The sequence below is a fragment of the Oncorhynchus masou genome, chromosome 21 (assembly GCF_036934945.1).
Source record: "Oncorhynchus masou masou isolate Uvic2021 chromosome 21, UVic_Omas_1.1, whole genome shotgun sequence".
NCBI classification, from domain to species: domain Eukaryota; kingdom Metazoa; phylum Chordata; class Actinopteri; order Salmoniformes; family Salmonidae; genus Oncorhynchus; species Oncorhynchus masou.
The window spans coordinates 45,913,673-45,976,172 of NC_088232.1; the positions used below are offsets into that span (position 1 = coordinate 45,913,673).

At 42.1% G+C, this 62,500-nt stretch overlaps 1 long non-coding RNA gene and 1 pseudogene across 1 annotated transcript; both read right to left on the reverse strand.

The window, feature by feature from the left end:
- Positions 1-6,071: 6,071 nt before the first annotated feature.
- On the reverse strand, positions 6,072-27,856 carry LOC135508413 (uncharacterized). Its single transcript, XR_010450793.1, has 4 exons — positions 27,751-27,856; positions 26,787-26,915; positions 7,103-7,175; positions 6,072-6,118 (listed from the first exon to the last, which is right to left on the reverse strand). It is a non-coding gene; the product is annotated as an uncharacterized LOC135508413 (long non-coding RNA).
- A 505-nt stretch (positions 27,857-28,361) lies between these two features.
- LOC135508412 (transcription factor Sox-11-like) lies at positions 28,362-31,167 on the reverse strand (annotated as a pseudogene).
- Between the last annotated feature and the right edge of the window lie 31,333 nt (positions 31,168-62,500).

Sequence of the window (62,500 nt, forward strand, 5' to 3'; positions counted from 1 at the left end):
GATAATGGAGATCCAGGCCGATTATCCTCATCTGATTGCCTAGAGAGCAGCTGAATGGGATTCCTCCAGTAATGAGTCCCATTTGACCAGACACTACAGAAGCCTGCATGTCAGTCACTTCCTGCTTTCTCATGCAGTAAGTGTCCTACATACATTATTCATGGGTTGCGAGTTCTGTCACAATATTGTTTTGAATGTTAGTTTCGGACTGATGCCCAACTGAGCATTCTACTCAATGTATCGTCAATCAGAGCTGATGAAGATTTCATCAAAGGTGCATTACAATGGCTTGGATATATAATGACATTTAAAAGGAGGCAAATAATTAGTGGGAAAACCTTTTGCCCTCATTTTGATGTCGCCAGATTGACTTTAGATGCTATATAACGTTAGCTAGCTAGCTAAGATTTAGGGGAGGCCAATGGATTTTAGATAGCTAATATTAGCATTGCTAGCTATTTCTGACTGACTTTGCTAGGTATCTGTTTGCCAAATTTGATGACATAATAATGCTGGCAAAGTAGTTTCCTACTAATTATTTGACTACTTTAGCAATGTCGTCGTATTTCCAGGCATTATTATGTAATTTAGAAGAAATAGTTAGCCTCTGTCCTGAATGACTGGGCTTATTACCACTTTAGGGCACCACTTTGGCGCCGCATGTAGAGGACTATATAGACAACCAACACAGTCATTGGCTGATCGTTCCTACAGATCATGTGGATTTTACTCAGTGTAATCTATCAGTCTTATTGTCACACCCTGACCATAGTTTGCTTTGTATGTTTCTATGTTTTGTTTAGTCAGGGTGTGATATGGGTGGGCATTCTATGTTACATGTCTAGTTTGTCTAGTTCTATGTTTGGCCTGATATGGTTCTCAATCAGAGGCAGGTGTTAGTCATTGTCTCTGATTGGGAACCATATTTAGGTAGCCTGTTTGGTGTTGGGTTTTGTGGGTGATTGTCCTTATGTCCTTGCTTCTGTCGTGTGTTAGTTTGCACCAGTATAGGCTGTTTCGTTTTTCGTGTATCGTTTATTGTTTTTTGTATTTGATTCATGTTTACTTCATTTTCATTAAACATGGATCGCAATAGCCACGCCGCATTTTGGTCCGATTCACCTTCGCATATAGAAAATCGTGACAGAATCACCCACCACAACAGGACCAAGCGGCGTGGTAACGGGCAGCAGCAGGAGCAGAGAAATAAGGATTTCTGGACTTGGGAGGAAATCCTCGACGGTAAAGGACCCTGGGTACAGCCTGGAGAATATTGCCGCCACGAAGAAGAGCTGGAGGCGGAGAAGGCAGAGAGGCGCTGGTATAAGAAGGCAGCATGGTGGCGTGGATGGAAGCCCGAGAGTCAGCCCCAAAATTTTATTGGGGAGGGGGCTCACAGGAAGTATGGCGAAGCCAGGTAGAAGACCTGTGTCAACTTTCTGTGGTTACCGGGGGGCTAGAGAGACCGGGCAGGCACCGTGTTATGCTGTGAAGCGCACGGTGTCCCCAGTGCGGGTGCATAGCCCGGTGCGATACATTCCTGCTCCGCATATCGGCCGGGCTAGAGTGGGCATCGAGCCAAGTGCCATGAAGCCGGCTCTACGCATCTGGTCTCCAGTGCGTCTCCTTGGGCCGGCTTACATGGCACCAGCCTTGCGCATGGTGTCCCCGGTTCCCCTGCCTAGCCCAGTGCGGGCTATTCCAACTCGCCGCACTGGCAGGGCGACCGGGAGCATGCAACCAGGTAGGGTTGGGCAGGCTCGGTGCTCAAGAGCTCCAGTGCGCCTGCACGGTCCGGTCTATCCGTCACCACCTCCACACACCAGCCCTCCGGTGGCAGCCCCCCGCACCAGGCTGTCTCTCCGGCTCATCCGTACAGGTGCTCCCGCCTGTCCGGCGCTGCCGGAGTCTGAAGAGTCCCTCTATCCCGAGCTGCCCCTCTGTCCCGAGCTTCCCCTCTGTCCCGAGCTGCCCCTCTGTCCCGAGCTGCCCCTCTGTCCCGAGCTGCCCCTCTGTCCAGTGGGGTCATGTAGTAGGGTCGCCGTCGTTAGGAGGCCAAGGAAGCGGACAAGGTGGCGGACCAAAACTATGGTGAAGTGGGGGCCACGTCCAGCACCAGAGCCGCCACCGCGGACAGATGCCCACCCAGACCCTCCCCAATAGGTTCAGGTTTTGCGGCCGGAGTCCGCACCTTGGGGGGGGGGGTTACTGTCACATCCTGACCATAGTTTGCTTTGTATGTTTCTATGTTTTGTTTAGTCAGGGTGTGATATGGGTGGGCATTCTATGTTACATGTCTAGTTTGTCTAGTTCTATGTTTGGCCTGATATGGTTCTCAATCAGAGGCAGGTGTTAGTCATTGTCTCTGATCGGGAACCATATTTATGTAGCCTGTTTGGTGTTGGGTTTTGTGGGTGATTGTCCTTATGTCCTTGCTTCTGTCGTGTGTTAGTTTGCACCAGTATAGGCTGTTTCGGTTTTCGTGTATCGTTTATTGTTTTTTGTATTTGATTCGTGTTTACTTCATTTTCATTAAACATGGATCGCAATAGCCACGCCGCATTTTGGTCTGACTCTCCTTCGCATATAGAAAACCGTGACACTTATACAGTGTGTAGGCCTAATTCTCAAATAAGAATCATGGTCATTTTACAGTATTTTGAGTTAATTTCTGCTAACATATTAATTAAAGATTCAAAGATGAAAGATGTTGTCCTTTGAAAGAACATATTTATTGTGCCATAAAGTCAAGACAGCTCACTTTTGACTCAGTGCCATGTGTGTAACACTGTAGCTGTTTAATGAAATATGCCAAGTGGCCATTTCTGACCTGTCAAAGGATAATTCACATTCTTCATTGATTCATCAATGATGGGGCTATTTTAGCATTAACTTTGAACAGGAGAAACATAGGTTTGACCTCATGCAACACTATGAGACATTTCTTCTGTCCATCTGCGTGATTCTCCATGATTTTCCATATAGATTAAGATATTGTTAAGGGGGCTAAGGCAAAATGGTGTAGTATGGAATAACACACCACTTACACATAAATGTACACTAAATCACCAAACGGCAAGTGTTGCATTACTAGGTATGGACGACGGCTCGGCAAAGGTTAGTACTTGCACATTCACACAGTGTTTAATCAATGGATTAAACTGTCCATCCATTCAAGTATTGATGCTGTTATGACAGCTGCTAATCCTAGCAGGGCAGTGAAAACAACAGAGCCCCTCCAATCATCTACTGGTTGAAGGGGACAACAGTGAGGAGAAGTGAGGTTACACATCTTTACCACTACATGATCTATCCCAACAATGTGAGTCAAAGTAAGGTACACTATAGGAAGAATATGTATGATTTATTGTCACATACATCAGACAGGTGCAGTGAAATCTGTTGTTTTACAGGGTCAGCCATAGTAGTACGGCCCCTCTTGAGCAAATTAAGGTTGAGTGCCTTGTCAGTTCAGGTATGTGAACCAGCGACTTTCCAGTTACTTGTCCAACACGCTAACCACTAGGCAACCTGAAATGTAGGCTGGTTAATCTCCAGCAGCTATACCGAGAACAGGTCCTGCATATACATGGACAATGTGGATTTGTGATTTCAATAGACAACTCACTTATATAATAGAATGTAATCAATATCAACATCCTCCCTCAATGTTCTTCGGATCAACAATTTTCAACACTATAATCATCATCACCTCCACCATCATCTTCATTACCCTCGTCATCTTCACCACTTACTATTACACAACATAGACAGAGCCCCTAGAACTACACACACTTCTCCTACCAGCCTGCTAACAGTATGTTAGCACCGAATGAGTCAGCCAATTGTTATCAGCATCTAGCTTACAGCTACATTAAAGTAAACCAACGTTTTGGAAATACGTAATGCCATCTAACCAGTTGTCAAATAATGTTAGCAAAATCAATTTATCTTAGCCGGAAAGCTAGCCAGTCAGCTAACGTTAGCCATTTAGCCAACTAGCTATTAGCCTAGCCAGCATAGTCAACCACCACGGTTAGGGTCAGCAAGCTAGATCACAACTACTGGAGCCCAACTAAATAAAATATAACCACAGATCAAAAGAGAGCAGAGACGTACAGCTTGACGGCTGGGGCCCATCCCTATGGTAAAAATTTGAAGTGCAGGCTGAGTTCGCTACCAAAGCGAGGGGGAGTCAAGTGGTAAAGAGGGTTGAGGGTCAGGCAGCTAGCACGCTAGCACTAAGGCAATGTCAAAAAAAGTTACAAAACTCCCATTGCATACTTCACAGAGAATGTGCTGAAAGGTCTACAAAACGGAGAACAGACTAGGTTTTAAATGATTGTCTCTTTAGTTTTGAGTCCACTGCAAGAAGGCATGCCATACTAATGACTTCCCACTAGATAAAATAGCCACAAAGTCTGTGAAGAGCATGAGGCGTGGCTAACGTTAGCCAGCATGAGCTAGCTACCGAGCTAGCCTACAAACTCAGTAGCACAGATTAGATAGTCCATATGACGTTGAGAAATAGTGCATTGTGGGTCATTTTGAAGATATCTGGAAATAGGTTAGTAAATATGTATGTAATAACTCAAGAACATACTTATAGGTAACCAGATTGTGACTACAACTAAGTTACTAAGTCTTTGACAACACTGTGTTGTTACATTGGTAAGTAAAAACTCATGTTTTCTACACTTTAATGTCCCAGACACCTAGTCTCAGCACACTAAAAATGGTATAAGAGAAATATAATTTCCCTAAGCTACTTAGATGGTGATGACACTTGGCCGGTATAGTATAACCATGGACAGCTAAGCTTTATTTGACCTGTGTGACAACAATTCAGTGCCTTGGAGATTAACATAAAACTGATCTATGAGATTTGGGAATAGACAGTTAATACTATAGAAGATAAATTCTCTCACTCTAGAGTTGTGATATTAATATTTTCCTCATACAATATTTAACTAAAACATTACTATGTAAAGCACTAGAAAAGAACTATATAAGTCCAATCAATTATAGTAATTATTAAAAGCTATTTTTCATAAATCATTAATAATATTTTCAAGGTGCTGCTTTCCAGCATGAACAAAAATATGATCCTGCCATTCAACAGGAAGCACGATATAATAATGATCCACAGCTGGTAAAGTCATAAAATATGATATACTGTACATGTTGTCTGATAAGAAACACTACCGAATAACATACAATTGAGAAACAAGGACAGACTGTAAAATCTCAATTCTCCAAAAAAGCGGTATCTAACCAAATCACTTTTACAGGGCCCAGGCGTTTGTAGATCAGGGGCATGTACATCAAGCTTCTCAGAGTAGGAGTGCTGCTCTAGGATCAATTTCACATCTTAGATTAACAATGAATAAGATTACATAAACAGGGAGGAACCTGATCCTAGATCAGTACTCCTACTCTGAGATACTGTACGTGATACTGGCAGTGGTGGAAAAAGTACCCAATTATCATACTTAAGTAAAAGTAAAGATACCGTAATAGAAAATGACTCAAGTAAAAGTGAATGTCACCCAGTAAAATACTACTTAAGTAAAAGTCTAAAAGTATTTGGTTTTAAATATACTTAACTTTCAAAAGTAAAAGGAATTGCTCAAAATTTAATGTACTTAATTAAGTATCAAAAGTAAAAGTATAAATCATTTCAAATTCCTTATATTAAGCAAACCAGACGGAACAATTTTCATCTTTATTGACGGATAGCCAGGGGCACCATCTGTCACGTTCTGACCTTAGTTCTTTTGTTATGTCTTTGTTTTAGTATGGTCAGGGCGTGAGTTGGGTGGGTTGTCTATGTTAGTTTTTCTATGATTTGCTATTTCTGTGTTTGGCCTTGTATGGTTCGCAATCAGCGGCAGCGGTCAATCGTTGTCCCTGATTGAGAACCATATTTAGGTAGCCTGTTTTCTATTGTGTTTCGTGGGTGATTGTTTTCTGTTTTCCACTGCGTGTCTGCACCAGCCAGAACTGTTTTCGGTTTATTGTTTTTGTTCAGTGTTCAAATTCTTTTTTAAAAGATATGGACACATACCACGCTGCACCTTGGTCCTCTTCTTCTTCCACCGATGACGACCGTTACACACTACAAACAAAGAATTTGTGTTAAGTTAGTTCGCCAGATCAGTAGGTAGGGATGACCAGGGATGTTTTCTTGATAAGTGTGTGACTTGGACCATTTTCCTGTCAAAACGTAATGAGTACTTTTGGGTGTCAGGGAAAATGTATGGAGTGAAAAGTACATTATTTTCTTCAGGAATGTAGTGAAGTAAATGTTGTCAAAAAAATGTGTATATATATATATATATATATATATATATATATATATATATATATATAATAGTAAAGTAAAGTACAGATACCCCAAAAACTACTTCAGTGGTACTTTAATGTATTTTTACTTAAGTACTTTCCACCACTGGTCCCTGGACATGTGTAAACAATATAATCAATTGTTTGATTGTTATGCTATCCAAATTATCCCTCTACACTATTAGAAAAAAGCATTCCAAAAGAGTTCTTCGGAAGCCCCCATTGGAGAACCCTTTTGGTTACATTTAGAACCCTTTTGGGTTCCATGTAGAGCCCTTTGTGGAAAGGGTCCTACATGGAACCCAAAAGGGTTCTACCTGGAACCAAAAGGGTTCTACCTAGAATCAAAAAGCGTTCTATAAAGGGATATTTTATGGGGACAGACGAAGAACCGATTGACATTATAGATCGCTTATTATTTTTGTAATAGCGTACTACAGCTTAGCATAATCAGTTATCATAGCATAAACACCCACCACTGTTATGAATAGTATAATAATAGGACTGGGAAAGCTGATTGATATAGATGACAGGTAGCTCAGAGGATAGGCAGCATCAACCAACCCCATGCAAAAAAAGCTATTTCATATCTGTCCACTGACACCACAAGCAGCCTGTGTGTTGTAATCAATGGTTATCCCATGATGCCCTCATAAATCATGGTTTGTTGATCACTTGTCAGGAGGCAGGGGCCTTCTGGTAGCTTAATTGTTCCAGCACACACTGTTGCTGAAAAGTAGACATGGGTCCTTCTCACCTAGGATTTATTTCAGCAGCGGTGGCAGAGGTAGCTGGGGAGGGGAGGTCTTCTTGGGGTCTTCCTGGGGCATCTATACATTTACAATATAAAAAATATATTTTAAAAGAGCAGTGCACCACTGTTAAATTAATATAGGGGAAAGACTGGTCATACTACTGAAAAGAAGTCATGAACGTGGTCTGATTTGGACTGAGGTAGTAGTGGGTGGGTGTTGAGCAGCTGGGGTCTAGGGTCACTGGAGTAGGGCTTGTGGTAAACAATATAATATACCCATGTGCTATTAAAATGCAAAAGAGGATGCTTCCTGATTGAAAAGTGTCAAAGATAATGGCATTTGCTAATGTGATCAGTCTATATGATCTATATGGTACAGCTGAAGTCGGAAGTTTACATACACCTTAGCCAAATACGTTCAAACTCAGATTTTCACAATTCCTGACATTTAATCCTGGTAAAAATCCCCTGTCTTAGGCCAGTTAGGATCACCACTTTATTTTAAGAATGTGAAATGTCAGAATAATGGTAGAGAGATTGATTTCAGCTTTTATTTCTTTCATCACATTCCCTGTGGGTCAGAAGTTTACAAACACTCAATTAGTATTTGTTTGCATTGCCTACTTGCATCAAACGTTTTGGGTCGCCTTCCACAAGCTTCCCACGATAATTTGGGTGAATTTTGGCCAATTCCTCCTGACAGAGCTGGTGTAACTGAATCAGGTTTGTAGGCCTCCTTGCTCGCACATGCTTTTTCAGTTTTGCCCACAAATTTTCTATAGGATTGAGTTCAGGGCTTTGTGATGGCCACTCCAGTAGCTTGACTTTGTTGTCCTTAAGCCATGAAGCCACAACTTTGGAAGTATGCTTGGGGTCATTGTCCATTTGGAAGACCCATTTGCGACCAAGCTTTAACTTTCTTACTGATATCTTGAGGTGTTTGTTCAACATGTCCACATCATTTTCCCTCTTCATGATGCCAACTATTTTGTGAAGTGCACCAGTCCCTCCTGCAGCAAAGCACCACCACAACATGATGCTGCCACTCCTGTGCTTCACGGTTGGGATGGTGTTCTTCGGCTTGCAAGCCTCCCCCTTTTTCCTCCAAACATAATGACGGTCTTTATGGCCAAACAGTTCTGGTTTTGTTTCATCAGTCCAGAGGACATTTCTCCAAAAAGTACAATCTTTGTCCCTATGTGCAGTTGCAAACCATAGTCTGGCTTTTTTATGGTGGTTTTGGAGCAATGGCTTCTTCCTTTCTGAGTGGCCTTTCAGGTTATATCGATATAGGACTCATTTTACTGTGGATTTCGATACTTCTGTACCTGTCTCCTCCAGCATCTTCACAAGGTCCTTTGCTGTTGTTTTGGGATTGATTTGCACTTTTCGCACCAAAGTATGTTCATGTCTAGGAGACAGAACGTGTCTCCTTCCTGAGCGGTATGATGGCTGGGTGTTCCCATGGTGTTTTATACTTACTATGCGTACTATTGTTTGTACAGATGAACGTGGTACCTTCAGGCATTTGGAAATTGCTCCCAAGGATAAACCAGACTTGTGAAGGTATACAATTGTATTTCTGAGGTCTTAGCTGATTTCTTTTGATTTACACATGATGTCAAACAAAGAGGCACTGAGTTTGAAGGTAGGTCTTGAAATATATCCACAGGTACATCTCCAATTGACTCAAATTATTTCAATTAGCCTATCAGAAGCTTCTAAAACCATGACAACATTTTCTGGAATTACCAAGCTGTTTAAAGCCACAGTCAACTTAGTTTTGGAAACTTCTGACCCACTGGAATTGTGATACAGTGAATTATAATTGAAATAATCTTTCTGTAAACAATTGCTGGAAAAATTATTTGTGCCATTCACGAAGTAGATGTCCTAACCGACTTGCCAAAACTATATTTTGTTAACAAGTAATTTGTGGAATTGTTGAAAAACGAGTTTTAATGACTAAGTGTATGTAAACTTCCGACTTCAACTGTGTGTACAGATGCCGTACCTTAATTTGACCAAGTTTCTCACAAGCAGGAAAATAATCCTCCAGTAACAGGAAATGTGAATTATTGTGTGGATTATAATTAACGGACAATTTGTGTAGGGGTTTAACTTTTTTTTTGCTAGGGCAAATCTAGTCTGAGATGTTAAAGTGGAAATTACAAACCTTAACCACCTTTTTAAACCTTGAATACACTACAAGTTTGTATTTCTGCAACCTCAGGATGATCAAATTAAGATACGGCATATGTATGTTCTATATAACTTCTAGCTCACTAGCGTTCAGTTTTTTATTCAAGCAACAACTTCATCACACCTTGAACGTCTTCCCTACCCTACTGTATTGTCACTGCTACTATACAATACAAGTTAGGGCACAGTGCACCGATGACCAGATCTCATACTGTACTTTGTATTCAGGCCTTTGTGTTGAACAGAGGGTTCCCCATTACCCTTACATTCCTCCCCAAACGAAAAAGTGGTAGGTAATAACCGCCAGGTTTTTTGGAGTGGTGAACTGTACGAGAGGGTATGTAAGGCCAGGAGAAGGGAGGAACTTTGCAAAATGGAGCGTCTCGCTAAGTGCCCGGGGTATAGTATTGGCTTTCAGTGTCATTAACTTTTCAGCAGTAAGCAGGTTTCTGTCGCCACTGACCAAATTGCTTTAAATGCATAGCAATTACATGGTCCAGGCCGGTGCTTAAAGGATGAGGGAAGTATAGTTTATGTAGTATGAACCTTTGTAATGGGATTAATGGTGAGTCGCGTTGAAGAAGGAGCTCTCTGTTAGTGGTAGGGGGATTAGTTTCCTAATGATATATTGTATCTAACCAGTTGGCCCACATGTTAATGACTAGATTACCTTTTTCTAATTAACCAATCTGGAAGGGGTATGTAAATAATGCATGGAATCACAGTGGTGGGCTCTGTTTTCTTTATATTACATTCTCCCTATTTCCATTTTTCTTCTTCCAAGGGAGCAGTGGCCGAGGCCGACGGTGAACAAACCTTCTCATTATTAATTTTTAGAGTTCAAATGTGTTACTGGAGTCTTAAACGTAGCTTTAGCATGTTAAAGTCACGCTGAGCTTATCAGGGAGGCCATGCGGGTCCTTGCCTTTGATATTTTTGTGGCATAATGTGGTTGGGTTTGAAAATCAATGAGCGGCCCTCGTTTGATCACAGTTGCCTCCCTCCGCCGTCTCGCCAGGCACTGAAAATACCCGCCGAGCATCCTGTCACCGAGGTGAGGGACCTGAGGCCAAGGAACATGAAGTGGAGACAGTCCACTGGCCTTATGAACAGATTTTAAATGGGCTCTTTCACTTCCTCCTCAAAGATGGGATACTATTCCAATTCCCACTAAGCTTGATGTCAGAAACACAATCCAAAGCCTACAATTCCTAGGTTATATGCTTGCTACAATATGAGAAACACTCTGCAATATGAGAAGATATATTCTTATCCCTCTGGTAATGTTCTGTGAAACTGTTTTGGAACGTGTTAGATAAAATAGGCCATTCAAAACACTATCTTACAGCGGCGCCCATTTCTTGCCATAGTGTGGGTCTGGGGGGCCTGTGGGAATTTGTAATGGCACAATGTGACAGTATTTTTGTTGTTGGAACCAGCCTCAGCGAGGTTATCAACCAAGCAAATGAACAACCCGGACCAGCTGGGTCCATTCAGCATGTCCCAACTCCACAGGCCCTAGAACAGCGGTCCCAACCGGCTCGAGACAATCTAAACCCCCTAGATCACCTGCAGGCCTGCAGCTGCCCCTGCCACACTACACTACTACATTTGTGCCAGTGCTCTGTTTACTCTCTGCAGAGTCCTGTCTACTGTCAGTATGACCAGACTGCATGTTATTCTAGTCTAGTCTGTAAAGCTCAAGCAGTGATGGGAACTCGGGGGAGCCAATAAAATCATATCGCAAATGCTGTTAAGAGGAGATGGGAGCCGCTGACTGCGCTCTCAACTCCAAATACCGACAGATTTGCTTGTTTGTTTTCCTGTGCATCTTAAAGGTGTAGCTCATGGGCTGAAATGTATATTTGATGAATATTACATTTCTTCCATAATGGATCTATATTTGCCATACTGCATATGAATTGTTCATTGGCAGCCATGTATTATTTAGTGATACATTTTCTTAAATTGTCCACCAAAACGCAATGTTGGGGATGTTTTTGGAACTGAAGGAAGGGGTTGGGGAGATTGAGGGATAGAAACAGGAGAGGAAGATGGTCGAGTTGCCACTTATATATTGGCAGTGTTTCATCGTTCCCCCATCGTTTCAAAATAACACCGGAAGTTATACGCGCATCACTAGATGTACAAAGAACATTAGCACATACAAGCAGTTAATGGACTTTTTGGCAACCATTGTCACTTTGATGATGCTATGGTACATCGTTTCCCGAACTTGGTCCTCGGGACCCAAAGGGGTGCAGGTTTTGTTTTTTGCCCTAACACTACACAGCTGATTCAAATTATCAAGCTTGATGATGAATTCATTATTTGAATCAGCTGTGTAGTGTTAGGGCAAAAAACTAAAAGTGCACCACTTGGTGTCCCGAGGATCGAGTCTGGGAAACCCTGCAATAATAAAAGAGGGTATTACCATTGTGGAAGGCTTTGCCTTAGCTAATAACACAGAGACAGATGGGGAGGCCTTTTTCACTTGTTTAGTGGAAATTGGATTACTTTAACAATAGGACATGTTGGCATAATTGGTGACAAATAACAATCTGCATGTGGCATCACTTGAAATAGCATGGCTCACTCAATTAAATTATGCAAACGACTGAAATATTGCTAGCTATTTAGATTTTAGGCCACTCCCTTTTAATTGTACAAATCAACAAGAAATCAGAAGCATACACCTATAATGAGGAGAATCTACTGAACAAACAATAGCCTTACACAGCGACAGCATAAAATGATAACGAGAGAGTAAACGAGAGAGAGAGCGAGAGAGAACGAAAACAAGAGAGAGCGAAAGAGAGAGACAGAGACAGACAGACCTAGATGGGACATGGGTTTTTTTTTCAGAAAAATGGGGGGTGCTATCAAAAACATTGTGGAGTTGCATTCATTAAAAACCCAGCCCCTCTAGTAACCCATGCTTCCTGTAAAGTGCCCCGGCGGTGTGCTAGTTATTTGCTGAAGCAGCAGAGATGTTTCCCATGAGGCCCCGTGCTGATGCTCACTGTGAAGGGGGTGCCCTAACGGGGTAACACATTAATGAAAGGAGAAAGAAGAGGGACAGATTACAATGTTCACTGTGCAGAGAGGGGTGTCTGTAGAGAGGGGTTGTGTGATGGTGAACACAGAGGGGAAAGTCCAGAGGTGGGACCAAGTCACTATTATTCAAGTCACAAGCAAGTCTCAAGTCACAAGGTCATAGTGTCAAGTTGAGTCCCAAGTAGAACCCGTCGAGTCATAAGTCAAGTCCCTAAAATGTATCAGCATATCGATTACGCCACCAGGGCTGGCAAAACCTTGGATCACTGTTATTCTAACTTCCGCGACGCATATAAGGCCCTGCACCACCCCCCTTTCGGAAAAGCTGAACACAACTCCATTTTGCTGATCCCTGCCTACAGACAGAAACTAAAACAAGAAGCTCCCACGCTGAGGTCTGTCCAACGCTGGTCCGACCAAGCTGATTCCACACTCCAAGACTGCTTCCATCACGTGGACTGGGACATGTTTCGTATTGCGTCAGGCAACAACTTTGACGAATACGCTGATTCGGTGTGCGAGTTCATTAGAACGTGCGTTGAAGATGTCGTTCCCATAGCAACGATTAAAACATTCCCTAACCAGAAACCATGGATTGATGGCCGCATTCGCGTGAAACTGAAAGCGCGAACCGCTGCTTTTAATCAGGGCAAGGTGACTGGTAATATGACTGAATACAAACAGTGCAGCTATTCCCTCCGTAAGGCTATCAAACAAGCTAAGCGTCAGTATAGAGACAAAGTAGAATCTCAATTCAACGGCTCAGACACAAGAGGTATGTGGCAGGGTCTACAGTCAATCATGGACTATAAGAATAAATCCAGCTCAGTCACGGACCAGGATGTCTTGCTCCCAGGCAGACTAAATAACTTTTTTGCCCGCTTTGAGGACAATACAGTGCCACTGACACGGCCTGCAACGGAAACATGCGGTCTCTCCTTCACTGCAGCCGAGGTGAGTAAAACATTTAAACGTGTTAACCCTCGTAAGGCTGCAGGCCCAGACGGCATCCCCAGCCGCGCCCTCAGAGCATGCGCAGACCAGCTGGCTGGTGTGTTTACGGACATATTCAATCAATCCCTATACCAGTCTGCTGTTCCCACATGCTTCAAGAGGGCCACCATTGTTCCTGTTCCCAAGAAAGCTAAGGTAACTGAGCTAAACGACTACCGCCCCGTAGCACTCACTTCCGTCATCATGAAGTGCTTTGAGAGACTAGTCAAGGACCATATCACCTCCACCCTACCTGACACCCTAGACCCACTCCAATTTGCTTACCGCCCAAATAGGTCCACAGACGACGCAATCTCAACCACACTGCACACTGCCCTAACCCATCTGGACAAGAGGAATACCAATGTGAGAATGCTGTTCATCGACTACAGCTCGGCATTTAACACCATAGTACCCTCCAAGCTCGTCATCAAGCTCGAGACCCTGGGTCTCGACCCCGCCCTGTGCAACTGGGTACTGGACTTCCTGACGGGCCGCCCCCAGGTGGTGAGTGTAGGCAACAACATCTCCACCACGCTGATCCTCAACACTAGGGCCCCACAAGGGTGCGTTCTGAGCCCTCTCCTGTACTCCCTGTTCACCCACGACTGCGCGGCAACGCACTCCTCCAACTCAATCATTAAGTTTGCGGACGACACAACAGTGGTAGGCTTGATTACCAACAACGACGAGACGGCCTACAGGGAGGAGGTGAGGGCCCTCGGAGTGTGGTGTCAGGACAATAACCTCACACTCAACGTCAACAAAACTAAGGAGATGATTGTGGACTTCAGGAAACAGCAGAGGGAACACCCCCTATCCACATCGATGGAACAGTAGTGGAGAGGGTAGTAAGTTTTAAGTTCCTCGGCATACACATCACAGACAAACTGAATTGGTCCACTCACACAGACAGCATCGTGAAGAAGGCACAGCAGCGCCTCTTCAACCTCAGGAGGCTGAAGATATTCAGCTTGTCACCAAAAACACTCACAAACTTCTACAGACGCACAATCGAGAGCATCCTGGCGGGCTGTATCACCGCCTGGTACGGTAACTGCTCCGCCCACAACCGTAAGGCTCTCCAGAGGGTAGTGAGGTCTGCACAACGTATCACCGGTGGCAAACTACCTGCCCTCCAGGACACCTACACCACCCGATGTTACAGGAAGGCCACAAAGATCATCAAGGACAACACCCACCCGAGCACCTGCCTGTTCACCCCGCTATCATCCAGAAGGCGAGGTCAGTACAGGTGCATCAAAGCTGGGACCGAGAGACTGAAAAACAGCTTCTATCTCAAGGCCATCAGACTGTTAAACAGCAACCACTAACATTGAGTGGCTGCTGCCAACACACTGACTCAACTCCAGCCACTTCAATAATGGGAATTGATGGGAAAGCATGTAAAATATATCACTAGCCACTTTAAACAATGCTACCTAATATAATGTTTACATACCCTACATTATTCATCTCATATGTATACGTATATACTGTACTCTATCATCTACTGCATCCTTATGTAATACATGTATCACTAGCCACTTTAACTATGCCACTTTGTTTACATACTCATCTCGTATGTATATACTGTACTCGATACCATCTACTGTATCTTGCCTATGCTGCTCTGCACCATCACTCATTCATATCTTTATGTACATATTCTTTATCCCCTTACACTGTGTATAATAAATTAGTTTTGGAATTGTTAGTTAGATTTCTTGTTGGTTATTACTGCATTGTCGGAACTGGAAGCACAAGCATTTCGCTACACTCGCATTAACAACTGCTAACCATGTGTATGTGACAAATAAAATTTGATTTGATTTGAAGTCCAAGTCGTTAATTCTAAGAGCAAGTCAAGTCACAACTTTTTTCAATCAAGTCTCAAGTAAAGTTAATAAAAATGTATACAGGCAATGACTTGTTCAACTACCAATATAAATCTATTTATTGAGGCTACCAGACAGCCATTTTTATTATTTTGTCTAATACACATCTTGATTATGTAATAATACATTTTAACAACAAATTCCATGTCACGTTCTGACCTTAGTTCCTTTGTTATGTCTTTGTTTTAGTTTGGTCAGGGTGTGAGTTGGGGTGGGTAGTCTATGTTCTTTTTTCTATGTTGTGGGTTTGTGTTTGGCCTGGTATGGTTCTCAATCAGAGGCAGGTGTCGTTCGTTGTCTCTGATTGAGAATGATACTTAGGTAGCCTTTTCTCACCTGTGTTTTGTGGGTGATTATTTTTCCATGTCAGTGTTTGTTCCATACGGGACTGTGTCGGTTTTCATTTATTTCTCTTGTTCCTTTTGTTTTCTGTGTCCAGTGATATTTCATTAAAATACATCATGAACACATACTACGCTGCACTTTGGTCCTCCTCTCCTTCCACCGAAGACAACCGTTACAGAATCATCCACCAACCAAGGACCAAGCAGCGTGGTTTCGGGCAGCAGTGATCTCCGGACTCATGGACATGGGAGGAGATTTTGGACGGAAAAGGACCCTGGGCACAGGCTGGGGAATATTGCCGCCGCCCCAAGGCAGAGCTGGAGGCAGCGAAAGCTGAGTGGCGGCGATATGAGGAGGCAGCACGGCAGCGCGACAGGCATGAGAGGCAGCCCCCCCCAAAAAAACATTTTGTGGCAGAGTCAGGTTGAAGACCTGAGCCCACTCCTCGTGCTTACCGAAACAAGTGCAGTACTGGTCAGGCACCGTGTTATGCGGTCAAGAGCACGGTGTCGCCAGTATGCGCTCCCAGCCTGGTGGGCTATAGGCCAGCCCCCCACAAGTGCCAAGCGAGAGTGGGCATCCAGCCAGGGCGTGTTGTGCCAGCCCAGCGTGTTTGGTCTCCAGTACACCGTTTCGGCCCAGGGTATCCTGCGCCGGCGCTGTGTGCTGTGTCTCCAGGGCGCTGGGAGGGTGCAGTGCGTCCTATGCCTGCGCTCCGCCCGTGCCGAGCGAATGTGGGTATTGAGCCTAAGGGAGAGGTGCGAGTGGTATACACCAGATCTCCAGTGCTCACCCACAGCCCAGTTTATTTTTCCATGTCAGTGTTTGTTTCACACGGGACTGTGTTGGTTTTAATTTATTTATCTTGTTCCTTTTGTTTTCTGTGTCCAGTGATATTTCATTAAAATACATCATGAACACATACCACGCTGCACTTTGGTCCTCCTCTCCTTCCACCGAAGACAACCGTTACATTCCAAATGCAAGCTTTGTAAGTAAATGATCAATTTCCAGTAATTTTGACATACCAAAAGACCAGCAGACCTATTCTAGTAATTGTTGCTTGATGCCCCATTGCTGGTGAGCTTTCAAAGTAAACGGTTCATATTATTGATCACCAAACAATTTTTGAAGCTGCAAATGAATTTATGGAAATCCTCTCTCCCCAAACTGGTCTCATAGACTAGACGTAACATAGTAAATTAGTTTGATATGTTACGTTTCGTATGGTTACATAAGACAGAATGTCATCAAGGACAATTTTGAAATTGTAGCTATTTAGCAACTTTACAAATAGTTACTACTTTTTTGCCACTTTGCAACTAATTATCATGTTAGCTAACCCTCTCCTAACCCTAAATCTAACATTAACCATTTTACCTAACCCGTCCCTAACCCTAACCTTAACCTTTTATCCTAACTCCTAACCTTAACAACTAAGCTAGCAAACCTTAGCATTAACAACCAGGCCACCTAGCTAACGTTGGCAGCAGCATATTGTACATTTAGCAAATTCATAACATATTTTATGAATTGCAATTTGTAACGTATCTTACCAATTTTAATTTGTAACATATTAATAAGAAATTGATGATGGACGTCCACAAGTTCATACATACCATACGATGTGTCTTGGATGTATATAGCGAATAATACAAAATTGTTTGAGACCAGGTTGGGCTGTGTGGAGAGCAGCCTAATCTGAGTGCCATAAAATGACTGACAAAAAGGTTACAAAACCTGACCGGATAATTTCAAGTCATCACTCTTAAGTCAAAGTCGAGTCCCCAGTCTTGAGGCTCCAAGTCCAAGTCAAGTCTCAAGTTATTTTATTTTCTGTCGAGTCTCAAGTCATTAAATCTGTGACTGGTGTCAGACTCTAGTCCAAGTCATGTAACTCGAGTCCACACCTCTGGAAGGGGCCACCAGGGACCATAGCACAGTATTAGATTGCAAATTAATATGAGTGGCCAACTGGCTGGTGGTGCTACAGGTTTGGGGCAAAAACTGCTTAACATTTAGCTTTTTGTTCCAGTCTGCATGGCTTAAGCCTGATTGAGAGGAAAGAGCGAGGGGTCCTAGATGTTTTTAGTCATTATCAATAGTTAGAGATCTGAATCAGGGAACTCAGGGGTGAAAGTAGTGGAATACCATGAGAGGGGAATTTCAACACAGGCCTACAAACGCAAGCCTGTCTGTGGGAGCTGTGATCATGCAACACCATTGCTGAAGAACCAGAATTGTGAAGAAGCACTTAAACATTTACTCAGGAATCTAACTGAAGCTAGGTATTCTGTCAAAGCTCTAGTCTGTTACTTTAGCTGAGTAAAACAAGTTCCTTCGCTCCTCATGCTTCATATTCTCTTCTCACCCAAAAGCAGGGCATGTGGTCTTAAATCCATACATCTGGCAACTTTCCCTCAGCAAGCAGATCAACGCATCCAAGACTAGTGTGCTCTAAAATACTAATATTCCCACTCAATTTTCTTTGAGAGAGCCAGTATTATCTGTGGATTTAATTTGGTCTAGTTTTATGTATATTTTTAGTTCAAGCATTAACAGTAAACAAACTGCTGAAATACCTAAAGCAATACATGGCCCACCAAAATTGAACTCAATAAAATTGTAATCTGGATTAAAATGTAACATTATATCTGAGTTATATACCGTATATAACATCATCAATCCGATATTGGACAAATGATGGAGATAAATGTATACACAGCATTGTGTTAGAAAGAGCAAAAGGCTGTGGGCGGTATCAGTAAAGCTGTAAAAATAAACATAGAGCACAGAGTTACAATTAATTCCAAACAAGGTTCCACAAACCCCAAACTGACAACAATCAAACCATCCAGCTTGTGACTAGATTACATAGTAAACATGGAGGTTAATCAGTATGTAGTGAACACTAATGACTCCAATGCTTCTTGTTATGGTGAGTTAAAAAACGTTCTTATCACACAAAGTGCAGCTAACTTCAACATAGCAGAGTCCCAAATTCTATGTGAAGGGACATGATGTTTGTGACTTGATTCAATCTAACTGAGAGAAGAAGAAGTTATAGTTACTACAGTGAGCTCATGTCATATCAATGGATAATTAAAATGACTCATGAATGACCTCCACGAAAATGAAAGTGACCTTTACCAATGAGATTTTACCACCGGTCAAAGTGGATTCTTACAGCTGTGATTGAACTGCTATTTGGTATGCGCTGTATGACAAACAGCATATTTCCTTCCTGCTACTTATTTATAACAATCAGTTAGTTAAACACAACACCTCTGAACAAGGGAGGACACAAACATCATGTAATGAATAATGTGTATTCACAAATTAATCCGCTGGCATACAGAATCAAACCCAAATTCCCCCCAAATGAACATGAACGTATAGGCCCAGTCTCTGATTCAAAGTCCAAAAATGCCAGCAAGAAACAGAAAAAAATCCCACCACAAGTAATGAAGTAATGAATAGTCATCTCTGTAGCAATCCAAAGGAAAGTAGTCCACAGAAGAAAAGCCCAAAATATAAACAGGCCTCAGAAATGGCCTTCTAAACTTTAGTCCTAGAAGCAACAGTGCACAGAGGAAAATTATCTGGACAAGTAATACAATATCCCTTATTAGCTCAAGCCTTTGAGAATGTTCTCTTGTGGAGAGACAAACCTTGAAACAGTTTCCTATTGGTGTGACTAGGGAGTGACCAGGTAGTTCAGCCTATACACATCTCAAGGCGCCATGGAACCATGTGGGTGACATTTTCAACAACCTGTCTGTGATGCAAGCAGAATAAAATGCTGTGTTGGGGGAGGGGGGGGGGGGGTACTTGGGCCTTAGCCTCCTCTCTAAATGTGAAGAGATGGTAAATATCCCTGCAACAGATGGGGCTCATGATCTCTCTTTCCTTGCCCTTCCCTCTATCTCTCTCTCTCCCTCTAGCCCTCTCTCTCTCCCTGCCTCCCTTCTCTCTTTCTCCCTCCCTCGCTCAAAATCATGAACTACCTGAAACAATAGAGATCAGTAGCAATTGTTGTTGTTGTTGTTGTGTCATTACAGTGAACTGGCTAGGCTGCGGGAAGGGAGATCGGGTGCCTTATGAGGATCAGGCGACGAGTGGCTAATTGTTTTATTGGCATTCGCACTGAGCTAAAGGGTAGAACTGCTGCTTTCCAGGAGTGGGACTCTAACCCGGAAGCCTATAAGAAATCCCGCTATGCCCTCCAACGAACCATCAAACAGGCAAAGCGTCAACACAGGCCTAAGATTGAATTGTACTACACCGGCTCCGACGCTCGTCGGATGTGGCAGGGCCTGCAAACCATTACAGACTACAAAGGGAAGCACAGCCGAGAGCATGGTGAGCCTACCTACAGTATTATAATGTAGAGATGCCTGGAGGGGTGTCATCCTCATTAAGGCAGCAGATTTGAAGGAGGCGTAAATCCTACCCACTCGTCAATTCTACCGACACCAAACATATTTATCTGTAGGCAAACAGAGCTGTGTTGTTCTGAGACTTTTAGCTGTGGAGGCAATGCTAGCTATTCCCACAGCCATGTTGTATTAGAGGTTCCCCACTGAGAGAAGGGGACATGTGAAGCCACAGCACAGCAGGGGTCCTGCTGGGTCTCTCTGAGCTAGCCTGCCAGCGAGGTGACGTAATGCGCTTTGCTGCTACAGCATCGTGGACAGCATAAAGGAGAGGAGAAGAGACTCTGAGATCTGAGCAAATCATAAAATATACCTCATAATTACCGGATTCGACAGCAACAGAGTATGACAAAGATCAGCCACCTAGGCTTTGACTGAGCCTCGGGGCCGAGACAGCTGTGACATTTTTCAAATGTCCGCTTTAAGTAACTTGGCAAATCGGAAAATCACCCATCAGCCCCTCAGTTCTTTTGCAGAGGCCTTTGTAGAGGTGTCACATACAGCGTTTGGCCATGACATCCCGGGTTATATGAATGATTTAAGCGCTCAAGGGATTGGAAATTACTTTATTTAGTCACCACCTTTTCCCCCTGCCTGGATTTTGCTTTGGATGGTATCTCATTCAATGTCTCCTGAGCATTCAACCCTAGTAAAAAAAATCCTATAGAATTCTAATAAAAGAATCCTAAGAATCCAAAAGAAAACCCGATCAGATTTTGGAAGCATAGGATTGAATCGAATATGAGTCCAATAGGACTGGTTCCAAAATCCAAAATCTGATTCTATTAGATAAAAAAAAAAAAGGAATCTTATGGGATTTTATTTACTAGGGTAGCACTCATGTTAGTAAAACGTTTTTTTCAAGGAGATTAGAGGGGACTGGACAGACGGAAATGTATAGAAAGTGGTTAAGGGCACAGGTAGTCAGCCGAGCGGGGGCTCGAACCCCTGCCTCTGAAGGGATATATGTGGTCCCAAATTGGGAGCTTAGCCTCCAGCACACTGATTTAATTTTTCTATTCGATTATTGTATTGGAATCTTATAGGATCCTCTAACATAAAACCATATAGATTATAATCCAATAGGACTGGTTCCAAAATCTGATAGGATTTTTCTGTTGGATTCTAATTGGATTCTTGTATTGGAATCCTATAGGATCCTATAGGATTTCAATGTTTTTTTTCTCTTATAGGATTTCTATGCATTTTGTTGATTTGAATTGTATACAGTTGTCACACCCTGACCATAGAGAGCTGTTTATTCTCTATGTTGGTTGGGGCGTGATAGTGACTAGGGTGGGTCATCCAGGTGATTTAATTGTTTACGCCGGCCTGGTATGCTTCCCAATCAGAGACAGCTGTTTATCGTTGTCTCTGATTGGGGATCATATTTAGGTAGCCATTTCTCCCATTGTGATTTGTGGGATCTTGTCTACAGATACAGTAGTTGCCAGTGTGCACACCAGTAGCTTCACGTTTCGTTTGTGCTTGTTTGTTCTGTTTTGTTGAGTTTATATTAATTAAAATATATGGAACTCTACGCACGCTGCGCCTTGGTCCAATCATTATAACGGACGTGACAACAGTGCCTTCAGAAAGTATTAATGGAAAATGAAACACTAATATATTTTGATTAGATAAGTATTACATGTTAGAATCACTTTTGGCAGCGATTACAGCTGCGAGATGTAGCATTTCAGCCAAACAGGGCTAGATTAATAATTAGATGTAATCTTAATGTGATACAGGTAATTTAAAAAAAAATACAACACCAGAATCAGGTGTACAAAGAGGTCACTAGATGGGAACTGGTAGTTACATCCAGGAGGGAGAGATGAAAGATGGGAGGGAGCACCTTCTAGGAATGGGGAGAGGGTGGGGGGACGGCTCTGTGGGAGAGAGGGGGGAGGGAGGCAGGTAGAGAGGGCGAGGGGGTGGTACACCCCTGGGAGGAAAGGAGTTAGGGGGCGAGGGGGTCTGATTATCTTTAGGTTTTTCTTTTCCTCTCCCTATATCAACATAAAGGGTAAAAGGAACATTGTCTTTTTTATATGTATAGCTGACCATACTATAATAACCCTCTAAGGTCGATGTTCGCACCCTCCCAGAAATCAAATTAACATAATACAAATATTCCCATAAAAATCAGTCAATTTAAGCTACAGATACAGTATCTGTTATCTTTGCATTGAATGCTACTCAGTCCACCGTGTTTGTCAGACCATGAGATGTCCTGAAAATCGGTATTCTCACAAAATCACCTGTAAAGTCTGAACGGTTTGGCTTACAGAACTATTATGACCCTTCTATGGAAATATAGAGACTCACGAACACGATGGTGTTCTCTGTGTTGCTCCACGACCCCCACAAGAGCAAGCACCTCGGGACTCGTCTGAAGTCGGTACAGCCGATCTGCCATAGAATAGGTGTGGCGAGTCTGTAGCGTCAGAACAGTTTGGGCTGCACACTAATATGACCCCTCTGTGTAAAGGTGAGCCTCTCACGAACATGTAGGTGTAACGGCATTCTTCGTTTGTCGAAAGAGAGTCGGACCGAAATGCAGCGTGTTGGTTACTCATGTTTTTTAATGAATGAATCGCAGTACATGAAATAACTTATAAATACAAAAAAACAAACAAACGGAATGTGAAACCTATTACAGCCTATCTGGTGAACACTACACAGAGACAGGAACAATCACCCATGAAATACACAGTGAAACCCAGGCTACCTAAATATGGTTCCCCATCAGAGACAACAAGAATCACCTGACTCTGATTGAGAACCGCCTCAGGCAGCCAAACCTAAACTAAACACACCCCTAATCAAACACAATCCCAATGCCTACAAAAAAAAACAATACGACAACACAATAACATAAAGCCATGTCACACCCTGGCCTGACCAACTAATTAACTAAAAACACAAAATACTAAGACCAAGGCGTGACAGAACCCCCCCCCCCCAAGGTGCGGACTCCCGGACGCACCTCAAAACCATAGGGAGGGTCCGGGTGGGCGTCTGTCCATGGTGGCGGTTCCGGCTCGGGACGTGGACCCCACTCCATTAATGTCATAGTTTCTCCCCTACGCGTCCTGGGATAATCCACCCTTGCCGCCGACCATGGCCTAGTAGTCCTCACCCAGAACCCCACTGGACTGAGGGGTAGCTCGAGACAGAGGGGCAGCTCGGGACAGAAGGGCAGCTCGAGACAGAGGGGCAGCTCGGGACAGAGGGGCAGCTCGGGACAGAGGGGCAGCTCGGGACAGAGGGGCAGCTTGGAACAGAGGAAGCCCAGCACTGAGAGGAAGCCCAGCACTGAAAGGAAGCCCAGCACTGAGAGGAAGCCCAGCCAGGCAGTTGAATCCGGCAGATCCTGGCTGGCTGGCAGTTCTGGCAGATCCTGGCTGACTGGCGGATATGGAAGAGTCTGGTTGACTCGCGGATCTGGAAGAGTCTGGTTGACTAGCAGATCTGGAAGCAGATCTGGAAGTTGACTAGCAGATCTGGAAGAGTCTGGTCGACTAGCAGATCTGGAAGAGTCTGGTCGACTGGCAGATCTGGAAGAGTCTGGTCGACTGGCAGATCTGGAAGAGTCTGGTCGACTGGCAGATCTGGAAGAGTCTGGCTGACTGGCAGATCTGGAAGAGTCTGGCTGACTGGCAGATCTGGAAGAGTCTGGCTGACTGGCAGATCTGGAAGAGTCTGGCTGACTGGCAGATCTGGAAGAGTCTGGCTGACTGGCAGATCTGGAAGAGTCTGGCTGACTGGCAGATCTGGAAGAGTCTGGCTGACTGGCAGATCTGGAAGAGTCTGGCTGACTGGCAGGATCCTGACTGGCAGATCTGGACGGCTCTGGCTGCTTCATGCTGACTGACGGCTCTGGCTGCTCCATGCTGACTGGCGGCTCTGGCTGTTCCATGCAGACTAACAGCTTTGGCAGCTCCTTGCCGACTGGCAGCTCCTTGCAGACTGGCAGCTCCTTGCAGACTGGCAGCTCCTTGCAGACTGGCAGCTCCTTGCAGACTGGCAGCTCCATGCAGACTGGCAGCTCCATGCAGACTGGCAGCTCTGGCTGCTCCATGCAGACTGGCAGCTCTGGCTGCTCCATGCAGACTGGCAGCTATAGCTGCTCCATGCAGACTGGCAGCTCTGGCTGCTCCATGCAGACTGGCAGCTCAGGCTGCTCCGAACAGGCAGGAGGCTCCGGCAGCGCTGGAGAGGAGAAAGGCTCTGATAGCGCTGAACAGACAGGAGACTCCAGCAGCGCTGTAGAGGAGGAAGGCTCTAGAAGCGCTGAACAGGCGGGAGACTCCGACAGCGCAGGAGAGAAGAAAGGCTCCGACAGCGCAGGAGAGGCGAGGCGCACTGTAGGCCTGATGCGTGGTGCTGGCACTGGTGGTATTGGGCCGAAGACACGCACAGGAAGCCTGGTGCGGGGAGCTGCTACCGGAGGGCTGGGGTGTGGAGGTGGTACTGGATAGACCGGACCGTGCAGGCGCACTGGAGCTCTTGAGCACCGAGCCTGCCCAACCTTACCCGGTTGAATACTCTCGGTCGCCCTGCCAGTGCGGCGAGGTGGAATAGCCCGCACTGGGCTATGTAGGCGAACCGGGGACACCGAGCGCAAGGCTGGTGCCATGTAAGCCGGCCCAAGGAGAAGCACTGGAGACCAGATGCGTAGAGCCGGCTTCATGGCATTTGGCTCGACGCTCAATCTAGCCCGGCCGATACGCGGAGCTGAAATATACCGCACCGGGCTATGCACCCGCACTGGGGACACCGTGCGCAGCACTGCATAACACGGTGCCTGCCCGGTCTCTCTAGCCCCCCAGTAAGCACAGGGAGTTTGCGCAGGTCTCCTACCTGGCGTAGCCATACTCCCTGAAAGCCCCCCCCCAAGAAATTTTTGGGGCTGATTCCCGGGCTTCCATCCATGTTGCCGTGCTGCCTCCTCATACCAACACCTCTCCGCTTTAGCCGCCTCTAGTTCCTCCTTGGGGCGGCGATATTCACCAGGCTGAGCCCAGGGTCCTTTTCCGTTCAGTTCTTCCTCCCATGTCCAATTCTCCAAGTGGTGCAGCCTCTCCCACTGAAGCTGCTTCTGTTGCCTCTCCTGTGGCTCCTGCCTGTTAACACGCTGCTCGGTCCGTGTGTGGTGGGTGATTCTGTAACGGCATTCTTCGTTTGTCAAAAGAGAGTCGGACCGAAATGCAGCGTGTTGGTTACTCATGTTTTTTAATGAATGAATCGCGGTACATGAAATAACTTGTAAATACAAAAAAACTAACAAACGGAACGTGAAACCTATTACAGCCTATCTGGTGAACACTACACAGAGACAGGAACAATCACCCATGAAATACACAGTGAAACCCAGGCTACCAAAATACGGTTCCCCATCAGAGACAACAAGAATCACCTGACTCTGATTGAGAACCGCCTCAGGCAGCCAAACCTAAACTAAACACACCCCTAATCAACCATAATCCCAATGCCTACAAAAAAAAACAATACGACAACACAATAACATAAACCCATGTCACACCCTGGCCTGACCAACTGATTAACTAAAAACACAAAATACTAAGACCAAGGCGTGACAGTAGGACTCACACGACTCGCATGAAGGTCCCCAGTACCAGTTGAAAACATTTATGGAAGTATATATAGACTCTTTAGTGACACAAATAAGGGGTTCAATACATGTAAAAAAAAAAAGAAAAAAAAGCACATATTCCCTCATCTTATGTCTCTCAGATATTGGACAGACACTTCAGTACAAACTTATTTTAAACTCTTTTGGGGGGGGACTATCTGTTTTTCCATGTAGTGAATCTGTTATTCAATGCGTTTGTTTTTTTGATACTTCAAGGGGTTTTAAAATTCTAAATGAAACAGCAATACGATCCTTGGTATGACCTTCTTAAAACAATTCCATATAGCTTAGTACTTTTTATTTGCATATAAGCAATGTAAAGATGCTATGTATTCTGGGAAACCCTCCCAAATATGTTTTTATTGTAACATTGTTTTTAGTATTGTATGTCATATTGTAATGTCTTTTTCAAAGACAAGAAGTTGCATGAATCGGAATAAAATAAAATAACTAAAGTGATTGTTTTGATAAAAAAAAGTATATATTTTACAGGTGGTCTTACTGCAAATTAACGTGCAGCCTTGAATCACTGCCATATTGAGGTGGTGAATAAAACCAAAATGTTGTTTCCAATCAACGAAAATGTTGTAATTCATGTTTTTGTATTGTACTGGAACAAATGACAACAAACTATAATTGAGTTAGTTCAATTAAGCAAAATAAGAATAAATTAGTCCAATTGGATTCCAATAGGGTTCTGATAGAGGAGACACCAAACCCTATAGTATTGTGAGCTTCCTAAAGGATCCTAAGGGGAAAATCACTGATCCTATAGGATGTTTTGACTAGGGTAGATTTCCATGTATTTGTTTAAGGAGGAAATAGAAGGAACATTTCAACAGTCACTAATTTAATTTCACCTTGTACCAATGGCATTAGGCCAGAGCGGATATTTCAGAGGAACACGAAATCAATATTCATATTCTATTGGGAATTGTCCCGGAATCCATTAGTAACATTGACCAATAGGTCAGGTAAAGTAATAGATCAATGTTTTATTACAAATTTGCAAACTGACTTAATGGCAGGGATAAACCTGTGCAGTCACGCATGGCAAATATGAATCATTCAATTCTATAGGGGTGATGAGCACAGACCATTTCGAGGCATGCAGGGCTCTTCCTGACTTCTGATAGGTTACCGGTGACGACTTGTGCCGACTTGTTCTCGGTGGTGACAAAGGCAGCATCTCCATGGTTTAACAATCATCCATGTCAGACGCCAGTCTACATTGTGAAAGGGAGAAACCAACCAATGTCATCACGAATTTGTTTTGATATTTCAAAAAATATTGATCATAATATCTTTCACCGTTCATATCATGTTGTGCGCTATGTGTATTCATGTCATGTTGTGCGCTATGTGTATGGATAATGAAGACCGCCTTATTGTCTTATGTGACCAATAACATTTGAATTATGGTTTAGGTAGACATTGCATACACTGTTTAGAAATAATCGGCATTTTTTCCCCCTTGGTTTCAATTGAAGTAACCTATGCAGTTAAACGACTGTACCGCTCTTATTTGTGATCACTTATTCATCAACCGACAGCGCAATCATGCTATGTATTTTCTACCCTTATTGTCAGCCACACACTATTTCATACCAGACTGACAGTAAATGTTTCTGTTTATAATGAATAAATCCTTAAGAGTATATTTCATGTGGAGTTTTAGTTGAATCAGAACTTTATTCTTAATCTCTGTTACTGCCAACAAACAGCCTGTTATTGATTATAGTGCTCGACCTTCAAGTCACGTGTATTTCTGAATATCGTTACTTTTCTCCTTACAAAGGGGGAGTCAGTCATCAGTGAGACTTGTTATTATGTAGTTGCTATTCCATATCCATATTTGACATAAGGCCTATAAATAACTGATATGCAGCTTTCCCTCATCATTCTATATCTGTTTACCAATTAAACTGTGAAGATAACATGACAAGTTTATAACAGATACGCCAATGCTTTAGAACCTATTTCAGTTTGTCTGGTAAACAAGCAATGATAAACACCTGTTGAATTGACACACGCAGTGGCGCGCATTCTGTTCATACGCACCTCTTGGAATGTAATCATTTCTATTCTAGGTCTAGGATGAGATGTTGTGTTTTAGCTCAGAGGGGTAATTCCGAATCAGGCATAGACAGGGGAGCCAGTAGGCAGGCACACATGCTGAGAGAACTGATGTATAAAGGGGCTTGCGAGTGGCGTCTCTGGTTACCAACACCGTTTATGAGGAAGCACAATCTCACCAATCACATTGCTCAGCGTGTTGGAGCGCGCTTTTCAATTTCTTAAAGCTACGGTGTCCTTACAGCCACATTATGCAAGTAACGGTAGAACTGGAATACACATTTTTATATGCAATATATTTCAACACTGTAGTTTGCATGTGTACCTGTTGGTTTTATTCAATGCGATTTCACATATCAGTTTGAGGCCATTTCAGTTGAGTTCAGCCAATATGCAATGTTATTTACTCATCATTATTCCTATGCAATATGCACATTATAAGCAAAAGTGTTCCCATGCAATACAATTACGATGTTTTTCTATGGTCATAAAGCTGTCTGTTCTGACAAGAATATGCATCCAACATTTTCTGTTATGACCCCTTTTCAAGATCAACAATACATACTGTATTATTCACAAACTGAAAGGACAGTTGATGGTGGTATGTACTTGTTTATTAAAAGATGAGTCAAAGAGAGATTCACACTTGGAATGTGAAATAACTACTGCCATGAACCTTTTAACGTTTTCCTGGCATATAATTAGGTCATGTTCCAAACCTTGTACTCAAACAGACTTCATATGTAAGACCCACATAAAAATAAACAATATCTGTCTTAAGTGCAAGAAACAAAAATACAGGTTCATGGTTAATGTTTAAGAAAAGAAGGCAGTCTTCAGTTTGAAATAAAACATTTCATTTCATGAAACAGGACTACGGAATGTTATTTTTTGCTTGCTTGACTTATGCCAGACCACCCACAGTATGCCCCTTGCAGTACTTCTCTGTTTTTCCCCAGCATTTTGGGGTCAGTTTTACACAGTTTGGTTGAGATATGTTTTGGATATGCCCAATATCCAAACTGAGTCAAATAACACTCAAATTGGTATCTTTGTTTTGCCTTTTAAATGCATCACACCACATGGCCATATGAAGTAATTTTGTATCAGTTCCAGCTGATTTGTCTATATTCTGTGGAGGCAGAGTTCAGCATCACGACAGGTAATGATATTGACAGTGCACAAGGCTGTTTTTCCATCACTTGCTACAAAATGCAGATGGCCTGTATTTTAAGAGTATATATTGCACAAAAAATGAGGGGGGAAAAAAACATTATGTGCCATAAAAAATACCAAAATCCAGTTTCACACCTGCGATTTGGGACCCATCCACATATCACGAGTATGATATACATAAACTCCTAACTTTACTATATTACAGTACATATACAATCTTGAAACTAATCCCATCACTGAGGTATGTTGTCCCCATGATGCCATTGTAGCCTATCGTCTACAAATACTTAACAAATCTGCTCTACAACTGTACAAAATCTTAAAATCCACAAGGCATTTTGATGCAAGTTTTAATTGAACTTAATCCTTAAAACCAGGACTTCCTTGCATGCGAAAACAAATGATAAAGGGAAGAAGTGCCTGAAACTCACTGAAAGCACAGTAAGAACATTCCCTTTTAACTGTACAAAAATATGCCTGAAAATATCTTACTTTTCTTTTAAAAAGATGAGGTCTGTTATGTATCAAAATGTTTCCTCCGCACCTGTATTCTGAAGAGGTTTAGACTGCTTCATTTTCAAATCAGGAGGTAAACGGAATCAGTTACAAAACAAAAATGTTTGCGGCATATAGAAATGACATAAAACCATTGTAAAGTAACATCCTGAACATTGTCAGTTCACGGATTTGCTTTGAGTCAGTCCACAGTCCTACGTTTTCAGTTCCCTGCAGTTTAAAGAGGATAAGATGCATAGAAGTTCACAGATTTTTCCCTTTGTGGTCCGTTTTAGTTGAACAGTAATTTTAGACCCACAGAAAAATCCATAAAACCCTGTCATTCTGCCAGAAAAACATTTGCAGACTTTTTTTGCTACAGTACCAGCTTCATAAGCATCTAATTCCTCAAACCTCACCTCGCCTCCTCCCCCGACCTCTAGAAACCAGAGGAGGCAAGGCTATAGGAACAACTTGAACAGGACATCATTTAATTTATCCTTCTCTGTTATAAGTCGGATCTTTTCAATTTAATATGTGAACACCAAGTCAGAAAAGTTCGCCTCCAACCAGTCCCCTGCTATCATTTCACTGAGTTCTGGTGTGCAATAGTCTGGAAATTCAAAGTGAGAGCCCAGACTGCCCTCGCTGAATGAGTCCAAATCTTTATCCACAAGAGAGAGGGAGAGATTTCCTGAATTCGGGTTGCCCACCTCCGGCCCTTGAGCGTTCGGGGCGAAATTTAAACTGAAGTCAAAAAGCAAGTCGTCCGCGTCCTCGCTGGAACTGGAAGATGTTGAAACTGACCTAGAAGATGCTGGTGAGGCGGATGCTGGGTACATTGTACTCTGCTTAGTACTGTTTTTGAAATTGTAAAACAGTCTGTTCGGAGCCGCATTCCGTACGTCTTCATACATGCTGGTTCCCTCGGACTCAGCAGAGGAGCTCAACGTTGGGCTCGTGGGAACTTTTGCTACATTATACGGCCTCATCTGCTCCTCGTCCTCCTGTTTAATCCGCATACGATAGTCCTCCTCGTATTCATCATCGTCGTCATCATCTGTGAGTTCACTTTTAACCGTCTTTGTAACTTTTGGGAACACACAGTCATCCCCGTAGCGGTGAGACAATTTAGAATGGGTCTTAGTCTTTATTTTGGAGCATTTTTTACCGGAAGTCTTTGCCATTTTGCTGCAAGATTTCTCCGGAGATGGTGCTGATGGTTTTGAACTGTCGAGCTTTGGTTTTTTCTTGGGTCTATACTTGTAATCGGGATAATCAGCCATGTGTTTTAACCGGAGCCTCTCCGCTTCCCTGATGAAGGGAATCTTTTCACTGTCCTTTAGCATCTTCCATCTTTTCCCCAGCCTTTTGGAAATCTCGGCGTTATGCATGTCCGGGGACTGCTCCATGATCTTTCTCCTTTCAATTTTGGACCAAACCATGAATGCATTCATTGGTCTCTTTATGTGACCGGTTGCTGTCTTGCACCAGTCTGGGTTTATCTGCACGGGGCTGCAAGCAATAAATTCACTCTCCTCGGAATCGGTAGCTTCCCTGGACATGGTGCCCTCCGTCTCGCTGTTGTCGGTGTGCTGCACCATGGTCCTGTTTAAAAAGTTATCTTCCCCCAGACGTTGCAGTGTCTAAGAGCCCACTGCCAAATCTCTGTATTCGCTTCGCCAATGTGTCCACGTCCTCCGTGTCCCAAGCTCTGGTCTCTTTTCCAGAGTTACAAACTGCCTTCTTAACTAGTTATTAGCTTTTTCATGTCCATTACGTCATTGATAAGTATCCAATCACGTCCCCTCCACTCCGCCCAAAAGACTCCATACAGTGCCTTAACCCGTTATTCCGCCCTCTCGAAGCTCTCATTGGAGGTGGGATTTGGAGGTGGGTCGTGTGGTACGTTGTCTGGACCTTAATGTCTATGGCCCGGACGCATGCTGCGCGAAGCAAGCATATTAAACATACACTTAGCTCACAATCCTCTGAAGATGAACGAGCAATGAGAAGAGCAAATTATAAAACTCTCTTTATTTTATGTTTTAGCTGTGCTAAAATAATTCAGTCAGAGTATCAGAATGGAAAGACTCGGAGAGACGCGCAGTAGCCTAGTAATAATGTATCTGACTCACACACGCTTAGAAAAATGTATCAGTTTACGGTTGTTTTTTTATTGATTTATTTTAATTTTATTGGATACACTGAAGGTGGCGCTTGGACACTGTTACAGCCAGCGCGCGGACTGGATACATTGTGTCCTCAGTGGCACTTGGATATCAGTAGCCTTGATTAGCAATGGGCTACTGTAATTCACAGTTATTACATGGCAGTTATTACATGGCAACAATAGTATCACACCTTTACAGTCTGTATTAAGTGTTCCTTGTCTCTTAATTGTCTGCATGCCTAAATTTAGCTGTTTATTAAATTAAATGAATTGCCTTTAATCTCATTAATACATATAATTTATAATAGGATGAGCCAGGCACCTTCTGTTGATTTTAGAATAACAATACTTTTGTAAACACTGTTTCATAATCTCATATTTATCCATTTATAACCCTGATTAAAAAAAGGTTACTTTTTAGGATAATAGTTCAATCAACCAACTGTATCTATTATAGTGTTATAAACAGTAACCTGTGGACCCTATTTATCTTCAGCATGTTGTTGATGTGGTCTGTCTTGAGGCCCGTCTAGGAGGATGCATGCACCAACCCCATCCTCTGACACCAACATGAGGATGTGCAGCTCATGGGCTCCCTCCCTCCCTCCTGAGTTTGCTGTGACAAGAGGCAGCAGTACTACAGCGTGGGTCTCCCTCCCTGCTAGTGCTCGGCTAATGCTGCACCCCCGTCGACGGGCTCTGGGCTCTGGGTGGCAGCCAGCAGTGCTATTGGAGGCTGGGGACGATAAGGCTCGACTGCTTTTTTCCCTCGTCCCCTAGAGGGCAATCCCTTACCCTTTTGAGACCCTCCCCCATCTGTGCTTTTGCTTGAGACTTATGAAGTGTCTACTGATTCAGACTTGAGAAAGAGAGAGAGAGAGAGAGAGAGAGAGAGAGAGAGAGAGAGAGAGAGAGAGAGCAAGACAGAGAGAGAGAGTCTTTATTTCCCATCCTTGGAGCAGACAGTGAGGCTCTTCTTCGAGACAGAGATACTGATGAAATGCTTTATCATGACAACCCTGTGCTGATTAAGCCTTATCAGATATACACTACTGGGTAGAGCCTCAAGAGGCTGACGCACATAGATGTATCACGGGTATTCTGTCCAGGATGTATTCATTTGAACTTTTGGTTATATACATAACATTGAATCTTACCCTGATGTTTTGAATGCATTAAGAGCATGATATTGACGTATAGCCATAAAAACAGCCTTATCCAGTGCAATCTGTGGGCTAGGCCTATTATTAAATAGTATTTGTTAGTGATCAGCAGATGTACTTCCAATTGATTAGTATACATTATTAAATAGTATTTGGTAGTGATCAGCAGATACACTTCCAATTGGTTAGTATACAGCTGAATAAATGAATAACAGAGGTTGTGAAAACCCACACGAAAACAAGGTTTTAAATATGATATAACATGTTCAGTATGAATTCAAGTAGACCACATGTACTTTACAATGAGAGAGATAGATCAAATCTCCCTGATACCATATAAAGACTTCATCAGTTCATCTCTGGACCCACAATCCATTGGGCATGATGATTTCCTGCAGAACCGAGCATGAATCACAGCACTGCTTAATGGATGCATGCAGGGCGGCCGGCCGGCCTGCTCATTAGTGTGGCTCATTATTGGCTGTGAATGAGATGAAATCAATCAAATAAAATTGTATTTGTCACATGCTTCATAAACAACAGGTGTTGACTAACAGTGAGATGCTTACTTACTGGTCATTTACCAACAATGCAGAGTCAGTCAGCCCAGGCAGGGGCTATGCTAGATCCCTGGGAGCGCCATCAGCGCCATGCGTGGCTCAGTGAGATACTATATAGGCAGGGAGACTGGTGCCAGTGAATTCTACCTGGTAACAGTGACAAATAGCATAATGATCAGTAAAAGCTATAGGGAAAGGACAGGTATACATCCTAAGTGTGCTGCTGGTGTGTTTTTTTTCCATAGATTATTTCAAATGTTGAGGAAAAAATATTTAGAGTTAGAAATGTATCAAGCTGTTTTCTCACTACATGATTCCTAATGCCTAAAGTCAGATGATAATGTTTATATGTCACATTCGTGTACAGGAGGGAGACAACCACAATGATTTATATTCAAAAGCAATGGAGTGTTAAATTAAGTGAATGTTTTTCGTGTAGGAACAGTGAAAGCTTTTTTTTTCAAGAGAAAAAATAATTCCCCCATTTTTATCTGAAAGAGCTGCTGCTCTCACAAAGAAGCAGTGGAGCGTTGGATCAATACGAACCCTCACTAGGGGTTATCTGTTGCTCAAAATGCACAGGATCCATCTCCTCTGCATAGCCTCCAGACAGGTGGGTGCTTCTGTCAGCCTCTATCTGATGGATTCACAATGGACGGGGTGGAGGTGGGAGAGAAAACAGTCGTTTTGGTGGCATATACAGGCGCAAATGATCCTATATTATTCAAAGGGCGGAGTGTTTATTGCTGTGTGTTTTGTGAATGGTTTTCAGGCCAATACAGTGGAGTCATTTAATGGTAATCTGATTGAATGAGTCTCAGGGAGATAGTTCTCTTAGGGTATTCATGCCTATGGAAACTGCTGATATGCACTGATAGGGACAGTGTTATTACTGTAGTTACCCATGCTGCCTCAGTTCAGACAATTCAGAGCCTTTTCAAGTGACACTTTATTTTATTAATTGACTCCGTATACACAAGTACTAAAAAAAGCCCTTACTTTTACAGAAATAAGGGTTTCTTCACATTACTTTGTCCCATTTAGTTATTTCAATATGTGAGATGGTTCTAAAACAGGCCATACCAGCTGCTGAACATTAATTGTAGTGTTTGTCACTACCTGTGGTTGAATTACTCACAAACCATTAGACAGTGTTTTCCTCTCACTCCAAATAACAGAGGAACCTCTCACAATTAGAAGGATCGGTTTGGCCCAAGAACAGAGACAAATGTTTGCCATGTTGTTGTCTAACATTCTCGACTCAATGCAAATGTATCTCCAGGGTGTCCGATTCTCTGTTGACCTCCGTGATGTTGCCCCTCTCTCAAGGTCCTGATGCTTAGCAGATACTTGAGACTGGAGTATCTTGTCATGAATGTAAACAGCTGACGCTAAGCACTCCCTGGAATGTTTGTCGCACGGAGCACACAAGCACAATCAAGGGCCAAGCTTGGCTTGCATCCTGTTTTCACTTGTCCTTGCAAAACACTCTCTCAGCTCAGAGGCCGCCACTCAGGAGTCACCCATATATTTCTTAATATATAATGTCACAGAGGCAACCTACACTGTCAAATGTAAAATCACAAAGATTAAACACACCCATACCCTTGAGAGAATTGCGCTAGAGTAGTAGGCCTGCATCGCCACTCGTACAGTGAGACACTGTTGGAATTCCCAAAGACAACATGCAGAGGTTCCTGTTCCGGTACAGCCTTCAGCTCTAGCCAGGGGAAGGGAATCCAGACAGGGAAGTGGGAGGTGGTAAGACCCAAAGACAACATACAGAGGTTCCTGTTCCGGTACAGCCTTCAGCTCTAGCCAGGGGAAGGGAATCCAGAGAGGGAAGTGGGAGGTGGTAAGACCCAAAGACAACATACAGAGGTTCCTGTTCCGGTACAGCCTTCAGCTCTAGCCAGGGGAAGGGAATCCAGAGAGGGAAGTGGGAGGTGGTAAGATCATCGGAGAGCAGTCATGTCCTAAGTACATTGTCACGTTACCTGTTGTCTTCCCCCTAAGCTGTGCCTGCTGAGTTCCCTAATTATAAATCAGCATTAAAAAATGGTGTTTACTGTAATGTACAGCTGACGACTTGTGTACACTGTGTCTTGGGCTAATAAACATGTCTTGAGAATCCCTCCAGGGCCCCTAAGCTCTGTGTAAGGCTGTGTGTAATGATAGCGTGTTTAGTCTACAGACTGGGACAAATGTTGACGGATTATATGACTGCAGGTCACACTCCTCTCGTTCTCTCTCTCTCTCTCTCGTTCTCTCTCTCTCTCTCTTGGATTAGTAAGGAAAATGTAGGTAATGTTTCACTTGTGCATTGAATAGACTATGAAAAGTTTAGGATAACTTTCACTTGTGTGGAGAGTATGCACAAAACAACTATGTTACCATATATATATATATATATATATATATATATATATATATATATATATATATATATATATATATATATATATATATATATGTGTTTAAGTTGATTTTCAGTTAGAAGAACTAGTTTGAATTGCTTATAAGATGATTGTTGTGCAAGATTTTATTGACCAATACTGAGAGGGTGTGATTTGAAATTTGTTTATTACATTCTAACCTGGTGGCTGCAAATAATGATTTATAAGAAGTGCAGGACTGTTTTTAGCGAAGCCATGAGCCTGACCAGCCCAGGCATGTCCTCCTCAGTTAGATAAGATTGTGTTCAATTCAGGCCAGTCAGTGTGGAGAGGAGAGGAGAAGAGGGGGGCTCCAATGTGGTTAGTCACTCTCAGACATCCTGTACTCTGATGTTTTACTGGTTTATGATCTTTGCACCACAAGCTCAATTGTGACAGTTCAAAGCAGCCCCACAGAATCCACAGCCTTCAGGGTAAGCTCAGGCAACACTATGTTAGGCCCTCTACCCCCAGTCATTAGCGGTTCTAGATAACCCCAAATTAGACTTCAGATTTTGGTAGCAATATGCATTTATGTTATTTTCTGTTGGGATATTATTATTTATATGGTGTACGTCAAACATTGGGTTTTTAATCACACCTTTTTTGTTATTATATGCAGATGCTACTCGTTCTTGAAGTGTCATGGATCATACATGGTTTGACATTGTTCAATTTCTTGTTCCTCTATATCTGTTGATTCAGCTTTGCACACAAGCAATGACAAAGTATTGAGGTCACATGACTACTGTTGGCCCCCACGATGCAATGGGGTATTTGGCTGCCTGCAGCTGAGGCCTAGCATACACACTCTGTTCCACCCACAATGTCTTTCATTTCACCCATGTACTGACATTGTATGTGAACCATTTGATTAAGCTTTATATGAGCCCACAATGACCACTGTACTTAAAAAAATAAAGTACAGTTCTGAATGCAGTTTTTATAGTGTTGTTATTGCTTGGTGCTATAAGAGTTGTTGTAGAAACCAAACAAACAATAAAATGAAAAGCATGAAACATACAAACTACCGCACGGGACTTGGATCAAACCCTCAACTCAGCACAAAAACATGAGATATGTCGCTTGTAATCAGTTATAAAACAATTTACTTATTTATTCAATTCTTTAATGAGACATTTTACTGGTTGCAATAATCATGCGTTTGAGGTACATCCCCACACATGAATGATTGACTTAACTTGCCATGCATAATCATAAGAAGAGAGGCACATCTAAGGCTGGTGTCATTAACAATAACGAAAAATCAAATTGAAACAAAATAATGACATGGGATTAGAATAAGGATGGACAAACTAATAGCTAGATTCAAGATGGATGATTTTAAATTATGTTATTGGACCATAAACAGATATAGCTCATTAACCTTTACGGACCAAATAATGATGATCCATGCTTCTTTGAAAATATATATAATACATTATCAACCCTACAAGCATTACAATACTCTATTATTATGGTGGGAGATTATAATACTGTTTTAAATACCTCAATGGACCATAAAGGAAATCACACTACAAACTATCACCCTCATGCTCTTAAGGAAATCATGAATGTCATGGACATATTGGAACTATTGGATATATGGAGGCTTAAAAATCCTGACCTAGGAAATTATTCAAGAAAGATCAAGTGCAATATATATTTTTTAAATAAAGCAAACTGGATGGAATTTGGTGAAAAATACACCAAATCTTTTTTTTTCTTTAACATAGAAAAAAATGCTACACAAAAATGTTTTATGAAACTTACAAATGACGGAGTCACCCATGATTCACCAAATGATGTTTTGAAAAAGGAAGCAAAGTACCTTAAGGATTTGTTTTAGTTTCAGTCTCCTCCATCTCTTCTAACCGAAGCCAATTGTATGGATTTGTTTTCTATTAAAATTGTAAAATTAACAGCCTTACACAAAGACTCATGTGAAGGCGAAATTACAGAGGAGGAACTTCTTGACACAATTAAGGCCTTTCAGTTTGGAAAAATACAGGGTTAAGGAGGTATACCAAACTTTTGTTGATATACTAGGAGGATTGCTATCAGCATGTTTTAACCACTCCTATGTACATTGTAGATTATCAGACAATTAACAAGAAGGTCTGATTTCATTATTACTGAAGCAGGATACATGTAGGAAATATAAAGACCCAGTCCATTAAAACAATTGGAGGCCCCTTACACTTCAGTGTTGTGATGCAAAAATTCTAGCAAAATGTATGGCGTATATAATTAAAAAGGTATTGTCAGACATTATTCATTCTAATCAGACAGGTTTTTTACATGGACAATACATTCAAGATAATATAAGGCAAGTACTGGAAACAATAGACACTGTGGAAAATCAGGGACACCAGACCTGCTATTCATAGCTGACGACTGGGGTTTATATACAAATGCCTGGAACATTTCGGTTTTGGAGAATCTCTTATAGAATGGGTTAAAATCATGAATTGTAACCCTAGGTGTAAAATAGTAAATAATGGCTACTTTTCAGAATGTTTTAAACTGTCAAGAGGAGTAAAACAAGGTTGTCCACTATAGACATATCTATTTATTAATGTTGTGAAATTTTAGCTATTCAAATCATATCCAACAATAATTTCAAGGGATTAGAAATCCAGGTGTCATTGTACACTGATGATTCATATTTTCTTTATAATCCACAATTAGTATTCCTCCACAGCCTCCACAACCTCCTCTGAGTAAAACCAAATTATGATTACTGTACTATATTACATGTTGGATCACAAAAAAATACAGTTTTTACATTGCCGTGTAGTTTACCAATAAAATGGTCGGGTGGGGATGTACTCTGTATACATATCCAGAAAGAAAGAAATTATCTAATTCCAAAACAATTTATTAGAACATTTGCAAAAATAGATATTATCTTGCTACCATGGAAAGGTAAATACCTGTCTATTTATGGAAAAATCACCCTGATTAACTCATTAGTCATATCCCAGTTTACCTGTTTGCTTATGGTCTTGCCTACACTTAGCGAATATTCAATTATATTTGGAACGGAAAGACAGACAAAATTAAACGGGCCTATTTATTCAATGAATATGATTTTTTTGGGGGGGGGGGATTATTAAATATTAAAGCAGACCTCTCATTAAATGCTTCAGTCATACAAAAGTTATACATAAATCCAAACTGTTTCTCTAGCAAATTAGTAAGAATGTCTCACCCTTTGTTCAAGAATGGACTTTTTCCCTTTATTCAGATTACAACCTGTCACTTTCAGTTATTTGAAAAGGAAATAATCTCCAAAATATCGCTATTTTTAAAACAAGCCATAGAAAGTTGGTTGCAATTTCAATTTAATCCACCAGAAGAGACAGAACAAATAATACAACAAATATTGTGGTTAAACTTAAATATACTAATTGATTTTAAAAAAACATGCTTTTTAGAAGAAACAAAAAACAAAAAGGTAGTCTTCATAAATTATATCATAAATAGGACTGCAGCTAACAAAAACATATGGAAATGTCTGCTATAGACAAAATTACAGCCAACTAATTGCAGGATTACTGCAAAAATGGAAGGGGGAAAAAGTAAGGAACTTGTCTGTTCGCCCTGCATTAAGACAATAATTGGTTAAAGAAAATTGTGATAAATAAAAAAGTATACCCATTTCGAACTTCTTCAGGATCGGTGGGACCCCGCGGGACGGTTGAGCTAACGTCGGCTAATGTGATTAGCATGAGGTTGTAAGTAACAAGAACATTTCCCAGGACATATTTGATATTGACAGAAAGCTTAAATTCTTGTTAATCTAACTCCAATGTCCATTTTACAGTAGCTATTACAGTGAAATAATACCATGCTATTGTTTGAGGAGAGTGCACCGTTTTGAACTTGAAAAGTTATTAATAAACAAATTAGGCACATTTGGGCAGTCCAGATACAACATTTTGAACAGAAAAGTAATGGTTCATTGGATCAGTCTAAAACGTTGCACATACACTGCTGTCATCTGGTGGCCAAATTCTAAATTGCACCTGGGTTGGAATAATACATTATGACCTTTCTCTGGCATTTCAAAGATGATGATACCAAAAATATATATTTTTTCTTTGTATTATCTTTTACCAGATCTAATGTGTTATATTCTCCTATATTCCTTTCAAATTTCCACAAACTTCAAAGTGTTTCCTTTGAAATGGAATCAAGAATATGCATATCCTTGCTTCGGGGGCCTGAGTTACAGGCAGTTAGATTTGGGTATGTCATTTTAGGCGAAATTTTTAAAAAAAGGGGGTCGATCCTTAAGTTAAGGATCAAAAAATGGACAGCTGTGCCATATTGATTGCAGAAAATGTGGGAAAAGATGTTTGACGTACCGATTCCATGGCACATGGTTAATGAACTGATATAAAAAAATAACGCTCAATTCAAATCTTAACATTTTGCAATTTTAAATATTATACAAAATTAATGTGATCAATAGAAGGTTATTTATATGGAGGATACAACCTGCCCAGCTCTGCAGATTTTGCTGCGAAGAGACAATCACTGGATCATTTGTTTTGGTACTGTCAATATGTAGCTTGTCTTTGGTCACAGGTCCAGGAATGGCTGAAGAAATGAAATATTTACCTGGAGCTAACCCTACAGATAGCACTACAAGGTGATCTGAAAAGTCATAGTCATTCAATCAATAATGTAATCATACTTTTAGCAAAAATGTTTATTTTCAATTTAAAGTCTATAGAAACAATGAGAATAGAAAGGTTTAGAACTTTTGTGAAACATCACAGCAGAGTTGAAAAATATAGCGCAAATAGAAATCCAATATGGATTGTGTTGAGATACAGTTGAAGTCAGGAAGTTTACATACACTTAGGTTGGAATCATTAAAACTTGTTTTTCAACTCCACAAATGTCTTGTTAACAAATTATAGTTTTGGCAAGTCGGTTTGGACATCTACTTTGTGCATGACACAAGTAATTTTTCCAACAATTGTTTACCGACAGATTATTTCACTTATAATTCACTATATCACAATTCCAGTGGGTCAGAAGTTTACATACACTAAGTTGTCCGTGCCATTAAACAGCTTGGAAAATTCCAGAAAATGATGTCATGGCTTTAGAAGCTTCTGATAGGCTAATTGACATCATTTGAGTCAATTAGAAGTGAACCTGTGGATGTATTTCATGGTCTACCTTCAAACTCAGTGCCTCTTTGCTTGACATCTTGTGAAAATCAAAAGAAATCAGCCAAGACCTCAGAAGAGAATTGTAGACCTCCACGAGTCTGGTTCATCCTTGTGAGCAATTTCAAATCCCTTGAAGGTACCACGTTCATCTGTACAAACAATAGTATGCACGTATAATCACCATGGAACCACGCAGCCATCATATCGCTTAGGAAGGAGATGCATTCTGTCTCCTAGAGATGAACATACTTTCATGTGAAAAGTGCAAATCAATCCCAGAACAACAGCAAAGGACCTTGTGAAGATGCTGGAGGAAACAGGTACAAAAGTATCTATATCCACACTAAAACTAGTCCTATATCGACATAACCTGTAAGGCTGCTCAGCAAGGAAGAAGCCACTGCTCCAAAACCGCCATAAAAAAGGCAGACTACAGTTTGCAACTGCACATGAGAACAAAGATCGTACTTTTTGGAGAATGTCCTCTTGGTCTGATGAAAGAAAAATAGAACTGTTTGGCCGTCTTGACCATCGTTATGTTTTGAATAAAAATGGGGTTGCTTGCAAGTCGAAGAACATCATCCCAACCTTGAATCACGGGGGTGGCAGCACCATGTTATGGTGGTGCTTTGCTGCAGAAGGGACTGATGCACTACACAAAATAGATTGCATAATGAGGGAGCAAAATTATGTGGATATATTGAAGCAACATCTCAAGATACCAGTCAGGAAGTTTAAGCTTGGTCACAAATGGGTCTTCAAAATTGGACAATGATCCCAAGCATACTTCCAAAGTTGTGGTGAAATGGCATAAGGACAACAAAGTCAAGGTATTGGAGTTGCCATCACAAAGCCCTGACATCCATCCTATATAAAGTTTGTGAGCAGAAACAGGGTGTGCGAGCAAGGAGGTCTTCAAACCCGACTCAGTTACACCAGCTGTGTCAGGAGGAATGGGCCAAAATTCACACAACTTATTGTGAGAAGCTTGTGGAAGGCTACCCGAAATGTTTGACCCAAGTTAAACAATTTAAAGGCAATGCTACCAAATACCAATTGAAAGAAATAAAAGCTAAAATAAATCATTCTCTCTACTGTTATTCTGACATTTCACATTCTTAAAGTAAAGTGGTGATCCTAACTGACCTAAGACAGGGAATTTTTACTAGGATTAAATGTCAAGAATTGTGAAAAACTGAGTTTGAATGTATTTGGCGGTGTATGGTGTATGTAAACTTCTGACTTCACAAGTCATTTTTCCAACAATAGTTTACAGACAGACTATTTCACTTATAATTCTCTGTATCACAATTCCAGTGGGTCAGAAGTTTACGTACCCTAAGTTGACTGTGACTTTCAACAGCTTTAGAAGCTTAAATGTGTTTGGCTAACTTCCGACTTCAACTTCAAATCTCTATATATAGATTTGCAACAAAAAAAATAGCTAGATTCAATCCGTAGCGTTGAAGGTCCACGTTTTAGCTCGATAGAAATGTAAAGGCAATGTTCCGTGTTCGTGGAAATGGTATTCGCAGTAAACGCTGCATATGTCTGCTCAATTGGAAATTAACTTTACATTAGCGCAGATCTTCGAATTGAATCCAGGCCTAAAACACCAAAAATGCAAGGGGAAATAACATTAACCTAAGTCAGTAAAGCTTTAGTCTGTAACCTTGAGGAAAACAAAAAACAAAATGGACTTAAAAGAGAGACAAACACCTGAAAGGACAATCTGAGACTTCAGTCTTGTTTAAACAGTGACCAGATAAGATTGTTCAAAGTTATCAGCACAAGATACATTCCCAGGGGAGCACCAGAGAAGAGTTTCATCAATGTGCTGAGAGGATAAGAGAATCAATGCCTCCAGCCCCTGCCAAGACATACAACCCACCAACAGCTCAACTGAAATGCCTGACGTCACTGAAAGGTTCCTTTTCAATCAAATCAAATCAAATTGTATTGTTCACATACACATGGTTAGCAGATTTTAATGTGAGTGTAGCGAAACCAATAACTGGATTGTCAGGATATCAGTCAAAAGTTTATATTGGTTTTACACTGTAAAGATATTCAATTCTAAACATAACAACATAAACATAATAGGGTGCATAAAGATATATTTTCATAGTAGATGGATATGCAATTCTATTGGTTAAGGCTCTCCGTGTGGATTTGCTTTAAATGCTGGATATCATCTGATGTCAAATAAGTATCGTCACTTTTTACCATGATATAGTGGGGTCCAAAAGGATTGACACCCTTGATAAAGATGAGCAAAAATGACGGTGTAAAATAAATAATTTCATAAATTATATTGCAATTATATTATTTTCTTCTTATACAATTGCTCAGAGAAAGAGAGTTTGTTAAATTAACATGTAATACTTTTTTTTCTCAAAAAGGTATGGGTAAAAGTTATTGTTTTCAGTACTTTTCAATACCTCACTTTCTAAAATGTTTAATGATTTGGAAAATACATTGGGAGGGATCTTAGACCATTGCACCATACAGATAACTTCCAGATCCTTGATATCTTTCATCTGCGCTTATTGACTGTCGTCTTCAATTCAAACCACAGGTTTTCAATGGGTTTTAAGTCTGGAGACTGAGATGGCCATTGCAAAATGTTGATGTTGTGGCCAATTAACTATTTATTTGTGGATTTTGATGTGTGCTTAATATAATTTCCCCATTTTTTTAGCATACAATAAAGCTCAATATTTTGAAATATTAATTTTATACAGTCATTTTTACTCATCTCTATCAAGGTTGTCAATAATTTCGGAAACAAATCAAATCAAAGTTTATTTGTCACGTGCACCGAATACAACAGGTGTACACCTTGCAGTGAAATGCTTACTTAGAAGCCCGAACCAACAGTGCAATTTTTTAAGTAAAAAATAGGTATTAGGAAAACAATAGATAAGTAAAGAAATAAAAAAATAAAAAGAAACAGTAAATTGACAGTGAAAACAACAGTAGTAAGGATATATAAAGGTTGTACTGGTACAGAGTCAATGTGAGTGGCACCGGTTAGCTGGGCTAATTGAGGTAATATGTACGTGAATGTATAGTTAAAGTGACTATGCATAGATGATAAACAGAGAGTAGCAGCAGCATAAAAGAGGGGTTGGTGGAGGGGGGAAGTGATGGGACACAATGTAAATAGTCCAGATAGCCATTTGATTACCTGTTCAGGAATCTTATGGCTTGGGGGTAAAAGCTGTTATGAAGCCTTTTGGTCCTAGACTTAGCGCTCCGGTACTGCTTGCCATGCGGTAGTAGAGAGAACAATCTATGACTGGGGTGTCTGGGGTCTTTGACAATTTTTAGGGCCTTCCTCTGACACCGCCTGGCGTAGAGGTCCTGGATGGCAGGCAGCTTAGCCCCAGTGATGTACTGGGCCGTACGCACTACCCTCTGTAGTGCCTTGATGCCGGAGGCCGAGCAGTTGCCGTACCAGGCAGTGATGCAACCAGCTCTCGATGTTGCAGCTGTAGAACCTTTTGAGGATCTGAGGACCCATGACAAATCTTTTCAGTTTCCTGAGGGGGAATAGGTTTTGTCGTGCCCTCTTCATGACTGTCTTGGTGTGTTTGGACCATTCTAGTTTGTTGGTGATGTGGAAGCTCTCAACCTGCTCCACTACAGCCCCATTGATGAGAATGGGGGCGCTCTCGGTCCTCCTTTTCCTATAGTCCACAATGATCTCCTTTGTCTTGATTACGTTGAGGGATAGGTTATTCTGGCACCACCCAGCCAGGTCTCTGACCTCCTCCCTATAGGCTGTCTCGTCGTTGTCAGTTATCAGGCCTACCACTGTTGTGTCGTCAGCAAACTTAATGATGGTGTTGGAGTCGTGCCTGGCCATGCAGTCGTGGGTGAACAGAGAGTACAGGAAGGGACTGAGCATGCACCCATGAGGGGCTCCAGTGTTGAGGATCAGCGTGGCAGATGTGTTGCTACCTACCCTCACCACTCACCACTCAACTCCAGGATCCAGTTGCAGAGGGAGGTGTTTAGTCCCAGGATCCTTAGCTGAGTGATGAGCTTTGAGGGCACTATGGTTTTCAACGCTGAGCTATAGTCAATGAATAGCATTCTCACGTAGGTTTTCCTTTTGTCCAGGTAGGGAAGGGCAGTGCAATGGAGATTGCATCTTCTGTGGATCTGTTTGAGCAGTATGAAAATTGTAGTGGGTCTAGGTTTTCTGGGATAATGGTGTTAATATGAGGCATTACCAACCTTTCAAAGCACTTCATAGCTACGGACGTGAGTGCTACGGGTCTGTAGTCATTTGCGCAGGTTACCTTAGTGCTCTTGGGCACATGGACTATGGTGGTCTGATTGAAGCATTTTGGTATTACAGATTAAATCATGGACATGTTGAAAATGTCAGTGAAGACACCTGCCAGTTGGTCAGCACATGCCTGGAGCACACGTCCTGGTAATCCGTCTGGCCCAGCGGCCTTGTGAATGTTGACCTGTTTAAAGGTCTTACTCACGTCGGCTATGGAGAGTGTGATGACAAAGTCGTCCGGAACAGTTGATGCTCTCATGCATGCCTCAGTGTTGCTTGCCTCGAAGTGAGCATAGATGTGAGCATAGATGTGATTTAGCTCGTCTGGTAGTCTCGTGTCACTGGGCAGCTCGCTGTATATGCGCAATATGTCACTTTTTTAAAGAGAACATGACCACTTAAAAAAATAAACTTAAATAGTTATAGGGTCAGTTCCTTTCTACATGATATGACATGTGCACATATAGACTGGTATTTGTCACCTTTATATATCAGAGGTCTTCATTCTCTCCATAGGAGGATCCACTGCCCTTTACTTCATGTCTCTGAAGGATTTTTCAGGCAGCCTCAAGACTTTTGCAAATCCATCCACACACCTCCATATGTTATGACAGCTATCTCTGTCAGAACAGTAAAGGTCATTGGAAGAGAGCTAAGGAAGGAAAAGGCTAATCTATCTCTGTGCGAGGGCATTTCAAAATAATCAACCACAAAACATCTATAGAGTTTGGTAATGAGTGTTCCAGACAAGAGAAATGCCTCCAGTTGCAAGACCTCATTCATGGTCATTTTATCGAGAGGATGAGATTGGCTGGGGAGGAAAGATGTGTGGAGGGTGAATTTGCAGTAGGTCACGAGTGAACAGTTTTATGATAACACCGAAATGTAGCATAACATACCCTAACACGCTAGCTAGCTGTTGTTAGCTGGTGACATCATCCCTGTTTGAAGGCAATAACATTTCAATGTTCTACCTGAAATCAGAAATCCCCCTTTTCTAATGTCACTTCCCACTTCAGGAACTTTAACAAGAAAACTGTTGGTGTCAATGGAAATGCTTGAGATTACAAGACAAGTGTTACAAAGTAAGCTAATGAAGAAGGGATGCACAGTTTCTGAGAAAAACCAAGAGATGGATTTGTCAAAAAAGTGGGAGTGGATTATCACCTTTCTTATTCCAGAGACTTTCTCTTTGATATCTGCTTGCTAATCTCATTATATGTGTCTGTCAGGCAGACATGACAATTCAGTTAAACAAGATACTGCTTCTTGTTCCTTTAGCTTCTCACCGAGCTCTCTCTCTCTCTCACTCACCCCCCCCTCTCACTCTCTCACTCTCTCTCTCTCGCTCTCTCTCTCTCTCCCTCTGTCTCTTCACAAATGAAAACACATGCGAGTTTTGTGGAACCAATATTTTCTAACAAGGGAAAAAAGGGGATCAGCTTTGTCTGCTTTTGATAATTTCAACTCCTGACAACGGAAAATGTTTAAATGTGAATGTGTTTTCCTAGCAAGTGTGTTCAATGGGACCACAGCACTGTTTAATGGTGTAATGTCCCGAGAGGCTCGTTGTTGGTGCTCAGGGATTTCCTCACGAAAAGTAGCAATAAACATCTGAGTTCAATAAATATTCACATTTTGAGTTTATTATTTTCTAGGGTTCAACATATTACTCTTTCCAGTGAAGTACTATAATGGATCACAGTTGATGATGCTTAGCCCCAAACAAGCCACACAAACCCCCACACTTAGGAATTCCTATCCCCTGAAGATTAATTAAACCGCTGTGGCGAAATATAGATATTTAACACTTGTATGCTAATAAATGAATAATTACATTTTGACTTAGACCTTCTCTTAAACTTGAAGAGGAAGACCACATAATTGGCACCTGTTTAACAAAGCTTTATCCAAACAGATTGGAGCAGAAGAACGTGAAGAATATCCCCAGGAGTTGTTCCTGACCTGTTTGATATAACAAACTGATTGCATAAATATGACATTTTCTCTTAGACTCAACACATAGCCTCACCGACTGAGAGTCTGGAGATCTAGAACTTTCAAGACTGTTCTCGGGATTCAACCACAAACCACCTCACAGCAAGAGAGGTAGTTACATTTAAAGCTTTCAACAGCTTCTAACTGTCATATCTAAAGATATCTAAATGATCTATATCTGTCTATCACTGCCTTTGAGACTAAATGCTGGGAGATCTTAAAGCCATTGGACAGCCGATACCTTAATCATGCATAATCCTGCTAGTCACGTCTTGGGGGGACATGGGATGGACACATCACCCCAATTAGTAGTAGCCCCAGCTTTAAAACCTGTCATTAGACCATGTGACCAAACTGTCAATCATCACATCACATGGAGACAGCAGCCGTCTGCTTTCGCTGGCAGCCTTACAAAGCTCACATAATATAAGCACAACGTACACATTCATACTGTATGCACACTGGTACACACACAGAGTGCAAATGGCGATAAGTTAATGCAATTTCTATATGCAATTTTCAGTCAAGCAAATTGGGTATAAGCCACAGTGCTTGGGGCTGTATACGGTTAATAGGCTGACATATGTACGACATTCCTCTAAGTATTCCTCTCCAAGCCTCAGCCATAAAGTACCAGTAATGTTATACAGCGAAGCACTCAGAGCTATATTTTGGGGAATTCTTACTGAAAGAATAAAACGCCAAGGTGCTTATACTTTCAGTAATGAACAAGGTATGAAGGTATAGGTATGTACATTCATTTAAATGTCTATCAATTCGGTATGCAGATATTATCCCCCTGGTGTTTAAAGACAGTGAGGTTCTTTGCTGGTTGACAGAAGGCATTAAGTGTTATCTTGGCTAGCAGCTAACCATTAAGCCCAGAACAATAAGACTGGGGTCAAGGATGAACTTGAATGACAGGCCGGGATGAATATAATTTTCTGAGGTTTTTGTTCAGCGAACTCAAAACAGAATAGTAATTTTTCCAGCAGGGTCATGAGCTCCAACATATATTCATTCTTCATCTCTGTAATGAAGCGAAGATGGGTCACATAAAGGAGGACTATGACCACAGCCGAGAGATTGATGGTTGGAACGGACAGGCCTGGGGGGATCTCCGTTAAATCAAAGCGCCCATTCACCGTTAATGAAAAAGAGTTACAGTAAATCATCTTACGGACTAATCTATTAGCGATAATGAATTCACGCTGGCACGTTTAACCTTAGTTTTGCAATTCATTATATTTGAGATTAACAAGGGATGGAACTTAAGTGAACTGTCTGCTGGGAATTATGTTGAAGGGCCTCGTTGTCAATCACTGAATTGTGTTCCGATGGCTCCCCATTTAGACAGAAGATTTAAATCAGACTTTCTTTAATATGGGATGGCTCGTCCATTTACCGCTCCTCTTAACACTCCCAAGACGGTTAACTCTTCATTACCCAAATTAAAGGCATCCATCTCCTTTGGCTTCTGCCACATGGCCTTGACCTCTACCTGTCAAAACTTTCATGTATGTTGCTTGAGTGATGGACAATCGCCTGAACCCCATTGTCAAAATTATCAAGTGACTGTCCAACCCACTCTAATTCATCTCTATCTCCAGGGGCAACGCCACTGGCCGTGATTTAACAATGGATTCACCCGCAGCAATTTACTCTCATAGAAATTAGAAACAACCTTTTAATTATATATCTGGAAGTGTGGGGAGAGTTCACGCGGATCGCCCACCAAAGCTTTTAACACTGCTTTGTGAGAGCAGGTTGTTAATATTCCTCTATGACATGTTGTTTCAGGGCTTCTCCAAAGCTCCAACAGACACTGGAGAGGAGAGGGGGTATACTTTAGGCCTAGGATTCATATAGGATCCATCTGGGAGGGGTGAGAAGAAAAACATGTTGATCTGGCTGAAAAGCAGAAGGTTGTATTACTATTGTGAAGGACAAAGCATCCTGGTGTTTGTAGTCATAGTATTCATGAGTTGCACCACCGTGCAATTGTTATCAACATTCTACACACACCGCAGTCATATTGATGGCCAAAGGTAGACTGATGTCCAGTCACTCTGAACAGAGGCTGACTGTTTCGTCTAAATTAAACAATAGTGGCTTGGAAATAAGATGACACTGATAAAGTGGGCAAATAATTAGTAGGAAACAACTTTGCCATATTACGATGTGGTCAAGTTTAATTTGCCATTAGCTTGCAAAGTTTGTCAAAAATAGCTATCAATGTAAACACTACCTAGCTAAAATTAAAATCAAATCAATAACAGGTGTAGACCTTACAGTCTAATGCTTACTTACAAGCCCTTAACCGACAATGCAGTTTTAAGAAAATAAAATAAAAAATAATTAAAGATTATACTGCATCTAATGTCAATGTGGTGACATCACAGGTTTTCCTGTGAAAAGGTTTTCCTACCTATTAATTAGCCTAGCGGTTAGACAATTGGGCCAGTAACAGAAAGGTCACTGGTGCGAATACCTGGGCCGACAAGGTGAAAAAGCTGTGTCCTTGAGCAAAGCACTTAGCCCTAATTTTCTCCAAGGGCGCTATACTACTATGGCTGACCCTGTAAAACAACACATTTCACTGCAGCTGTCCGGAGTATGTGACAATAAAACAAACATCTATAAACAGCATCTCTGCATCTATCTGCTTCCTTTAGAAATGTCATTGTGTTTCCAAGCCAATATAATGCACTTTAGATCAAATCTTCATCAGCGCCCATTGACAATGCATAGAGAAGAACACTTAGTCGGGCATCTGTCCTAAAACGAATGTTCAACAATATTGTGATTAAACCATGAATATGATAAACTACCACACTTGTGACATATTTTGGGATCTTGATCAAATCAGTGCTTCCATGCAAATGATTCACTTAGTATACTAATCATGATTATTTTAATGCTAAGGATTGGCACGATGCCTAACTGTTTGTGAGGGAGCCTTTCTTGACGGACAAACACAGATCTCTCTGTCTCAACTTGAGTTTTTTTCTCTATTTGCATCACCTTCAGACAAATGTAAATATTCAATCACATGCCAGTCGTCATCCATAATGCATGATAGAAGGGGTCCCAGGCTTGACCTTTTGTTCTCCTGTTTCCATCCCAGACAGATGCAGAGAGCTCTCCAGACACACCTCACTTCTTAAAAAAAGAGAGTTATGGCTTCCTGGGAGAGGCAGGCTGGAGGTGGAGACGTCCCCAGGAGCCAGGAGGAATCAGGAGGAGGAGACAGGTACCTACAGTATGGAGAGGCCACGTCTCTGAGATGTAGACCTGCTCTCACGGTCTCTCCTTTCACTCTTGAGTTCCACCATGTACCTGTCAAGGGGTCAGGAGGGCAGAGGAGGCTCGGTGCGAGGGGTGGGTATGTGACCCCAGTGACAGGATTCGGAATGTGTGTGGGTGTGTGTTTGTGTGTATGTGTGTGTCTGTCTGCATCCACACACAACCCTCCCCCCTCCCCCCGAGTCAAGTCAGATCTAGAGGAGGCATATAGATCAACAAGAAATCAGAACAGACAGATGGAGAGAGAGCAGTTCATGTCTGCCGGCATGCAAAAACTGAGCTAATCATACCCAAGGAGAAGACCACTGCATTCAACAGCCAATGTCTCAATCAGAGCTGCTTATGGCACTTAGGTAATTATTTAATCAAATAATGGATGTGTCAATAGAAGTTGGCAAGTGACTAAGTCGGAGGATGACTTCAGCTCACTATTTTTACTGGTCCTCCCACCCGGCGGCGTGCGGCTGCAGCAGCAGGGGCTGATGGGATGACTGCGTTGAGAGAGTGGAGAGTGACAGCTCTGGCGGAGCAGGAATAATCAGGAGAGGGCTAACTCTCTCCCCAGCCACAGATAGGGATCAATACTGATACAATCCTTGATTAAAACATTTAATTAGCCGTATTAAAGGTCTAATGCAGCTGTTTTTATCTCAATATCAAATAATTTCTCTTTAACAATTAAGTACCATACTGTGATTGTTTTCAATTCAAATATAAAAAATTGCTTCTCAAGCAAGAATTTTGCAAGGACTGTCTTGGAGTAATCTGAGTGGGGAGGGGAAAACTGAAAACTAGCTGTTATTGGCAGAGAGGTTTGGAACTCTCCCTGCCACCCACAACTCACTGCCCAGCACCCACCAACCACTGCTCACCAACCACCACTCACTACCCACCACCTACCACTCACCACCCACCACACACCAACCACTACCTACCAACTACCACCCACCACTCACCAACTGCCACCCACCACTCACCACCCACTACTCACCACCCACTAATGACCACTCACCACCCACCATTTACCACCCACCAACTGCAACTCACCCCCCACCCCCCATCACCCACCAACCACCAATCACCAACTACAACTCATCTTCCACCACCCAGCCCCCAGCCCCCACCACTCAACACCCACCAGTTGGGGCGGCAGGGTAGCCTAGTGGTTAGAGTGTTGGACTAGTAACTGAAAGGTTGCAAGTTTGAATCCCCGAGCTGACAAGGTACAAATCTGTCGTTCTGCCCCTGAACAGGCAGTTAACCCACTGTTCCTAGGCTGTCATTGAAAATAAGAATATGTTCTTAACTGACTTGCCTAGTAAAATAAAGGTAAAATATTTTTAGAAAAAAAATCACCAACTACAACTCACCAACCACCACCCACTAAACCACCACTCCCCAAATACCTCCCTCCGTTCACCACTCACCACCCACGACCCGCCACCGTTTCCCCATACAGGATCCATGGCTATCATAGATATCACTGTGCAACTGACGAGGGGTGTTTCTAGCAGTAACTCCTGTAGCTCTCTGGCGGCACGCTAGAATGATTTAAAGGAGATTTTTACGACAGCTATAAGGGAAGCTAGGCCAGTCGCAGCACGGAGAGTGTGTATGAGTCAGTCATCAGTCAGCCCATCCATGGTAACCTGGTGTTATTTACAGTGGCTTTTGAGGAGGATGAAAGGGAAGCAGGAGGACTCTGGCTGATTGTTATCACCTCAAGGCTTAGTGATACCTGACAGGGACTGACATTCGTTTTTACATTGAGACCTGTTCAGATTAAAGAAGGCGATGAAGCTAACATGGCGCTGTATTAGTTTTGGCCGCTGCTTATGCATTCCTGTTCATCGCTTTGGCTGGGAAGAAACAGGATGTATGATTTACCAACTGGACAGAGAGTAGAATGAGGGGCGAGTTAAGACCTACGCCCGATTCCAAAGTTGTTGTTAACTCCAAAAACATGTCACACGCACTACAATATAGACAGAGATAAACGGCAAAGGAAAACAAGTGAGGGGAAGCTAAGTATTTTTGTAAACGCTAACGCAGAGAGGAAGTTACTAACTATAACCACAGTGAGACCTGTGACCTCTCCTTGGTCCTTTTCCTCCCTTTCTGAACAGGAACTAAATTAGACACCCAACGAAAATACAGTGCCTTCAGAAAGTTTTCACACCCCTTGACTTTTTCAAAATATTGTTGTTTTACAAAACAGGATTAAAATGGATTTAATTGTCATTTTGTTGTCAACAATCTACACAAAATACTCTGTATTTGGATTTTTAAAAATATATATTAATGGAAAATAAAACATATATTTTGATTGGATAAGTATTCAACTCCTTGAGTTAATACATGTTATAATCACATTTGGCAATGATTACAGGTGTGAGATGTAGCATTACAGCCAAACAGCATAGAGCTAGGTTAACAATTTGGTGTAATCTTAATGCACGTTTTGAAATATTTTTATTCTGTACAGGCTTTCTTCTTTTCACTGTCATTTGGGTTAGTATTGTGGAGTAACTACAATGTTGTTGATCCATCCTCCGTTTTCTCCTATCACAACCGTTAAACTCTGTAACTGTTTTAAAGTTACCACTGGCTTTATGGTGAAATCCCTGAGTGGTTTCCTTCCTCTCCGTCAACTGAGTTGGGAAGGACGCCTGTATCTTTGTAGCGACTGGGTGTATTGATACACTATCCGTGTGATACACACTGTAATTAATAACTTCACCATGCTCAAAGGGATACTAAAATGTCTGCTTAATTTTTTTTACCCACCTACCAATAGGTGTCCTTCTTTGCGTGGCATTGGAAAACTGCTATTTGTTGTTGAATCTGTAATTGAAATTCACTGCTCGACTGAGGGACCTTACAGATAATTGTATGAGTGGGGTACAGAAATGGGGTAGTCATTTAAAAAATCACATTAAACACTATTATTACACACAGAGTTAGTCCATGCAACTTATTATTTGACTTGTTAATTAAGCACATGTTTACTCCTGAATTTATCTTGCTATAACAAGGGGGTTGAATACTTATTGACTCAAGAAATTTCAGCTTTTCATTTTTTATTCATTTTTAAACTTTTCTAAAAACACAATTCCACTTTGACATTATGAGGTTCAGTGACAGAAAATCTAATTGTAATCCATTTTAAATTCCATCTGTAACACAACACAATGTGGGAAAAGTCAAGTGTGCAATCCTTCCTGAAGGTGCTGTATGTCTTCCCCTCAACAATTGTAAAAGCCTGGTGATCCCTCATTACTTTGACATCCCTACACTGTACCTTGTCCTGTCATTTTACCATAAGTGATCACTCCTGCTGGAGGGGAGAATGGGATGAGATGAGGAAAAAGGAGGAGTGATGTAGGAGAAAGGATGAGAGAGGTGTGGAGAGGAGAAGAGATGAGTGGAGAGGAGGAGAGAGGAGGGGAGAGGATGAGAGGAGAGGAGGGGAGAGGAGGAGAGGAGGAGAGAGGAGAAAGGGGGAGAGAAGAGGAGAGAGGAGGGGAGAGGAGAAGAGCAGAGAAAGGGGAATAGAGTAGGAAAGGAGAGGAGGGGAGAGGAGGAGAGAGGAGAAAGCCGGAGAGAAGAGGGGAGAGGAGAAGAGAGGAGAAAGGAGGAGCGAAGAGGAGAGGTAGCAGGGGGAAAGGGGAGGTAGCAAGGCCAGACAGCCAGTTAGATGGCTGGCAATGTGGAGGCTAAGCCAGAGACAGGGAGCCCTAGGCAGGTAGATGGATGGGTGGGCAGTGGTGGTGGGGCGAGGGCCCCCTATCTCTAGTTCTCAGCTGCACTTGTAAGATATGTGCTATGTATGAAATGCGTTGGCAGTGATCCATGTCCTTCAACTCCCTGTGTGCCCCCTCTCAGCTCCACCCTGGCCAGCTGTATCTGTGTCAGCTCACTGGACAGTGAAGCAGTCATGACACAGACCCTCCTCCTCAAAACATGTGAACAGCCCGCGACCTGGCTCCTCAATATCACCGGGGGCGAGGTGTGTGTGTGTGTGTGTGTGTGTGTGTGTGTGTGTGTGTGTGTGTGTGTGTGTGTGTGTGTGTGTGTGTGTGTGTGTGTGTGTGTGTGTGTGTGTGTGTGTGTGTGTGTGTGTGTGTGTGTGTGTGTGTGTGCGCGCGCGTGCGAGTGTGCGAGTGTGTTAGTGTGTTTGTGTGGGTGCATGTATGCCTGTGTGCACGTCGAGCGCGTGCCTGAGCACAGACACTGCGGCGACTGCTCTATCAAACAAGCGATGGCTAATCCCTTAGTCAGCCATCACGTCACACTGTAATTGCACCACACAGTTAGCTCTTTCACTCACGATGGAAACACAATGTGAACCAACATGAGACTTCCAGCCTTCATGAGTGAATCAAGGGAGTGCTTGGAGTCTCAACAAACCTTACACTCTCTCAATGAAAGACTGCACATACAAGCCCTGTTCTATTACTCATAAAATGCATCTTTCTATCCTTCCTTCCATCCTTCCTTCCTTGAGGTAATCACTAATATAACAACAAACAATTGGTGCAGGGGAACGCTTGCTTACACCTACTGGGTTATTCCTCATGAAACCAGAACAAGAAAAGACTATGATTTGTGGGATTTCCCAATTTTTTTATCCATACATGGGTCCTTTGGAGGAATGATTGTTGACATATATTTGACATTTGCATTTTAAAGCATAATTGAGAAATAACTCATTGAAGTTGGAACATTTGTGACATTTTAGCCATACCCAGGACTCCTTTAAGACTCCATAATGTTTCATCTCTAGGTGTGAACAATGCAAAAAATGGTGTAATATGATTTAATAATTTTGATTTAAAAAAAAATCTTACATTAATGTATGAATATTGAAAAATATAAACATGAATATTGAAAATATAAAATGTTAATTTCTCTAATTGTTGAATATATGGTTGAACATAATATACTATACTGGCATTTTACGTTTCCAGAGTGCGATCTCTAGTTTTAAAGTTATCGCCCGTGTTATGCAGAGCCATTGTCATAGTATGCAATGTAACCAATCACAGCCCTCCTTTTACTTGTAGCATTGCATATCCTGCAAATCACCAGCAGAGGGAAACTATTTACATTGACAATTTAGTATTTTGGAAGATGTTCTTATCCAGAGCGACAATTAGTGCATTTATCTTAAGATAGCTGGGTGAGACAACCACATATCACAGTCATAGCAAGTCAATTTTCCCTCAATATCAGTGCTCGGTTTTTTATGTGGTAGGGATCATTTAAAATACTCTTTGAAGAGGTAGGGTTTCAGCCGTTTTCGGAAGATGGGCAGGGACTGTTCAGGGGGAAGCTGGTTCCACCACTGAGGTACCAGGACAGAAAAGAGCTTTGACTGGGCTGAGTGGGTGCTGACCCTGTGTAGGGGTGGGACGGCCAGAGACCAGAGGTGGCAAAACGGAGTGCTCGGGCTGGGGTGTAGAGTTTGAGCATATTCTGAATATCTCAGGATGGTAAAGTTGGTGGTTGAAGATATCCCTCTAGTGGTGTGGGGGCTGTGCTTTGGCAAAGTGGGTGGGGTTATATCCTTCCTGTTTGGCCCTGTCCGGGGGTGTCCTCGGGTGGGGCCACAGTGTCTCCTGACCCCTCCTGTCTCAGCCTCCAGTATTTATGCTGCAGTAGTTTATGTGTCGGGGGCTGGGGTCAGTTTGTTATATCTGGAGTACATCTCCTGTCCAATTCGGTGTCCTGTGTGAATCTAAGTGTGCGTTCTCTAATTCTCTCCTTCTCTCTCTCGGACCTGAGCCCTAGGACCATGCCCCAGGACTACCTGACATGATGACTCCTTGCTGTCCCCAGTCCACCTGGCCGTGCTGCTGCTCCAGTTTCAACTGTTCTACCTTATTATTATTCGACAATGCTGGTCATTTATGAACATTTGAACATCTTGGCCATGTTCTGTTATAATCTCCAGCCGGAAGAGGACTGGCCACCCCACATATGCTCTCTCTAATTCTCTTTCTTTCTCTCTCTCGGAGGACCTGAGCCCTAGGACCATGCCCCATGACTACCTGACATGATGACTCCTTGCTGTCCCCAGTCCACCTGGCCGTGCTGCTGCTCCAGTTTCAACTGTTCTACCTTATTATTATTCGACAATGCTGGTCATTTATGAACATTTGAACATCTTGGCCATGTTCTGTTATAATCTCTACCCGGCACAGCCAGAAGAGGACTGGCCACCCCACATAGCCTGGTTCCTCTCTAGGTTTCTTCCTAGGTTTTGGCCTTTCTAGGGAGTTTTTCCTAACCACCGTGCATCTACACCTGCATTGCTTGCTGTTTGGGGTTTTAGGCTGGGTTTCTGTACAGCACTTTGAGATATCAGCTGATGTACGAAGGGCTATATAAATAAATTTGATTTGATTTTGATTTGAATATAGGGATGGGCACTTCCTTTTGCTGCTTCATAGCCAAGCACCATGGTCTTGTATTGGATGCAAGCTTTGACTGGAAGCCAGTGAGTGTGAGGAGGAGCGATGTGACATGGGAAAACTTGGGAAGGTTGAACACCAGGCTGGCTGCAGCGTTCTGGATAAGTTGCAGTGATCTACTGGCACAAGCAGGGAGTCCAGCCAACAGAGAGCCTTGATTAGGACCTGCGCCGCTTCCTGTGTGAGTAAGGGTCATACTTTAAGGATGTTATAGTGCATGAACTTGCAAGAGTGAATCACTGCATTGATGATTGCAGAGAATGACAGGGTGTTGTCCACTGTCATGCCAAAGTTCTTTGCACTCTGGTAGAGGGACACTGTGGAGTTGTCAACCGTGATGGAAAGTTCTTGGAGCGGGCAGGCCTTCCCTGAGAGGAAGAGCAGCTTTGGTGAGCTTGAGGTCTGCCAGGCACACAGAGATGCATCTCGCCACCTTAGTGTCATCCACATAGTAATTATAAGAGAGACCATGTGAGGATATGACAAAGCTGACTTGATGTATAGAGAAAAGAGGAGATGGCCTAGAACCAAGCCCTGGGGGATATCAGTCATGAGAGCGTGTGGTGCAAACTCAGATCATCTCCAATTCACCTGGTAGGAGTGACCTGCAAGGTAGGATGCAATCCAACAGTGTGCAGTGCTTGAGACTGACACCCAGCCCTGAGATGGGAGGATCTGTTGGTTCGCCATGTTTTGAATCCATTTTCACATTCACTCTGTTGGTAATGCTTACACATTTGATCATACTCTAAAAGTAGAAGAGATCCCACTCTTGAGCTTTGATATGCCTGTAGAGCAGTGGTTGGCAACCGGTTACATTGGAATGTCATACAAAACGAGTCAAAAGTGTGCTTTAGGACCATGCGGACGCCTCCGAGCGGTCGGGTAGGCTGTTTGGAGCGTTTATGCGAATGGATTTTTAAAAAAGGGGAAAAAAGTAATGTCCCTCCTGTTCAAAACAAAACAACTGGGAACTCTGAAAAAAAATTAAATCCGACTTTGAAAAATATTTTTGAAAGGTCATCCAACACGGAATTCCAAGTCGGAAGTTCTGGCATCTTTCTAGAGTTCCGAGTTTTTCCATCCAGAAGATCACTGATGTCATGATTGGACCTCATTAATTTAGTTTTTAGTTCCGAGTAAACTTCAAAGCACCATAACCATCAGATGCAGGTATCATCAGTCCAACAAAAAAGCTAATTGTTTCAATTTATTGTCTGCTGTGCCTTGTAAGTGCTACACCAACTGATCTATTATGTTATCAAAGCTCAAGTTATGAGATATAATATGGTCTGATATAAACAATATTGTCAGGCCAGGCATATAGCCAAAATTCTGTGATAATGTATTAGGCCTACTGCTGAATGTTAAATGTTTAAAAAAAATCTGAGCAGTAGATTTCACCATGTTTTTTGACTGCGAAGTGATCTTGACTCAGAAAAGGTTGGCGACCACTGCAGTAGAGTATATTATGTTCAACAATATATAGAAACATTTGCCAAATAAAAAATTATATTTTTTAATATGCATTTATGAATGTAAGATTTGTTTTATTGAAATCAAAATACTACTCATATTACAGAGCAAGCGGTAAAGCTTAATATGACCGAAGTCAGTCCCTCTCCTAGTTCGGGCGGCATTTGGCGGTCGACGTCACCGTCCTTCTAGCCATCGCCGATCCACCTTTCATTTTCCATTGGTTTTGTCTTGTCTTCCCTCACACCTGGTTTCAATTCCATCAATTCCATGTTGTGTATTTAACCCTCTGTTCCCCCCATGTCCTTGTCCGGTATTGTTTATTGTAAGTGTTTGTGCTCGTCTGTCCTTGTGTGCGTCGGGTAATGTACCCATTTATTGATTGTTCTGTTTTCAAGTGTTTTTTCTAAATTAAACTGCGCCGTTGGAAACACAGTTTTTGCTCTCCTGCGTCTGACTTCTCTGCCACCCTTTACAATGGCACACCTTTGTGCTTTGTAGCACCTACAGATGAAACATTATGGAGTCTTAAAGGAGTCCTGGGTAAGTCCAAAATGTCACCAATATTTTTACAAATACTAACAACTTCAGTTAATTATTTCTCAATTCTGCAAAAATGTAATATATTTGTCAACAATCCTTCCTCCTATCCCCAAAATGATGGTATTTTGTTGTTCTAGTTTTCTGAGATCAGTGATTACTTCAAGGAAGGGAATAAAAAATTATGCAATTTAAGAGTATTCCAATAAGGCCATAGACTGTAGACTTCACATAGGTTACAGAAGTCTGAGACTCATCGATATGGACATTGGATATTGCTGGTTACCTTCCCAACCATGGGAACTACAGACACCCGGTTTGATTGTTTTGAAACAGAGTACGTGCAGGGACGCTGCTGGGATGGTAGAAGCATCAGATAGCGTAGACCTGCTTGTTTTCTCAGTCTGCACAGGTGTTTTCATTGAAGAATCCCATTGTATAGGAAGGTATTTAAGATAGAAGGATATAAGTGGTGAGAAAGGGGAAAGAAAAATACGGGGAGCGAAGGATGAGAAAAACATCAAAGCCAAAACAGATGAAGTCTCAATCAATTCTTAAATGCTTTGGTAGTTCTGAATGGAAAGGAGCCACAGTCATTTGATGGAAATATTGTCGTGATATTTTAGTTGGCAGAAAACATTTGTGGGCATGAATATCCCTGTTTTAATGACTTTACCACATCAAACACCATGTATTTCTGTGGAATTTGGTTACCCTTCAAATTTTAATTCATAGCTTAATGTGAATGTGAATTTAATAACAGAACTTGGATCGTACACATGTATTTGTAATTTTGATTAATTTAGATGTAGAACAGTTCTATGACTTTTCTCTAATACTGAGGCTTTTTCTTTGACTTCCTTTTCAAGTGGAAATGTTCCCAGTTGTGTGTGAACCAAACTAGGTAAAAATGACACTACAGTGCTACCATTTCCCCATAGGAAGGAGCTGAGTTGACAGCTGAGGGTGGGTTTCAGCATTCCATCCAGCCCGTCAATAGGGTCAGGTCTTGGTGGTGTGCCCGCTGTACCTTGGTGTATAACCAGGACAGACGGAGACCATGTGAATGACAGGTACTGGCAGAGGAAGTGCCCAAGGTTACGTCATGTGCTGTAAGTAAATATGATTTACAGCTAAATCATATCAGATCTGAAGCATTTCTTGGATATTGTGCTGGTGTGTCTCTCTGAGCCTTGACTGAGTTATAGTTCTATTTCATGATTTGTTAATTCAACAATAGATGTAAACGGCATTCTGAATGCATCAGAACAGCCACAACATTATTGTGTTATAATTAAGCAATAAGGCCCGAGGAGGTTTGGTATATTGGCCGTACACCACAAACCCCCGAGGTGCCTTATTGCTATTATAAAAGGTTACCAAAAATAATTACAACTACCAGCCAATCTGCATTCAGGGCTCAAACAACCCAGTTTATAATCTACATTAGTATACAAATGTGGTGTTTTCTTGACTCTGACCCTGGACCTAGGTTGTGAAAAGTATACCACCTAAACAATGATGTCAGACACTTGTTAGTCAAATTTTGTTGGTCAAATTCTGGCTTGAAAATGTGCAGTATTTACTCTAAAGGGATGTCTCGTGCACATCATGTAACTAATATGTGATTATATTGGCATACAGTACAGTAATATGTCACCATCACCAAAGAGACAACTAGGGAAGTGGTTTTACGTAAGTGTTTTGACATATTGTGATGATAGGAAAAACCTACGATGCTCAGCCATCACATTTTGCATCACCTTCTATAATTACGTTTTGTGTAAATATTTTATTGTCCATTCCACATGAAGGTCATGAGGGTTATTCCAAGAACTCATTGTGAGGGATGGACGTCTTGCATGTAGACTCCCATGTATTCTATTGTGTGGTTCTTAGAAACAATTACCTGAATGACCTGTGTGTTATTATTTGCACTAATGAATAATAACTCAACCATTTCCTTACCTAAGCCATAAACATTGACATTTGAGGCTGTATTCTCGGCATATTGCACTGAATAGCACTCCACTGACCATATGTCACACAGAAAAGGATTATCAAGTTAGATTCATGTGTAGCATTTAGAATTAGAGCGACATAATTGAATACAGTGGCTATTTTGGCAGAGCTTTCCGGTGTACCATGTGCGGACATGGTGAGCAGAAGGGCAGCTGCATGTATGCTCATGGAGGCTCATGACTCCCGCTTTCACAGGCTTGGACCGAAAACATAATAAATGTTGAAAGTATTTTGTCTCCCATTGTTTACTTTCAATTCTCCAGATGTTCTAAACATGTGAAAGTTTTATATGGTAGTTAACGGGCAGTCACGCTTGAACTGCCTCTTCCTCAGAAACCATTAATAAACCATAAACAGCCTAATGTCTTCTCAACGGCGCATTTGTTTCATACCGTTTCTACACTGAGAAGAAAGGCACAGGGGCTCTCATTCGCGGGGAGTTTATTTAACTTTACAACTATACTCTGTGGTTGAACAAATAACCATTCAGCCTCTTGACCAACACGAGAGACGGTAATGGCAGTCGACTGTACCTGGACCATGGTGCTTCACCTCATGTCCTCGACTCCTGTTGTTTGCTACAGTATACATGAACATCTAACCCATTGCATAACAATAGGTTGTTTCAAGTAGGAACTTATCCAAACATGATAGGAAGAGTAAATATAGCTATAGTCGGCTGATGGGCCAAGAGTGAGAAGACGTCTGGTTCGGTGTGCCGTTATAGGATGCATTGAGCAAAGGAATTCAGCTTATGTAACCCACTGCCAATTATGAATCTATGATTATATCACAACCTTGCAGACTACTTTAAAGTTCAGGGTTCACATGCTCTATATAACATTATTGGCAATAAAAAATGTGGATGCTGTACCAACTTCTATTCTTTGACCGGGCCCTTTCGTTCTGAATAGCTTTTCATTGCAAATTAAAGGGAAATAAATGTTCCACAACGTGTTGCCCTGGGGAAAAGGCAATGAAATAACAATGTTATGACATATCGATTGAGAGTAAAGAATGATTGTGTGGTAACATTGGAATTTAACACAAGTACCTTAAGTCTCGTCTCGCCTCTCAGAGCTAATATGTGTAGTTCCATTACACATGGTTTACTCTACCCATGATGCTCTGGTGGGTGGGTCAAAGGGCGCCCAACCATCCGAAATATGACGGCCATCACTGAGTATCTGTGAACCTTCCTCGGGCCCTCGCCCCCCTCACCTTTCATCTGTCTCTGTGATTAGTTTGACCATATGAAAGGGACTTAAAATGAAACGCCAACAGACCAATGCCCCAGGAGACTCTGCTCCTCTCCAGCAACATATACATGTTTGGTCTGCAGTGCACATAAAATTATAGTTAGGGTGCCTCTGATGTTCACTTCTGGCTTAGTGCTCACTCTACCAGTCACACAGTTAAGATG